Raw genomic sequence first — 72,089 nt, forward strand, 5'->3', positions numbered from 1 at the left:
GCGTATGAAAAGGAAAATATTTTCTACAATAATTCTTTGAAAGTCGCTCGTAAAAGCAAGGCTGTGTGGAAGTAGTGAATGTTCTTTTCGACGGAACTTTCATGGTCAAGGACAGGATGTGCAGCGGCGGAAAAGCTTGGACGGAGGAAGCATTGGTTAACTTTACTTAATGTTGCGAGTCACGGAAGAGCCTGTGACACTCTTACTCTATGAACAATGCCGCTCTTGAAGAAACGTGATTTTTGCTATGCGAAAGGCAAATGACTTTATCGAACGACATCTCTTGTCCAATCATACTTCGTGTTGCTCGAATTTTGTATTCTTTTAGTTAGTTTTAGATAGGAAAAAGGTATAAAAATTGCCCCCTTGCAAAGAGCACTGCTGACTCGTTCCTGTGCTCCAGAGATGCTGACGAACATTCGTTTCACGTAAGATCCATTAAGACTTTCCCTTTTCCCTTTAAGGTTTCCTTTTGTTTAAGTTAGGGAAATAGGGTTTAGGGAAATTTTCCTAAATGTTTGAGTACTTCTCATGCTGATTTTGGTTTGAGCTGACAGTCAAATGTGCCTTTCTAATAAATAATTTTGCTTAATTAAAATGCTAATAAAAGAATGTATGCTTCAAAATGCATTTTGTTCTATAATAAAGTTAATAAAATAGATTTTGAAATGACAAGCTGGTCTTGTTTGTTTCCTTGAGTTACCATTAGTTAATCCATTGCCTATGATATTGACTTAATTAAATGTATAAAAACTGTTTCTGATTAATTAGGTCATACGATTCAGATGGTCAATTCATGTCTCAGTCATTTATGGAAAAAGGGGTTGTACTGCGCACTCAATTTTCTCTAAGTATTCTTAAGTTCAATAGTTTTCTTACAATCTGGTGGATCAAATACATGGAAACAATGATACCGAAGGGCCTCAATGGTAAAATTGACACGATTTGCTTTTTATAGAGCACCTGGAACTCTCCCCAGAACAATACACGAGACGGAAAATTCAATAACTGTCAACACCATAGTCTAACACCTCACTGTTTTCACTACATTTGAAATAACACAAGAATGAACACATAGTTAAACCAACTCAAATTTGTTTAACAGTCTTATGAGTCAGCGAAGAGCAATAAAACAGACGTTATGTTATTTTTCGTCATTTTGTGATCCGAGTTAGTATATTGATAAGCTTTGTCGAGAATAACAATATTGCAACACACAATAGTCATGTATAAGATGAGAGCAAACAGATATATATGTAAATGCATAAGTGTATCAGTGTAAATAGGATGCAGTTTATTTTGTGTAGGATTTACAAACATGTATGTACATTGACTTATTGCTTGTTTTTATTTTATTGTAAGAGGGTTTTATATATATACAGTAGATAAATACAAATGTTAAACTGCATAGATGTCAGGTACACAAGGGTCAATAAGGTAAATGGAATATATGTCTTACTCCGTTGCACAGCAACAAGCATATTGACTAATATGGCCGCCACCCACATACTCTTATGTAGGAGTGCTTATGCTTGCGAACTTAACCTACACGAACTAGCGAGTCAGCCTCAGTGTTTAACTATAAACAAGATTTAAATTCTTGGTACTCATACACCGGTATGGTGGCAATTGGAATAATTATTAGAGAACTGAGCAACACAATAACAATAATTACCCGTATTCTTTCCACGTTGGATTATTTACCCCACTACAATATGGCCGACACACTTTTTCGCGTACATGTTAGTCCTTTGTTGACTACCATGCGTATAAACACACCTGGTAAATCAACTCAAGCTTGACGAGAGTTGGAAATTCGGCGTACACGTTCGGAAGAATCTTTCAGGTAAATCGGCTAACCACGCTGTTAGATAATATATATTTGCACTTAATTCGGGACAAAGGTTTTGATCACCGTGTCCATGTTTAATTACAGGACACGTCGTCTCAGCACTCGAGTAGCAACGCTGTCATTAACGGAGGGTTTGTGAATGTTTTCCAAATAAGCACGGAGGTAAATTTCTCCGATATCTACATTGTCTAGCTCAACCTTTGATTATTTGTCGAATATTTGGCTGACCTTGGCTCATTTATTCAAATACAGGACACCACATTACAATACCCGAAAATTTTTATCTGGGAAGAATAGTGACCAGAACCACAGGTACTTTCTGCATGTGTTTTACGTATTAGACAAACCTAGAGCCATATATTAGACTATACATTACAAAAGTATTTCAATATTGTTTTAGGATCTCTTCTCATGTTCCCGACCTCCGGGCACATCGGTCTTCATTCCATTTAAGGTACGCCCTGACACAAATCGAGCTTGGATCATTGTTGATAGTTAAAGCACAGTAAAGCGAGTTCTCGACAACAACTGTTATTTCCTCTCGTTTTCAGTTTCGTAAAAATCACCATAAAGGGGCTAGCTATTTTCTGGATAGCATTGATAGCACCATTGAGGCACATTGTTGGTAAGCACCAGTCTACAATTATTTACAATTAATTGGCGAGTTTCCATTTAACTAGAGAGCCTACAGAGTGAGCATCTCCACAGGATGTACATCATAAGCAGCACTAAATAAATAGAATCACGTGACAATGAATGTTGGTAAATGTAGTAGTACTATGATTATTCAGCTATTCCTGTTTAATGTCCATAATTATACATCTTAAATTGATCCCTTTGTTTTGCCATGTTTAATGTAATGAAATACATAAAATTATGCTTTATATTTCAGTTCCCCTGAAGAAGAGATCGCATGATCTCGAAATGCATTGGGATTCACAGCAACACCATATTAATTGTATTGTAATTATATGATTTAGTTTATATTGCTAGGAATCTAAATTCTATGTTTCTTGATGTAATAATGAATATTTTTGACCTCACCAAAAACAAGTGAATAAATGAGAAAAATGTTAAATATTGTTGTTGAAAAATGATGTATAGGAATTGTATCCTAAAGGAGTAACATACAAACAGGTACATAAAAAGGAGCTAATCCTATATGTTGATTTAGTTTATATTGCTAGTTTATATTGCTAGGAATCTAAATTCTATGTTTCTTGATGTAAAAATGAATATTTTTGACCTCACCAAAAACAAGTGAATAAATGAGAAAAATGTTAAATATTGTTGTTGAAAAATGATGTATAGGAATTGTATCCTAAAGGAGTAACATACAAACAGGTACATAAAAAGGAGCTAATCCTATATGTTAGCAATTTGCAGTGCAGGCTGGGTGAGTGATAATCTATCACCTATACCTTACATCAGTCATTTATGGGCCTAGTGATAGATTTATGATTTATGGTGAGTAACTTGGTGTAGAGTTGTTCATATGAGACTGAATTGCCTTTGGCCCGCTGGATCACCTGCATCATCATATGATTTTATCAACTTTTAAAATTCAACCCTATTTGATCCATGTGATAGATAATTATGAAAGATTCTTATTGTCCCGTTTTAGATTTGCAATTTTCCACAGACTTGTTAGCTTCCCAACTGTTAATAACTGGACCCATGAATTACCACCTTGTCCTTGTGATAATGTATCATCTCTGAGCATTTTACATGTTGTTCTTTTCTGTAAATTCTACGATTTAATTAGACGTGCTATATTACTGCCTTTACTAAAGGATCTGAGCTACCGACAATGTCGTGTGGCGATGGTTAGCCTATTACAGCTGGATAATCATGTCTGTGTTGCAACAATTACTTTATATTTGAAAAATTTATCACGAAGCAGAAAATGTATTAATTTATAATGCCCTTTAAGATTCATTGACATCATGAATTTTGTAAACTGTTTTTTATCTTGTACCCCATTAAGGATTTAAAATGAATTCAATAGCTCTTTTTTAATCAAATGTTTTTATGTACACTTTTATGATTGCTTTTAACAATCGAAAACAGTTATATTTGATTTGATTTGATTTGATTTAAAGAGATTTAAACCTTTGGGCTTGATTTTTTTTTATACTCTCTCCACCAGGAGCACCCATGCAGGTAAGAGCGATTGGTGGGGAGGGAGTCGACAGACGACGAGGGAAAATTACATTTAAAAAAGAAAAACACTTACCTTGTGCTCACTGCATCGCCAGGCCCACTTACCCAGCGCGCGCCCCAAGGTAAGTGTTTTTCTTTTTTTAAATGACATTTTCCCTTGTTGGGGATGCGGCAAGCACAAGGTGGGTGTTTTTCTTCTTTTTTTAAATGAAATTTTCCCTTGTTGTTGTCTGCCAACCCCCGCTCCACTGCACCCCACCGCTCTTACCTGCATGGGCCTCTCCTGCTCTCCACCTGACCAGCCTTTCTCTCTGTTTCACCTTCCTCTATCCCAACTTCACTCTCTTTTCTCTCCACTTCACCTTGTTGTCCTGCTCACCTCACCCTCTACTTCCTTTGACCTCACTCTCTTCATAACCACCTACTCTCTCTCCACCTTATCCACCTGTTTCCGGTCTGCGGCCTTCTATTTCACTACTCCACCCTCTTATTTTTTTCACCTCAGGCTCAGCCTCCTCTCTTTCTGCCTTATCCTAGTTTCTCTCTCTCCTGACGAAGCCATCTTCTCACTGTGCGTCAGCTTACTTTTGCTTCACTTCACCCCTCTATTCCCACTGCAACCTTTCCTCTTACCTCACTCGTCTCTCCTTTCCTCACCCTTTTCTCTCTTTCCCCCCCCTATTCTCTGTCCCTCCCCCTCCTCTCACCCTTGCCCTCTCGCCCCCTCCACTGTCTTTCTGACTCGCCCTCCTACACACCCTATCACCATCCTCCATTTTACTCACTGTCCTCCCTTTTGCCTTAGCCTTCTCCTAATACCCTTCGTCCCTCTGCTCCAACTTCCCCTCTCTTCGCCTCACCCTTGTCTCTCTTATCGGTTTACGACCCAAGCAGTCATAGCAGTGCTATTGTCAGGGTCACTGAAATTATGCAACATGAAAGGATCAAATTATGCAGCAAGGTTGACTACATTTTTGCTGCATAATGTGAGGTAGTGTTACTTTATTCTTTTGTCATTTTTTACATGTTAACACTGTCTGGAAAAAGGTTTTACCAGTTTAAAACACAAGTACAGCTGTAAGCAGATGAAAGATGACAAGTAAACCTTTGCAAAGGACCTTTGACTGAGCATCAACAAGTATCTGCGTTTTAGTAACCTTTGATCCATTTATGATGGATTTTTGTTAAAATCACCTAATTATGAAGAAGATGATGGATTATGTGGCAAATGTGACTAATCCATATTATGCTTAAAACGCTGTGGCTGCATAATTGCATAATTACAGTGGACCTCACTATTATCCATTTCTGTCTTTTCAATGGACAAAATAAGAGAATTTGTTGGGTGAGAACAAATGCACCGTCATCGGTGGTTGTATGATGGTTACAACACATGCCTGAACAACACATGCCTGTACGACTATCCCCTACAACCCTAAACTACCCCAACCCAGCCCTATAAACTGTCCTTTTTAGGTCTAGCCTGAGCCATCGCATGCGTTGCTCTGCAAAACATTTAGTAAGTGGGTTTTTCAAACGCGCTTTTGCTGGCCTCTAGCTTGCAGATTCGTGCACGTGCACAGCTACCATCTGGCTTTCTGTAATGGGTCATTAAGCCTTCCAGCGCGTGACTCATGCTTCTCCACCCCCTTGCTCCCTGCTCTCACTACCCCTCCCTTCTCCCCCTCCCTCCTCGTCAGCTTCAGGGCAGCACGTGAATCATGCTCCTCCGCCCCCTTGCTGTTTGCTCTCACTACCTCCTCCCTTCTCCTCACCCTTGTCAGCTTCATTTGCCTCTTCTATTGCTGGAACTAATATTTAGGAGGACCAAACCACAAACATTTCGGGACCCTTATAATTTCAATGCTATGTTTCTCTTTTTAATGAGGTACCTCTTAGCGCCGGGACACTCCTTGGAGTAGCCGTGCGCTTTACAAATTCCCCATAACATTAACATTAACATGACATCCTCATCTCCTTATTATACAAGCTTTTGTGCTTCAACAAACATTTCCTTTTTGTTATTATTAAAGAACTAGAGCGTGCACATTTTAAATTGTGAAATCATGTGCTATATCCCCAAATCGAGCCTCGTCCACAAAGAATACAATTTATTTTTAAAAATGAGCTTCCTTTTTTCTACAATTTATTTATTTGTCCCTTACGCTTACATACAGCTCTCACCCAACACATTAAATCAGGCACTCACACTACATACATCTCTCACCCAAAAAAAGAACATGGTACATATTTATGGAATAACACTAAACATCCTGCCATTTCTGATTTGGGAAAAAAATCATTACCAATCAAATTTGGCAATTCCGGCACGCATAAAAAAAAGTAGTTTATATATCAGTATAAAATTGCGTGCAAGGTGGTGCTAATACATAAAAACAAAAAAAATGCCACACACCAAGTACTTACTTCCAAATCACTCTTACTAAACAACAGTAAACATCCTTTGTGAAGCCTTATTGTAAAAATTTAAGTATACAATACACAATGCAAATGTATTTATTTGTCCCTCACAGTTACATACAGCTCTCACACAACACATTAAATCAGGCCCTCACACTACACACATCTGTCTCCAAAAAAACCAACATGAAACATTTTTAGGGAATAACACTAACCATCCTGCGCTTTCTGTTTTGGGAAAAGAATCATTACTAATAGATTTCGTCAATTCTGGCACGCATAAAAAATGTAGCTTGTATATCAGTATAAAATTGCGTGCAAGTTGGCGCTAATACATACAAGCCAAAAATGCCACACACCACAAACTTACTTCCAAATCACTATTACTAAACAACAGTAAACATCCTTTATGAAGCCTTATTGTAGGAACTTAAGTATACACTGCACAACGCTTTAGTAACTTCCAAGAAGTAAACGCAGCATAAACACCCCGAGAGGGAGATTATTTTTAAAACATCTAAAACCTGTACTTGCATACACACATAATTTTACATGGGAAGTACGTTTTTTAAAACAAAAACGTTGTACATTAAATTTAAAACATTAGATTGTAGCTTAAAGCACTTATATTACAATGCTAGTTTTCCTGCACTTATGTTTGCGGATGACACTCTGCTGCTCTCAAAGTCACCCATGGGCATGCACCGTGTGCTAAACGCGTTTTGCCAGTTTTGTAAAAAAAAGAAATCTAGTGGTCAATATCAACAAAACCAAATATATGGTATTTAATGCAAGTTCCACTAACTGCCCCCATCCAATGATGGAGGATAGACCCATGGAAAGGGTCTCTGTCTTCGATTACTTAGGTCTCACGTTAAACAATAAAATGGTGTGGGGCCCGCAGATGGAGAAGGCCAATTTGAGTCTAATGCAGGCTATAGGGGGAATCCTGAAAGTCCAAAAGAATTGTGTTCTTAAAACTATCAGCCCACCCTTGGAAATTTATAAAGTTCAAGCCAGGGTAGCATCCCTCTATGGGGCGGAACTGTGGGGACATACATCTGTTAGCACCCTCACAGAAAATAATTTTATTAGACAAATTTTAACCTTATCAAAAAACACCCCATTAGTACCGCTTAGAATGGACTTTAACATTCTTCCAATCTCTGATGTTATCGCAACACGTCCGCTGCTCTATTGTCGACAGCTGTGGTCCCCTCCTGAGTTAGGCAGCTACAGGGAAGAATTGAGAGCGGTAATGGCAACATTAGGGGCAGGTAGTTTACCCTGGCTAGCTTTTATTAGACACCCTTTCAGTGCAATAGGTATGGAAAACCTCTGGACAAATCAGGAAGGTTCATGTATGGAGATACCAAAAAACCCCTGAAAAATGCACTTAAAGAATTTAAGCTGATGGGAACTTTTAGGTCCGTAAAATTCACAAGTCTTACTTATGGGTTTCTGGATTTCAAGTCCCACTATGAATTTGAACAGGTGATCGATTTTATCCAGCCGACAATAGCCAAAAAGCTTTTCCTACAGTTTAGATACGGCACTCTCCCATTATGTGCAACAACTGGTAAGTGGGTGGGTACTCTAAATAGCCTCTGTCCTCGATGCCTAGTAGAAGAGGAAACAGCAGTCCACGTAATTCTCTTCTGTGTGGCATATAAAAATCCCAGGCAGAAATGGATAATCCAACTTTGCAGGAACATGGGTATCAGGCACTATCCTGATTTTTTCAGGATTCTAAGAACAGATACCAACCCAGTTTATGTGGCCTCTATAGCAAAGTTCCTGCACTCCATGTGGCTAAGTCGTAGGAACTTACTAAAATTGGATTTCCTTCTTTAGCTGTGTTTTCTACCCGCTACTCTGTAACGGATTCAATGATCCTCAGACCCTAGGCGTAGTTGGGTTTAGTACAAGTTTTTCCTAGCATGGGACCGGGAAGTTCTGTGTGATGATTTTAATGTTCGATTTAAATTACGCACATTTTAAGGTGTTTTTTAATACTAATGATTTTCATATAACTTTTTAGAGATTTTTATATAATTATAAAATGTTTGTACCATGCCCGAATCTCCATTGTACGTAACAAATCCTTTTCTTTCGTAAACCCACGAGGGATCTGTACTGTAATTGTTTAAATTAAATGTGCTTTTATGGTTCTAAACAACCGCAATAAAGTTTTTGAACTGAACTGCACAATGCTAAATTAGCAAGTGTTTGCAGGAAACAGACAAGAGGCGTCACTGGGGCACAAGCCAGACAGAGCCATCCTCCTTGATTAATCGCTCAAAATTTACACAAGTTCGCAGGAAAGAGACAAGAGGCGCCACTAGAGCACAAGCCACACAGAGCCATCCTCCTTGATTGATGTTTCCCCTCTGCAGAGATTCCGTTTACGATTAACTCCAAACATTTTTATCCCCCATAAGACTGTTCTTTTTAATGGTTACTATTTTAAACAGTATTGTTTGCGGGTCCACATTTTATCAACAATATGGAGGGCTGATTTCACCTTATTTCCATATTTGTCTATTCAATCATATCTGACGACTGTCACAAAACCATTCCATCGGTGGCTTCTTACAAAATTCCGTTTTAATCAGGTGCATTTTCTGTTGGGTACTTATGACAAGTGGTGTAGACCTCATGAGAATGTACCATGTAAATGTGATGATTTCTCTGACCAGGATTTATTGCATTTTGTGTTTTTTTGCCCCTTTTTTATGACTGTGTCCCGGGGTGGCCGGGATGGGAGGGGTCTCGACCACTGGGCCGGAACTGACTGGAGGTGACGGGGTGAACAGAAACACTGGCGCCTTAAGTAAGGGTTCCAGAGACGGCTTTATTGGGATGTAGGTCTTTTTCATCAAGGGGGGGGCTCTGTCTCTGACGAGGGATGCAGGGTTCAAAGAAAAGATTGCTTTCTCCAGCTTTGTCTTGGTCCGGGCGGTCTGTTTCCAGGAGGGGACGTCTCTCCGCTCCGTGATCCTCTCCGGTACTGAAAAAGAAAGGAAACGCGGGTCACACACAAGAAGTACTCTGGGTATACTCGTCGGGCCGGGAGTGAGGGAAAACCATCCGTGAGAAGTGCTTGATTTAGCTTAAAGGGGCGTGCTAGGAGTGCTCGTGTTTCAGGCAGGGTATCGCGTACAGGGCTGTACACAATTTACACCGGGGGTTGCCTTCTCCGCCCAACCCAACCCACGACCCGGCCCGTACCTCATGAAGCCACGCTCCTCCTGTGGGTGCGTGGATGGGCGAAGCGTCCAACCGTTGGCCTCCTGGCTTGTCGTTCTCGGTCTCTCTGGCCTCGGGATACCGCCTCCCGTCTTCCTCGATGTCCGTCTCCTCCAGGGAATCGCCGTCCGTCCTCCCTCCAGTACTTTCGCCTTTTGATGTCACGACGCTTGTGAGGGGCGGGGTCTCGTTCTCCGGGTCCGCTGTCTTAAAGGAGCCGAACGTGGTATAGTCATCTGGCCATCCAGTCTCTGGGTCCTCGTTCCACGTACAAGGTTGATGCTGTGGGGAAAATGTGCAAGGTGAGAGGGGGGTGGTGGACCACCAGTCCGTGGGGAGAGTCAATTCCTGCCCGCCTGACCCGTCACACTCCTCCCCCCCCTGGCTTCTCCCATTCGGGGAGAGGGAACACACGGGAAAGGAAGTCCGCATTGCCATTGTCCTTCCCTTTTCGGTGGTGTACTGTAAAGGAGTATGGCTGCAATGACAGAAACCACCGCAATACCTGAGGGTTGTGGCTGCTGTTCTGATGTATCCATTTCAGGGGGGCATGGTCGGTATGTAGGATGAATGGTTTACCCTCCAAATAGTACCTCAGTTTCTCTATTGCCCACTTTATAGCCAGGGCCTCTCTCTCAATGGTGGATTATTTATACTCCCGGGGGAACAGCTTCCTGCTTACATACAGCACCGGGTGTTCAACCCCTTCCTTGCTGACTTGGGACAACACTGCGCCTATCCCCTGATTGGAGGCATCGGTGGCTAACAAGAAGGGTTTGGTATGATCGGGAGATACCAGAACGGGGGCAGTAGTCATGGTGGTTTTCAAGGTTTGAAAAGCTCTCAGGGCTTCAGGAGAGGGTTGACTATATTCCCGGGTCTTTGTGTCCTTTCGGAGGAGGTCGGTTAAGGGAGCTGCCACCTCGGCAAAACAGGGAATGAAGCGGCGGTAGTATCCTACCAGCCCGAGGAAGGCCCGTAGGTCTCTTTTGGAGCTGGGAAACGGGACTGATGCTATCGCTCGCACTTTCTCACTTTGGGGAGCGATGGTACCCTCCCCTAGCACGTATCCCAGGTAGTTCACACTCTGGAAAGCGGCTCTTGATTTTTTTGCATTGATATGGAATCCCGCTCTCTGCAGAGCTGTAAGTATGGTTTGCAAATGCAGCAGATGCTCCTCCCACTCCTGGCTATAAATGAAGATGTCGTCTAAGTATGCTGAGCTAAAGGCTGTATAGGGTTGTAAAACCCGGTTCATAAGGCGTTCAAAGGTCGCCGGGGCACCATGTAGGCCAAAAGGAAGAACAGTGAATTCATAGGCTCCTTCGTCCGTCACGAAGGCGGTTTTCTTCCTGTCCTCCTCACGAAGAGGCACCTGCCAACACCCCTTCGTGAGCTCGATGGTCGTGATGTATTTGGCGTCGCCTATTTTCTCGATCAAATCGTCCACCCTAGGGATAGGGTAGGTATCAAAGTGAGACACCGCGTTCAACGCCCGGAAGTCCATACAGAAACGTTTGGACCCATCGGGTTTAGGAATCATCACAATCGGCGATGACCAATGGCTCTGGGAGGGCCGGACGACTCCCAACTTGAGCATGTCGTGGACTTCCTGACGTACGGCCTCTTTCCGAGCTGCTGGTATCCTGTAAGGTCTTTGTTTTACTACTTCTCCCGGAAGAGTTTCGATACGGTGTTCGGCTAGGTTAGTTCTACCGGGTAAGTCGGAAAATACGTTGGCGTAGGGTTTCAGGGCGTCTGCCAACTCGATCTTCTCCTGGGAGGTCAACCCCTGGTTGACCACCAGTTGCTCCAAGGTCGAGGTGTTGGGGTTGCTGGTCTGCCCTACAAAATGTCCCGCTCTGGGTACCGGTCCCAACTATTCCTTCAAGAGGTTGATGTGGTACGTTTGGTATTTAGTGGGTGAGAGGCGTAATCTGTAGGTGGTTCTTCCTATGGCGTCAATAACCCGAAACGGGCCTTGCCACTCATGTTTGTTCTTGTTACTTAGGGAGGGTAACAGCACAAGAGCCCACTTTCCGACGTCAATGGTTCTCATCTTCTTTCCTTTGTCGTACGTCTTTTTGTATCTCTCTTGCTGGTGATCCAGAGTGGAGTAGGCTAGTTCTCGGAGCTTTCCCGGTCTGGTTCTCAGCTGCGTGGTGTATTCCAACATACTTTTCTGTTCTTGGGATTCCTCGTTTTCCCACATTTCTCTTGTGATGTCCAGGAGGGACCGGGGTAGTCTTCCATACAAGAGCTCAAAGGAGGAACATCCTAGGCTGCTTTGTTTCTGTGCCTGTATGACATACAGGGCAATGGGCAGTAGTCGGTCCCAGGTGGGTCCTTCGACCATCAGCATTTTCTTCAGGGTTTGCTTGAGTGTCTGGTTGTACCTCTCAACGAGGCCATCGGTTTGGGGATGGTACACCGATGTCTTCAGATGTTTGATATCCAAAGAGGCACAAACCTCCTTCATCAGTTTCGAAGTAAAAGGGGTCCCCTGATCCATCAGCACTTCTTTGGGGAACCCAACGAGAGAAAACAGTTCCACGAATTTCTCGGCGATGGCTGCGGTTGTGGTGGTTCGCAAAGGAAAAGCTTCTACAAACCGGGTCGCGTAGTCGACAATCACCAGGGCATACAAATGTCCGCGGCCCGACTTTGGCAGTGGCCCAATTATATCCATGCCGACCCGTTCGAACGGGACTCCTATGATGGGCATCCTCTGTAGGGGCGCAGCGGGTGGTCGGTGGGTGTTTCTTCTTTGGCATACTTCACATTTAGCACAGAAGTCCTGTACATCCCTATAGATCCCAGGCCAAAAGAAGTTCCTGAGGATGCTTTCTGTGGTTTTCTCCTTGCCTGCATGGCCGGCCGTTAAATGGGCGTGAGCGAAGAAGAGCACCTGTTCCCGAAAGGACGGGGCACCAACAGTTGTAGATCTCCCTCTGGTCTGGACTGCCGGTATAGTAAGTCGTTCTTGATCAAGAAACGGGGGTAAGACTGGGGGTAGAGTCCATCAGAGTTGTGGGCATTTTCCCAGGAGTGAAACAGGGTCCTATCTTCTCCCTGAGCGAATCGAAAACCCCTGTCTATAACCCAGGCTTCTGGGGATAGGTAAGACGGTAGGGTCTCACTTTTTCCCGATCTGGACAGGGATTCCCTAAAGAGAGAAAGGAATTTGGGGTTGTCTGTCCCTAAGATCATATCCTCGGGTAGGGAATCCACCACCCCCACCCGGACTGTACATGGTTCTCTATCCGGTAGCGTTATGGTGATGGAGGCTACGGGGTAGGGCCTCACATCCCCGTGCACACACCGAATATATACAGGACTCTGGGGATTCATCTGTTCAGTTTTGACAAAAAGCGTCTGGATGACTGACTGCCTGCACCCTGAATCTAATAGGGCCCTTACTCTACTACCATTTATCCACATACTCACATAGAATGTGCTGCCCATTTCCGCTGAGTACATCACTGTTCAAGGAAGGTAGCCGACTTCCATGGGTTCTTCTTGGGTCTTTCTTTTGGGACACATTCTCGCGATGTGGCCCCACTCCCCGCAGACGGCTTTATTGGGATGTAGGTCTTTTTCATCAAGGGGGGTGCTCTGTCTCTGACAAGGGATGCAGGGTTCAAAGAAAAGATTGCTTTCTCCAGCTTTGTCTTGGTCCGGGCGGTCTGTTTCCAGGAGGGGACTTCTCTCTGCTCCGTGATCTTCTCCGGTACCGAAAAAGAAAGGAAACGCGGGTCACACACAAGAAGTACTCTGGGTATACTCGTCAGGTGAGGGAAAACCATCCGTGAGAAGTGCTCGATTTAGCTTAAAGGGGCGTGCTAGGAGTGCTCGTGTTTCAGGCAGGGTATCGCGTACAGGGCTGTACACAATTTACACCGGGGGTTGCCTCCTCCTCCCAACCCAACCCGCGACCCGGCCCCGTACCTCTTGAAGCCACGCTCCTCCGGTGGGTGCGTGGCGGGGCGAAGCGTCCAACAGTTGGCCTCCTGGCTTGTTGTTCTCGGTCTCTCTGGCCTCGGGATACCGCCTTCCGTCTTCCTCGATGTCTGTCTCCTCCAGGGAATCGCCGTCCGTCCTCCCTCCAGTACTTCCGCCTTTTGATGTCACAACGCTTGCGAGGGGCGGGGTCTCGTTCTCCGGGTCCGCTGTCTTAAAGGAGCCGAACGTGGTATAGTCATCCGGCCATCCAGTCTCTGGGTCCTCGTTCCAGGTACAAGGTTGATGCTGTGGGGAAAATGTGCAAGGTGAGAGGGGTGTGGCGGCCCACCAGTCCGTGGGGAGAGTCAATTCCTGTGCTCCTGACCCGTCACAGACTGGCAGGGAAAAATTCATTAAACCAATTCTAAAGAACAAAGGGCTTAAGCAGATTAAACCTGCCTTGCTGCATCTGCAACTTATGGAGACTCCGCTAGTCATTTTCGGGGTAGCCAACTTCTTGACTGCCTCTGTTCGCTCCAGACAGAATAGACTTTGGACGATTTTACATTGTACAGATGTTGAGCAGTGCTAGCTGTCTTAAATGATTAGTGTATTAAAAGAACTGCTGAGATCATTATTTTATGGGATTTTGTAAACCTTGTAAAAATGTTCTCAAATTAGTAATTTGTCCCTACCGACCCCCACTAAATACTGTGTATATAATGAATTTTTACCTTTTTAACTTTTTATTTGTTTTAACTAATTACTCCTCTTGATATTCTAATGTATTTGTATAGCATACTTTTATGATTTTAAATTAATCGAATAAAGTGATTTTGACTCAGACTCTGACTCTCATATTTGTCTTATGTTAGGAATCACAGCCGAATTAACTGTATTTTTGTTTCGTTATTTCGTCACTCTATTTAAACTCCACAGCCTCCACTATTTTATTGTCTCTCTTCTTCCTTCACTCTTCCCTCTCTAATTCTTTCTCTACGTAATTAACTCTTCTCTTTTACTCTTTTTTAGCTTTTTATTCTCTCACACCTTTATCTGATTCGCTTTCAAGCCCCTTCATTCACTCTCTCTCCCCTTCTTTCTTTCTCTGTATCCTGCTCTACCCATTAAAATCTGTACACCCTTTCTCTTTCTCCACCCTCTCTAATTTTTTCTTTATTCTTTCTCGCTCCACCCTTTTTCTTCTGTACACCATTTCTCTCTCTTTCTCTCTTTCCACCCTCTTGTAATTCTTTTACCATCCTCTTTCCATCCACCCTTTAGTTTCTGTACACCCTTTCTCTCTCTTTCTCCACTCTCTCTAATTGTGTCTTTATCATTTCTTGCTCCACACTTTATTCTCTGTACACCCTTTCTCTCTCTTTCTCTCTTTACACTCTTTTAATTCTTTCTCTATTGCTCCGTCCTTTATTCTCAGTACACCATTTCTCTCTCTTTCTCTCTCTCCACCCTCTCTAATTCTTTCTCTCCTCTCTTGCTTCACCCATTATTCGCTGTATACCCGTTCTATCTTTTTCTCTCTCTCCACCCTCTCTAATTCTCTGTCTCTCCTCTGTCGCTCCACCCTTTATTATCTGTACACGCTTTCTCTCTCTTTCTCTTTCTCCACCGTCTTTAATTATTCCTTTATCCTTTTTTGCTCCACACTTTATTCTCTGTACACCCTTTTTCTCTTTACACCTTCTTTTAATTCTTTCTCTATCCACTTTCGCTCAATCCTTTATTCTCTGTACACCCTTTCTCTCTCTTTATCTCTGTCCACCCTCTCTAATTCTTTCTCTCTCCTCTCTCGCTCCACCATTTATTCTCTGTACACATTTTCTCTGTCTGTCTACACCCTCTGTAATTCTTTCTATCCTCTCTTGCTCCCCCCTTTATTCTCTGTACACCCTTTCTCTCTCTTTCTCTGTCCTCCCTCTCTCATTCTTTTTCTCTCCTCTCTTGCTTCACCCTTTATTCGCTGTATACCCTTTCTCTCTCTTTCTCTCTCTCCACCCTCTCTAATTCTCTGTCTCTCCTCTGTCGCTCCAACCTTTATTATCTGTACATCCTTTCTCTCTCTCTCTCTTTCTAATTGGGCATTAAAAGGGATCTTTTTATTCTACCTATTTTTGAAACACAACAAGAAATTGACATTATACATTATACATAGCATATTAATAAAAGTTATTTCCTACTGGTGATAGTATACAAACCACCACAAATATTAATACAAACACTATTGCAAACAATCCTAAACATAACAAACTGTTACCCAAACTATAAATATATCATTATGGGAGATTTTAAAGTTGATTTAAAAACAAAATGCGCAAAAACTACTGAACTTCTAACTTTCATAGAAAAACAATTAGAATGCAAAAACATCATAGACAGTTATACAACAAACTATCAAACTTTATTAGATCACATATACACAAATGAAATATTGCAAAGTTATAGAACATTAGAATGCTATTATAGCGATCATAAAGCTTTATGGGTATCAATTTAAAATGGTAATATTTTTTCTATCATTTCAGATGCTGACTATTCAAGAAATTATTAAGCCAGCAGAAGACAACAAACCGTATCAAAGGCCAATCAGAGTCTACGTTATCAAGTGCTCTGCCAAAACATACTACAAAATGCTAAGCAAGAAAACAAAGTTCTATATCATTTAGCATTAGTAGATGCAACTGGAAACATCAAAGCAGCATGTTATCAAGAAGAATTTTACAATCAAACAAAGGAAAACAATGGACTACTAATTCGCATTTTTTTAATAAAAAACAATACAATCATCCTAATCAAACAAACAAAAATAACAACATTTCCTGCAATGCCAATCTCAGATTTTATGTTGAAAGAAGTAGAGAAAATATTGTTACCACCAGCATCGCTGAAGTAAGTATCAACCTCACTCTAGCTTACTATACCTCTAACTCACTCTTCCTCTACTATTAGCCCCAAAAACATACACAGTAAACATCATCATCATTTATCTCCATCACACTATTTATTCATCAAACAGCCAATAACTCTCTCTATGTATCTCTATTATAGTAACTCTATGCAACTATATCTAAGGCTAGCTTTCTTTCTCTATACCTCTCTCTCTCTCCCTCTATATCTTTACATCCTATCTATCGATAACTTGTAAACGTATCTAGGGCTCTAGTGTAATTTTCCCGATTTATGTCCTCATATAGGTATAACTTATCATATCGTTATATAGGCATAAGAATCATAACCATATTTAGACACAGCCAATGCAGTCCAAATACGGCATGGCTACTTCTGTTTAATTCAGAGACTCTGTCCCTCACCACCCCTTGTTGTAAATATTTTTGTCCACCCTAAGCGTGGAAGGGTATACTCAGATGTGAGTCCCTTGCTCATTGCACCATCAGGATTCAAGCAAGCCGGGCCGAAGAGGCTGAAATGCCAGAAACCGGTCCCCGGTAGCTTGTTTCCTTCCCAGTGTAAGAATTGGCTTTTGTAGTTTGGTTTGCCCTGTTCCCATCATGCACTGGGACAGGAACAGACTAATTTGCATACAGCCAGGTTCTGAAACTGGGATGGTGCAGTGAGCTAAAAAACGGTGTTGGATCTAGCCCTGATCTCTTGACTGGGTGAGAGTATTCTGTTTAATTCAGAGACTCTGTCCCTCACCACCCCTCGTTGTAAATATTTTTGTCCACCCTAAGCGTGGAAGGGTATACTCAGATGTGAGTCCCTTGCTCATTGCACCATCAGGATTCAAGCAAGCCGGGCCGAAGAGGCTGAAATGCCAGAAACCGGTCCCCGGTAGCTTGTTTCCTTCCCAGTGTAAGAATTGGCTTTTGTAGTTTGGTTTGCCCTGTTCCCATCATGCACTGGGACAGGAACAGACTAATTTGCATACAGCCAGGTTCTGAAACTGGGATGGTGCAGTGAGCTAAAAAACGGTGTTGGATCTAGCCCTGATCTCTTGACTGGGTGAGAGTATTCTGTTTAATTCAGAGACTCTGTCCCTCACCACCCCTTGTTGTAAATATTTTTGTCCACCCTAAGCGTGGAAGGGTATACTCAGATGTGAGTCCCTTGCTCATTGCACCATCAGGATTCAAGCAAGCCGGGCCGAAGAGGCTGAAATGCCAGAAACCGGTCCCCGGTAGCTTGTTTCCTTCCCAGTGTAAGAATTGGCTTTTGTAGTTTGGTTTGCCCTGTTCCCATCATGCACTGGGACAGGAACAGACTAATTTGCATACAGCCAGGTTCTGAAACTGGGATGGTGCAGTGAGCTAAAAAACGGTGTTGGATCTAGCCCTGATCTCTTGACTGGGTGAGAGTATTCTGTTTAATTCAGAGACTCTGTCCCTCACCACCCCTTGTTGTAAATATTTTTGTCCACCCTAAGCGTGGAAGGGTATACTCAGATGTGAGTCCCTTGCTCATTGCACCATCAGGATTCAAGCAAGCCGGGCCGAAGAGGCTGAAATGCCAGAAACCGGTCCCCGGTAGCTTGTTTCCTTCCCAGTGTAAGAATTGGCTTTTGTAGTTTGGTTTGCCCTGTTCCCATCATGCACTGGGACAGGAACAGACTAATTTGCATACAGCCAGGTTCTGAAACTGGGATGGTGCAGTGAGCTAAAAAACGGTGTTGGATCTAGCCCTGATCTCTTGACTGGGTGAGAGTATTCTGTTTAATTCAGAGACTCTGTCCCTCACCACCCCTTGTTGTAAATATTTTTGTCCACCCTAAGCGTGGAAGGGTATACTCAGATGTGAGTCCCTTGCTCATTGCACCATCAGGATTCAAGCAAGCCGGGCCGAAGAGGCTGAAATGCCAGAAACCGGTCCCCGGTAGCTTGTTTCCTTCCCAGTGTAAGAATTGGCTTTTGTAGTTTGGTTTGCCCTGTTCCCATCATGCACTGGGACAGGAACAGACTAATTTGCATACAGCCAGGTTCTGAAACTGGGATGGTGCAGTGAGCTAAAAAACGGTGTTGGATCTAGCCCTGATCTCTTGACTGGGTGAGAGTATTCTGTTTAATTCAGAGACTCTGTCCCTCACCACCCCTCGTTGTAAATATTTTTGTCCACCCTAAGCGTGGAAGGGTATACTCAGATGTGAGTCCCTTGCTCATTGCACCATCAGGATTCAAGCAAGCCGGGCCGAAGAGGCTGAAATGCCAGAAACCGGTCCCCGGTAGCTTGTTTCCTTCCCAGTGTAAGAATTGGCTTTTGTAGTTTGGTTTGCCCTGTTCCCATCATGCACTGGGACAGGAACAGACTAATTTGCATACAGCCAGGTTCTGAAACTGGGATGGTGCAGTGAGCTAAAAAACGGTGTTGGATCTAGCCCTGATCTCTTGACTGGGTGAGAGTATTCTGTTTAATTCAGAGACTCTGTCCCTCACCACCCCTTGTTGTAAATATTTTTGTCCACCCTAAGCGTGGAAGGGTATACTCAGATGTGAGTCCCTTGCTCATTGCACCATCAGGATTCAAGCAAGCCGGGCCGAAGAGGCTGAAATGCCAGAAACCGGTCCCCGGTAGCTTGTTTCCTTCCCAGTGTAAGAATTGGCTTTTGTAGTTTGGTTTGCCCTGTTCCCATCATGCACTGGGACAGGAACAGACTAATTTGCATACAGCCAGGTTCTGAAACTGGGATGGTGCAGTGAGCTAAAAAACGGTGTTGGATCTAGCCCTGATCTCTTGACTGGGTGAGAGTATTCTGTTTAATTCAGAGACTCTGTCCCTCACCACCCCTTGTTGTAAATATTTTTGTCCACCCTAAGCGTGGAAGGGTATACTCAGATGTGAGTCCCTTGCTCATTGCACCATCAGGATTCAAGCAAGCCGGGCCGAAGAGGCTGAAATGCCAGAAACCGGTCCCCGGTAGCTTGTTTCCTTCCCAGTGTAAGAATTGGCTTTTGTAGTTTGGTTTGCCCTGTTCCCATCATGCACTGGGACAGGAACAGACTAATTTGCATACAGCCAGGTTCTGAAACTGGGATGGTGCAGTGAGCTAAAAAACGGTGTTGGATCTAGCCCTGATCTCTTGACTGGGTGAGAGTATTCTGTTTAATTCAGAGACTCTGTCCCTCACCACCCCTTGTTGTAAATATTTTTGTCCACCCTAAGCGTGGAAGGGTATACTCAGATGTGAGTCCCTTGCTCATTGCACCATCAGGATTCAAGCAAGCCGGGCCGAAGAGGCTGAAATGCCAGAAACCGGTCCCCGGTAGCTTGTTTCCTTCCCAGTGTAAGAATTGGCTTTTGTAGTTTGGTTTGCCCTGTTCCCATCATGCACTGGGACAGGAACAGACTAATTTGCATACAGCCAGGTTCTGAAACTGGGATGGTGCAGTGAGCTAAAAAACGGTGTTGGATCTAGCCCTGATCTCTTGACTGGGTGAGAGTATTCTGTTTAATTCAGAGACTCTGTCCCTCACCACCCCTTGTTGTAAATATTTTTGTCCACCCTAAGCGTGGAAGGGTATACTCAGATGTGAGTCCCTTGCTCATTGCACCATCAGGATTCAAGCAAGCCGGGCCGAAGAGGCTGAAATGCCAGAAACTGGTCCCCGGTAGCTTGTTTCCTTCCCAGTGTAAGAATTGGCTTTTGTAGTTTGGTTTGCCCTGTTCCCATCATGCACTGGGACAGGAACAGACTAATTTGCATACAGCCAGGTTCTGAAACTGGGATGGTGCAGTGAGCTAAAAAACGGTGTTGGATCTAGCCCTGATCTCTTGACTGGGTGAGAGTATTCTGTTTAATTCAGAGACTCTGTCCCTCACCACCCCTTGTTGTAAATATTTTTATCCACCCTAAGCGTGGAAGGGTATACTCAGATGTGAGTCCCTTGCTCATTGCACCATCAGGATTCAAGCAAGCCGGGCCGAAGAGGCTGAAATGCCAGAAACCGGTCCCCGGTAGCTTGTTTCCTTCCCAGTGTAAGAATTGGCTTTTGTAGTTTGGTTTGCCCTGTTCCCATCATGCACTGGGACAGGAACAGACTAATTTGCATACAGCCAGGTTCTGAAACTGGGATGGTGCAGTGAGCTAAAAAACGGTGTTGGATCTAGCCCTGATCTCTTGACTGGGTGAGAGTATTCTGTTTAATTCAGAGACTCTGTCCCTCACCACCCCTTGTTGTAAATATTTTTGTCCACCCTAAGCGTGGAAGGGTATACTCAGATGTGAGTCCCTTGCTCATTGCACCATCAGGATTCAAGCAAGCCGGGCCGAAGAGGCTGAAATGCCAGAAACCGGTCCCCGGTAGCTTGTTTCCTTCCCAGTGTAAGAATTGGCTTTTGTAGTTTGGTTTGCCCTGTTCCCATCATGCACTGGGACAGGAACAGACTAATTTGCATACAGCCAGGTTCTGAAACTGGGATGGTGCAGTGAGCTAAAAAACGGTGTTGGATCTAGCCCTGATCTCTTGACTGGGTGAGAGTATTCTGTTTAATTCAGAGACTCTGTCCCTCACCACCCCTTGTTGTAAATATTTTTGTCCACCCTAAGCGTGGAAGGGTATACTCAGATGTGAGTCCCTTGCTCATTGCACCATCAGGATTCAAGCAAGCCGGGCCGAAGAGGCTGAAATGCCAGAAACCGGTCCCCGGTAGCTTGTTTCCTTCCCAGTGTAAGAATTGGCTTTTGTAGTTTGGTTTGCCCTGTTCCCATCATGCACTGGGACAGGAACAGACTAATTTGCATACAGCCAGGTTCTGAAACTGGGATGGTGCACTGAGCTAAAAAACGGTGTTGGATCTAGCCCTGATCTCTTGACTGGGTGAGAGTATTCTGTTTAATTCAGAGACTCTGTCCCTCACCACCCCTTGTTGTAAATATTTTTGTCCACCCTAAGCGTGGAAGGGTATACTCAGATGTGAGTCCCTTGCTCATTGCACCATCAGGATTCAAGCAAGCCGGGCCGAAGAGGCTGAAATGCCAGAAACCGGTCCCCGGTAGCTTGTTTCCTTCCCAGTGTAAGAATTGGCTTTTGTAGTTTGGTTTGCCCTGTTCCCATCATGCACTGGGACAGGAACAGACTAATTTGCATACAGCCAGGTTCTGAAACTGGGATGGTGCAGTGAGCTAAAAAACGGTGTTGGATCTAGCCCTGATCTCTTGACTGGGTGAGAGTATTCTGTTTAATTCAGAGACTCTGTCCCTCACCACCCCTTGTTGTAAATACTTCCACTAAGCTCCTAGAGTACAACGAGTTCTTGAAGACAACCAGCCTTCAGCAGTACGGGACTTCCCCCTGCTTCAGTATTGATTTGCCCCAGAACTCCTGGAGCGTGTAAAGAACTTTGAGTTCTTAGTGATGTTATTATGTCCACCCTTACGTCAAACGCGGCACCTTCTAGGTATAAATATGCCCACATCTGCCCTAGCAAACACACGGTGGTTTGGAGCAGATCGACTAACTACTTGCCCGACGCCCTGCTATAGCGAGTGACGAAGGAAGCCGACCCTCCAGCGGATGCACTGAGAGAGACGCTGTCTTTTCTCCTGCCGAGAAATCCAGCTCCAGTGTTTCCCTGCTACCCTTGCAGGTTACTGGGAGATCGAGTCCTGAGAGAGAGATACAAGACATCCTTCATTCTATAACCAAGGTACGGAGCTGATTAGACCCTTTGAGAATTCTTGGATAGAATCTTGGGCAGAAACTATTTAACTCAAGCTACACCTCACTTACTTCTTCCCTTGTACTAGACTTAGGTTAGGTACACCGGGGTAGGCGTATTTTAGATGCACCAGTTGAGTACTTTTAGTCATTATTTATCACTGTATGTATTTTATCTATTTTAAGTATTTTATGGCTTAGAAACCATATCATGCTTTTACATTATTATTTCATTATACTCTTTGTACTGTACGCATTTTACTTCATAGTAAGTATTACGATTGGTGCACAGACAAAATATCGACTCCAAAATATCGACTGGACATAATATCGAGTTTTAAATATAGACTGGACAAAATATCGACTGGACATAATATCGACTACAAAAATATCGTTTTTCAGGTAAGTGAAGTAATATCGACTGTATAAAATATAGATAGCAAAAATATCGAATTTTTAATATTATATAATATTTTATAGTGTATTTTTATGTAATAATATGTGTGAAAAGTGTGTATTAATGTTATAAAATATTTTATTAAATGAATTTTGTTTTTTTAATAATTGCGTAATGTAATTCTGTAGCGGGTTGTGGGTTTATAGGGGAATAGGGTGGGAAGTAATTTAATATTAATTAATTAATTAATATATGTTTGTAAATATTTATAATTAATAATTAATTGATAATTAATTAATAATAATTAGTTAATTAATTAAAATAATTTTGTACATATTTTGTATTAGTAATTAATTGGTAATTAATTATTTGTAATTAGTTAATTACATTAATTAGAGTACATTTTTATATATATAATTTTGTGTTATTGTTAAGTAATTAATTGGGGAAAAATAATATTAATTATTAAAATAATTACAGCTAATGTGCTAATATATTTACTTTATTGTTATTGTTAATTAATAATTATTTGGTAATTAAATAATATTGATACATTTTGGGTAAAGGAGTATTTTTAGGGTTCAGGGTCAGTTTTTAGTTTTTGGGTAAAGGGGCATTTTTAGGGTTCAGGGTCAGTTTTCAGTTTTTGGGTAAAAGGGCATTTTTAGGGTTCAGGGTCAGTTTTTAGTTTTTGGGTAAAGGGGCATTTTTAGGGTTCAGGGTCAGTTTTCAGTTTTTGGGTAAAGGGGCATTTTTAGGGTTCAAGGTCAGTTTTCAGTTTTTGGGTAAAGGGGCATTTTTAGGGTTCAGGGTCAGTTTTCAGTTTTTGGGTAAAGGGGCATTTTTAGGGTTCAGGGTCAGTTTTTAGTTTTTGGGTAAAGGGGTATTTTTAGGGTTCAGGGTCAGGTCAGTTTTCAGTTTTTGGGTAAAGGGGCATTTTTAGGGTTCAGGGTCAGTTTTTAGTTTTTGGGTAAAGGGGTATTTTTAGGGTTCAGGGTCAGTTTTCAGTTTTTGGGTAAAGGGGCATTTTTAGGGTTCAGGGTCAGTTTTTAGTTTTTGGGTAAAGGGGTATTTTTAGGGTACAGGGTCAGTTTTGGGTTTTTGGGTAAAGGGGTATATTTTAGGGTTCAGGGTCAACAAATAAGATTGTAAATTTTTTTTTTTATTATTTTCATTTATTATTTAATTATTATAATTTAATTTAAGTATATTTAAGTATATTTTAGTAATTAAAATTTAATATTAATTTAATTTAACACTGTTTTTAATAAAGTCGATATTTTTTACATCTATATTATTGTTAACGATATTTTGTACTCGATATTTTTGTACTTACCTGTTTGTAGATACAAACTCGATATTTTGACTGTCGATATTTTGTCCACGATATTTTGGCAAGTCGATATTTTGTCCCTCGATATTATTTCAGTGATCCATTACGATTGTAGCAATTAACTTCTCTTGCATGAGAAAGAAGACTGCTCAATAAATAACCTTTTTTTTAAAACGCCCGTCTCTCTATTTCTCTGCCAAAACCCTGGTGAAACGAAGCATGCACGATTGACTGAGTGAAATAGCCATATATTGTTTCCGCGACTCTGAAGATATATTTCTTATTCTTGGGGAACAAAGTTGTCATGTTATATGGTTGTAAGAAACGAATCCCTTCTTGTTTATTCGAGAAAGTTTCTAGTGACCTCTGAGCTAGCTGGCATTTACAATTAAGTCCAACATATTCAATAGAGACCTAGTCGACCTAAGTCCTACGTCTAAACTATCGTTTATGTTATTCCAATGCGCAGAGCCTATTGGGAATATAGGAACTACACTACATGGCGCCCAATGTTCGGTAAGGCGATCATTTAACGCTAGATACTAGAGTAACTCAGTCGTGCTTTTCACACAGACCCCCTTTTCCGTAAAAACTCCAGTAGACGTCTGGAGTGGGTAAAAGGTTAGTATCCGCAGGAACTAAGTAGGACGAGAATCCTATGTATTAGTTTTTGGTTTATTCAACTTTGAAGGATACAGTGTTCCAAAATATTGTGCACCTAATCTTTGTTTCCTTGAAACTTGCTCTGCAAAGTTTCTGTCAGAAAAATTGCGGAGAGGGACGGGGAAAGGGAGAGAGCTAGAATAGCAACTCAACTATTAGCAGAGGACACAGGTCTTCAGCAAAACAAACCGGATGCAGTAATCATCCCGGTAAATGTCAGAAAGAGTGTAACTTACAAACTAATAAAAAATGTAGTATCATCGAGAGGTGGTACAGTCATATTTGTGGTAGAGGCACATGAATATCGGCAGACAGAGGTATTCTATTCATGGATAACTTTTCCAGCAGCAAATTCTGTGACACGCGAGTTCCACTACTTCAAAGCAGAGGAACCTCCAGCGGATATGTTCCTTTTGAGGACGTTGAAATTCCACTAACTTACCAGGAGCATCAGCTCTGGTTTAATGGCGCCTTACAACATCAAAATGACATTCCCAGGCTCGGTCCATTAGGTAGACCAGGAGATACATTGCCGGTATTAGCTGGTTATACACCACATCCTGACATCGAGATCGAGAAAATGTCAGATAGAGAACTGTTAGTTCAGCTGAAACAGTTAATTAAAATACATAGACAATTAATCCAATATGTCATGCGGACTTTAACAGTCCAACCTGCTACAAAAATTCCACAGCAAATCCCTCACCAGGAGAATACAAACAAAATTACACCACAGACTATACAATCAGTCATTGGTAAATTACCCGCAAAACGGGAACAAAGTCCGTTCTGGTTGGCTCAAAAGATTACTCAAATAGAGGCAGTATTCCCTGATAGTATACCTCATGTAAAACACAGAATTCTGACAATCTGTTTACCAATGGGGACCGCACCACATGTGGAAGACTGTGACACTTGGGGAACAGTCTTTGCTTCAATCTACACAAAAACACATGGTGTTCCATCTATGGGAGTTATACCAGACGTACTGAGACAGATTCTAAATGAGTACGGTCCAGAGCCTGCTTTAAATCTAGGTATGAAATTACTGAAAGATTTTAAACAAGTCACGGCTATACTACTAGCCAACATAAAAGGAGAAGCAGCATCAGTGGCGATCCGCCAAAAATTAAAAGAAACAGATATAGCAGAACAACTTTTTGAACTTGCCAGAATAATTGAAAAATCCTATGAAGAATTAGGTAGAGATAGTTTGGGTGGGAAACCACTAAAACCACAACTAACAGAAAATCCTGAAAAAACGTTCATTAAAAATGGTTTAATTACTCCTAAAAAGAAATGGGAAACTATCAGACAGACTCTTCCCAAAGAGAAACAGTTTCAGTCCTGAGGAAGGTCTCCCCAATGGAGAGATAGATCTCCAGAACGGGGGGGTAGGTCTCCATAATGGGAGCCCTCCGAGAAAACATATAACCTCAGAAATAGGGAAAATTTGAAGAAACCCGAAAGATATCAAAATAATGATACACGTCCCTCTCGATCTTTTCAGACTTCCTCACAGAAATCAGAAAGAAGAGGACGGTTAGAACATAAAGAAGAGCGCGTCAAGTCCAAAGACAAGGAACCCGCTCACCAAAGTAAAAACATCTAAATTTTCCAAAACAAAGGTAACAAGCATAAAGATAAAACATGCCGAGGATCCTGAGGACACAACTCAAGAACGGAGAGTTGGCCCAGACAATGCTAGACAGCACAGCAGAAGTGACCATAGCTCGCAAGATCCTGATGAATCTTCTGGAGACAGTGGACACGAATGAATACATTCAGGTGGAAACTGCGGACACCAGAGTTAGTGTACCCCATAAATTATATGAAATACCATTGCGTATAGAAGGGGACATAACTAGGAAAATAAGAACTCTCTTTTGGGAGAAGCTATGTAAAGGCTATGATTATCTTCTTGTAGCTGAGAAAGACTGGCCACCAGAATTTGTTTGGGAGTGCCCACATGGCGAAGAAATGATTATGCCTGCCTTCTCAAATCATATTCCAATTCATAAAAAATACACATATGCGAGAAAATGGGCATTGGCCCAAGCCCCTGCATTATATAAAAATCATGTAGGATGGGATGAGGAATCCCCTGACCATAAAATCCAGTTAAAAAATCAACCTACTTCACAAAGGCAGTATCCTGTTAGGCAAGAAGCTAAAAAACAAGTCAGGGAGATCTTAGATCAACTTGAGTACCAGGGGGTGATTGAAACATGCACCTCACAATTGAACAATCCTTTGTTTCCTATCTCCAAACCAGACAATGTATATCGTCTAGTATTGGACTACAGACACTTAAACTCTTGTTGCAAAACATTTGCAGTACAAAATTCACACAGTGCAGCACTAATGAATAGCATCGTGCGCAAAAAATATAAAACAACATTAGATATTTTAAATGGTTTCTTCTGTCAAAACATTTCACCAGAAAGCAAGTATTTGACCGCTTTCTCAAGTATGGGGGCCCAGAGGCAATTTTGCCGTCTCCCCCAGGGATTCAAGAATAGCCCTGGATTATTTTCAGCAAGAGTAACAGAGTTACTATGAATGTATGATGATGAGGCATTATCTTATGTCGATGACATCTATCTCACAGACGATGATTTGGACAGGCACTTGAAAAGAGTGAACACCATTATACTTGGGTTTGCATCTGAAGGGTACAAATTCAACTTTAAAAAATCACGGATTGCCCACCTCACTGTCCTATTTCTAGGATATGAGTTATCAAGTGAAGGGAAAAGCCTGGCAGCCAATTTCTTAGAAAAATGTGCGCTGCTCCAAGCACCAAAAATGCTGAAAAACTTACAATCAATTCTAGGTTTCCTTAATTTTCGAAGAACTTACGTTCTGAATTACGCAGAGAGGGTTAAACCTCTCTACGAATTAATAAAACTTGATTTCAAACCAACTAATTGGACTCAGACACACACAGAAATTTTACGTTCAATACAAACAGACATGTTAGCTAAAACAAAGCTACAAACACGCGTAAACGTACGCAACCTTGTAATCAGAGTCATCCCAGGAAGATGCTGATTCACGTACCTGACCTATAACGAAGGTGAAACGGTACCAATAGCTTACAAATCACACTAGTACACACAAGCTGAAATAAAATTCACTTTAACTGAGAAAATTCTGACAGCGATTCAAACTGCTATAGCAAAAGAAAGAGCCCTTGCACAGGGAAAACGCATATCGGTCGTAACACCTGTACCTGCCCTAGAGGCAGTAACCAGAGCGAGCATTCCAAATGCAAAAGCTTTACATCCAAGATGGATACAATGGGTTAATTCTCTTGCTGCAACAGACGTTGAATACGTTTTTGACCCTAGCTTGAAAACACAAGAATTTCTCCAATACGAGTACAGATGTCCTCTGCCGACCGAAATTCTGCCTCTTGAGCATTACGGCTGTATAATATATACAGACGGATCAGCACAACACTGGATTGTGGATAAACAAGTATACAATGCTGCATGCGCGATTGTAAAAGGTTGATTGCACAAAAGTAAATTCAGACCTATGGTCACAAAAACTCAATCACTCGGAGACTGTACAGCTCAGCGAGCTGAACTACAGGCTTTCAAGATGGCGCTTGAGAATATCGACCGCGAATTCCCCACAATAATAGTATGCGATTCGTATTACTGTGTCCAGTCTTACAATGAATACTTGCAGAACTGGGTTCAAAACAGTTTCAAAGGTGCGAAAGGTGGCACAATAAAGCATAAAATGCTTTGGGAACAAGCAGTTCTTTTACAGAAAGAACTACAAAAGACTCACATGATCCATACACTGAGTCATCAACGTGATGGCGTTCACGTTGCAGGGAATTAATTGGCTGATGAAGTCGCAAAGGCAGATGTCCACACGGCTTCCGTAGCTGCAATCACTGGTTCAAAAATGAAAATAGACAGCGAAATAATGCAAGTTGTCACTGCTTCAGTAAAAACAGTGGTAAGACACTCCTGAAAGGCTTTCCAGTAAAGTACTCATATAAAACTGATGCAAACAATGTTCCTTTTGCACAAATCCCTGGAGTGGGTGATGGGGCAATCCCAAACATGGAACATAGGTTAGGACTAATCTTAGCAGCGCATGAAGGGCTCGCCTCTGCACACGCAGGTGTTTACGCCACAGTATCTTAATTAAAACAGAAATATTCATGGCCGCGCATGAGGAAACAGACTAGAAACTATGTTCTAGACTGTGAAATATGCCAAAAAAGGAAAGTATCAAGAGTGAAACGTCCTGTGCAGACGCCCCTACTGATCTCAGATAAACCATTAGCGTGTGTTTACCTGGACCACTGTGATCCCTTACAAAGGGACGGTAACTATAAATATATCATGGTCGCAGTGGATTCCTGCACAAGATTCATTTGGATGTGGCCCCAGTGCTCGGCTGACGCCAGAACTGTTATAAAAGATTTGCGAGTCTTCATCGGCACATATGCAATCGGCACGCTACATTCTGACCAGGGTCCTGCGCTTAGCTATCGAGCTTACAAGGAGGCCATGGCCAGCTTGGGCATTGCATTGCGGTACTCTAGTCCCTTCCATCCTGAGGGTAATGCGGTAGTGGAAAGAAAAAAACGTGACATAAAGCAATCTATAACAGCGAGGATATTAGGTTCGGTTGATGGGTGGGTCAAACATCTAATAAATGTCCAACGTAGTCTTAATAATCTGCCAAGAAATTATCTGTGTGGAATCACTCCATGTGAACTTTTGTCAGACTTCTGTGGTGGAACAAAAAACCTTTGATATAAAAGATCGTTTGGCTGTTTTACAGGACTTAAATGAAACAAGAAGAAGTTTGAGTAACACAAAGCTAAAGCCAACGGCCACTGAAGAAAAACCACCTGTCCCAGCAAGACCTGTCTGGATTCCAAAGATTGGGTATCTGGTCAGAGAAAAGATCGTGGGGAAGAAGGAATTTGGGCCTTCTTACAGAAAAGCAGTACCTGTCATAGCAATCAACGGAACAAGATCAGTAGTACTACTGCCCATTGCTGGTAAAAAGGAGAACAGAGTTGTATCAATCGACCTGGTAAAACCACAACCATGTTGCCAATAATAAGTAGTAGGCCCAGTGGACTCCCAAGATGTAGCAGAAGACCAAACCTTGCTACAATTCAAGAGGTTCAAACTGAAAGACTAATCACATTTGATAAACCTGCAGTGAAAAAAAAAAGACGATGCAACAAAGCCATGGAACTTGTGCCACTTTAAACCCAAATAACAGTTCATCAAGAAACACCCGTCTACAATGATGCAGCCTCTGACTATACTGAAATGACAAAGAAAGAAGCAACTACAAAGATTAATAACAATCCTGATGCGATTCCAACAATTGACAGAACTGCCTCTGGCTATTTCATTAATTTTGATGACTTTTCTGAAGATCCAAGTGAACATGGAGAAAAAGCCAGCAAATAAAACGTTCAAAGAAAAAATTACAGAACTCTTTCATCAACTTGGAGAAAAATATCTGATTTCACCATGGATTGAATTGTGGATTGTGTTAGGTGTACTTTCCCTCCTGCTCTGGCTCATTTTGGTTTTGAGCTTGGGAAGAATGATTGATGGAAAATACAGTACAATGGACACAGAAAGTCAGAAAATCAACTTGGTCCTAAAACCTCACAAGTCATCTCATGTTGAAAAAAGAGACCTGTCATCAGTAAACATCACAGCCATTCCTATACCTGGTGGTGTAGCATGGGACGCTACTGATTACGACATCTATGGCCCGGTTGAACTCTTGAAGTATCCACACCGGTTCAAGGTTTCTTTAAGTGACTTTGTCTCACCGAGCACTTTCTCTGATGATTGGGACTTTGAGACTATTAATAATATGATGTCTGATTTAGAAATGTCAGCAAAATTTACAGATCATGATTATTTAGAAGGTTCATCTGATTATGAAGAAAGGTATTGCTTTAATCATTATGGGCACCACTATTTGCATAAATCTGCAAAACTTAGAAATGTTTTTACTTATAATCAATGGGAACATTGTCCAACACCGCCAAAAGGCAGCTCGAAAACATTTTATGAGAAATTTCCATACTGTTGCCAGATCCAGAAACCTTTTATTTCAAAAATGTGAATAAGACAGGAATGAAAAATGTATTGACCAATACAAAACAGATATATTCTGCAAAATGTTATGAACAGTTGTCTACATTTGGTTTTGAATTCTGGAAAGACAACATTGAAGCAAAAACAATCTGGGGTTCAAAAGATCGGCAAGTACAGGGATTAGAATAATTATTCAGAACCTGCATGACCTCAGAACAAATAATGTTCCTGAATGACACCATTCAACAAACAACCTGTCTTGGCCTAGCCAAGATAAAAGATTTAAACAACCCGTCTATACCAAAGCCTATGCCTGATAGAAATAGAACTACAGATGAGGGGTTAGACGTATCCCATATTTTACATCAAAACAGAACCAATCCTGATTGGAAAAAATGGTTGATCTGGCCCACAGACACTAATAACTGTCAAGATAGATTCCTGGACAAAACACAGGGGTTCAAACAGAACAGGCCAGACCCAAGATATTCCCAGAGACAACATCCAGGGATAATAACAACATACAGTGTAGGAAAACTATGCCTCGAATGGCTACAGAAATCCACACTACCGGAAATTAAGCAACACTTAACCTTACTTAAAGAAGGTGCTGACTTGCAGGATTTCTTATTGGGACCTCGCAAACAGCGTAAAAAATGTTTCATATACACCGGTATATATGCTGCTTACAACGAAGCTTGGAAAGTAACACAAATTGAAACTGCTGAAAAAATGCGAGAAATTGATTGTCTTCATTTGGAAAAATCACTGTCTGTAGTGGACAATGGGTTAACGACTCTGTCCTCCAGAATCTTTTCTTTGGACAGCATTGTATCATCTGCTATTGATATAATAGAACAGGATATGGTAATGTTACAACATGGCCAGTCCCAATTACATTCTATTGTACAGTTAGGCTGGACGTTACAAAATCTGCGTTCAGGCTACGTGCCTTGGCGTCTAATTAACACAACGTCATTATTTTCTATCTTTAACCTTAAAGATAGACAAATCTCTTTGGCACAAAAAGGAGCAGACTATACGGTGCTGAGCATTGAAAAACTAGAAAGATTACCATTAACAGTTTCCGAGAAACCTGTCATTGAATGGATAATACATTCTACCATAACAATACCAATAACGACATTCCAGTTTCAATATTGCCTACAGCATATACCAGCGGGCCTGTATGAAAGGTTGGGTAAAGGATACATTAAGTCTACCTGGAATTTACCTTACACACATAGATGTTGGAGTGGGCGTAACAAAGAAGTATTTCTTAGTGGGAAAAATTGTGAAAACTCGCTAAGTGGTACACTTCTGTGTCAAGAAATTAATTTACATTGAGCCTGTGAGGGTTCATCTAATGACCTTTCTTGCCACTTGCACGGCACCCCAGTCACACAAATAGAACCTGTTTTCAGGCAGCTTTCCAACAGCAGCTACGTTATGTTAAGTGACCACAGCTGTTGTGGCATGTTGCCAGGAACCGCCTATCTCGTCAGTGTTACATCCAGGGTCACTTGTTGTATGCAAGTATTGTATCCAAACAGCAAGACAGACAAGGAGGCAACAATTTGGCCTTCATTGAATATCTCTTCTATTCGAATTGATACATTAAGCAGAATGAAAGCCATTCTTTTATAAAAAACTGTGCCTTTGACCTCGTCTAGAGAAACGTATGATCTGCAAGTTGCAAGGACCTCAGCAGAGATACATACATTATTATCAACAAACTGCCCCATATATTTCGTAGAAATGTTAGGTGAAATTTTAAACATGTCAGATACCAGTGGCATCCCACATGTATTTAAGACAATTTTTTCGGGACTGTTAGCACCCTTTGAGGCAGTCCTGAGCATTTTCCCGAATTTCGTGCACTCTGTGTTCGGCGGCCTGCCTCTCATTTTGGGACTCGTAGCAGGAATTCTATTTTTGTTCCTTCTGCTCCGATATGGCAAGTTCAGTCACCAGCGATACCTAGATTACCATGGAACAAACGATCCAGGCAATGCGCTACCGAAATAAGATAACACAGGTCCTCGGCTTGGCTATTCTAAGAGATCTGAATACCACATAGTTTCTATCATTCAGACCAATCTGTCAAGATTGCATCTTGCCTGGTCTACGATGCTGTAATGACCGGATTCTCAGACCAAGAATCACCCACTCACCTAGATACAACCAACCCGGCCAAAACGTAACACCATCCCTTCCTGGACCCTATCTACAATGGTTCCTGAGTACTTACCCGGAAATGGGGCACTCGCAATATACAAGCTTATATCATCAAAAACACTGCTAGATCTAAGGGATTACTAAGAATAGTCACTAATAACTACGGAATTCCATGTCTCATCCGATGATCTTACCTTATAGCCCCGCTACAATCTGGCCCGGACTATTCTACCCTCCTTCTCATAGTGGAGAGCAGCTCACTTCAACATACCAACCACATTGGTGCTCTCATTAACGCCCTATCTTGAGCGATCTCACTACACACCAATCCCAATTGGTGCTCTCATTAACGCCCTATCTTGAGCGATCTCACTGTCCTATTAATACCTTCTTCTCTCTCTCTACTGGGGAAGTTTCTAAATACCTAATATTTACTGGGAGTATCTTCTATCTTATATAAATTGTTATCCCCCATGTGATAGATAGGAGATCCGATCCTCTCACACAAGAACTGCCAAATTGTTACACTTAAGAATTATTCCCTGACATAAAACTCACATCAATCTTCTGCATCAGTTACCTGTAGGAAGGGAATCACCCATCCTTCCATACGCTAGCACCTGGCTGTAAAGAAAGGTTAGCTTTATCATAGAAACAATACTCAAATATATATAACTGGGGTCCCTTTATTACACAATAACAGACAAAGAAAACATTATATTATAAAGTCACAATACTACCTAACAGTCTAAGCACAGCCTGAAAAGTAAAGGAAAGAGTTAGTATATTCATGCACTATAATAGCAGGACAGACTTCACCTTATAATTACGGAGTCCGGTTCTAGCTGTCATCTGGGCCCCTCTCTCGTCTGTGCCTTGGCTCATCTCAGATTCTACTCTGCACCCACGGATACACGTCTGCACCGCTATGCTCCTTCAAAGCACTGGAACCCTTCTCTCGTCTTCTCCTCTGTTCCTCAGCTCTGCACCGATCACTTTGCACTGGCTTACTCTCTCCCACGAACTGTCTTCACCTCCAGACTTAAATCTACTGATATAGTTTCAACCGCTCTGGAAACCATCTGTTCAACTAACTTCTTCACTCTGATTATTCTAACTCCGACGTTTAACTATCTCCAACTGCTCTAACAGACTGACTCACGATGTAACTTCAGTCTCTCCAAAAGATCATCAGCCTTCGATCGTTCCATACTTCAACTGTCGACTGCAACTGCCAACTGTCATCCGCCAAATGCCAACTGTCAACTGCCTTCCTCTCCTCTCTACACCTCGATAATATAAAGAGCTCTTCGTTCATGGAAATTTCCAGACAGTAACCTGCCGCCCACCAGATTCCTGTACTAGGTTCCGGGCCTCCGACGCTCCCACAGTGGCCAGCTGCTGTTTCGTCTAAAACCCGAGCTCTGCTTACATTCCTCCGATAAGGGTCAGCTCTGACCGGTTACTCTCCAGTGAACAACAGCTCATAACTAAAACATCACTCTTGACCTACAAGCGCCTCGAGCAGCCGAGGCAGAAAGGAAAATGGAGTCTCTCTTGTTTGGTCCTTGTAGGCCCGAAAAAGATGAAAGAGACGCATAGCTGTATCAAGATACATAAGCAAGCCCTACCAATAGGTAATATGATGTCAAGAATAAAGGATCTACCCTCTAATATAGGCCTTCAGGCCCGAAAGTGATGAAAGGGCATGTTATTATGCCAAAGTCAGTAGGCTAACCCTAAGAATAGGCCGAAAATAGGGATCTATCCACTATACTAAGATGGTAGTAGACTAAAGTCACCATCACTCAGAAATAGGACAAAATATTCGGTCACAACAGATGCCTGCTCTACGGAGAAGAATGCGTGTTAGACATCTGTCTCTCACTCCCATTAGCAGTACCTATGGATGTCGATTCTTTGCTTGCTTCGGTAACGGCTCATGCAACGTGTTGTCCCCAGCGGCTACCAATTCTGATGATGGCATTCGTTGAGACCTCACCATTATGACTAGGTGGTGGTGAGGTACGAGATGAAAGCGGCACACAGGTACAACTTTCTGTGAACATTGCTGATCCAGATCACGCTGACGGTAATGCATCTCACATATGCACTATTTCTACTTTTTCGGAAATGGCCCAACTTTCACCTACTGTGGTAGACGAATTCTTTGCCAGCCTATCTGAGTTAATGTTTTCTCCTAACAACGAGAATAACTCTTGAGAAACAAGCACACAGCGTTCCCTGAACTTTTATTTCGGCCTTCAGTTTTGATAAACAGAGCTTCTAAATAATTTGGAACTATTTTTTTTTACTACAATGAAATTATTTTTCTCATTACCAAAATATTTACTTTTTTTGGCACAGAGTAATCTGCTTATTGTAGAACTATTCTTAGAGAACAAGATTTCTATTTTTTGAAACCTAGAGACAATATTGAAACTTAGCCTCTAGCACATGTACAGTCTTATATAAATCTGTGATGAAATGGTCTCGACCTTCTCTTCTGTATTAAGAGCCATTTCATACATGTAATTTCGTGAATCATTCAGTCAGCATTTCAAATGTAAAACTATATGCATTATTTGAATGATACCACTGCTTAGAAAACGTACAGTACAATACTCATTACAATACTCATTTTTCGTGTACAAACCATTTCAAATGCATTTTTATGTATTTTTGGGGTGGGATTGTAAACACATGCTTAGAAATGTTATAACTGCTTAGTATTTAGTAAAGATGGACATTCTACGTGGAGTGAATGTTGTAAACGTGTCTAGGGCTCTAGTGTAATTTTCCCGATTCATGTCCTTATATAGGTATAACTTATCATATCCTTATATAGGCATAAGAATCATAACCATATTTAGACACAGCCAATGCAGTCCAAATACGGCATGGCTACTTCCACTAAGCTCCTAGAGTACAACGAGTTCTTGAAGACAACCAGCCTTCAGCAGTACGGGGACTTACCCCTGCTTCAGTATTGATTTGTCCCAGAACTCCTGAAGTGTCTAAAGAACTTTGAGTTCTTAGTGACGTTATTATGTCCACCCTTACGTCAAACTCGGCACCTTCCAGGTATAAATATGCCCACATCTGCCCTAGCAAACACACTGTGATTTGGAGCAGATCGACTAACTATTTGCCCGACGCCCTGCTGTAGCGAGTGCCGAAGGAAGCCGACCCTCCAGCTGACGCACTGAGAGAGACGCTGTCTTTTCTCCTGCAGAGAAATCCAGCTCCAGTGTTTCCCTGCTACCCTTGCGGGTTACTGGGAGATCGAGTCCTGAGAGAGAGATACAAGACCTCCTTCATTCTATAACCAAGGTACGAAGCTGATTAGACCCTTAGAGAATTCTTGGATAGATTCTTGGCAAAAACTATTTAACTCAAGCTACACCTCACTTACTTCTTCCCTTGTACTAGACTTAGGTTAGGTACACCGGGGTAGGCGTATTTTAGATGCACCAGTTGAGTACTTTTAGTCATTATTTATAATTGTATGTATTTTATCTATTTTAAGTATTTTATGGCTTAGAAACCATATCATGCTTTTACAGTATTATTTCATAATACTCTTTTTACTGTACGCATTTTACTTCATAGCAAGTATTACAATTGTAGCAATTAACTTCTCTTGCATGAGAAAGAAGACTGCTCAATAAATAACCTTTTTATTGAAAACGCCCGTCTCTCTATTTCTCTGCCAAAACCCTGGTGAAACGAAGCATGCACGATTGACTAAGTGAAATAGAAATCTATTGTTTCAGCAACTCTGAAGATATATTTCTTATTCTTGGGGAACAAAGTTGTCATGTTATATGGTTGTCAGAAACGAATCCCTTCTTGTTTATTCAAGAAAGTTTCTAGTGACCTCTGAGCTAGCTGGCATTTACAATTAAATCTAACACATTCAATAGAGACCTAGTCGACCTAAGTCCTATGTCTAAACTATTGTTTATGTTATTCCAATGCGCAGAGCCTATTGAGATATAGGAACTACATTACAAACTCAATACACAGACCTCACTCCCATCAGCTTTAAATAACAGAATTACATTTAATACATAACAGTTTGAATAACTAAATCTAAATCCCTCTCTCGCAATTATGAAATCACTCTCTATCACTAAGTGACTCTATCACTAACACAACTTTAATCCACTCTATCTATAATTTTGCATACACACCTCTCTCTACATTGCAATTATAAATCTAACAACAACATCACAAAATATAGCTATACTTCCTTTTTAGTACACCTACAAAAAAACAATGCAATTTATAAATCTGCCTCTGCCTTTACCTCAAACACAATGTCTATAAATTCATTAGTCTATAAAAAACAAGTGGGGTATCACAAACTCTATCACTAAATGTCTATCTCTATCTTAATGTTTAGAACTAAGTCTATAAAATTAACTAACACAAACATAATAAATAACCCTCTCTTTATAAATACTAACTCTAAATCACTCTCTCACCAACAAACTCACTTTCTAACATCAATTAACTCTATCACTAACAATCAACAAATATCTACATCAAACGCCCTCTCATTAAATCACTAACTATCACAAACTACTAAATATCGCTTACATTAAATAACTAAATACCTGTAGCTCTAACTAACTCACTAACGCTCTCACTACCGCTAAAAATAAAAATAAATCAACTTGTTAACTATGTTTTTTTAAATACAGGTAGAAGAAATAAAAACAGTCTTCATCAACGGACAAAAAAACTTGCCTAAAATCTATAACCATAAAAGATGCTACAGATTTTGTAAAGGTGACATTATGGCGAGAAGCAACAGATTTTAACACAAAAATCGGAGAATAAGTGACATTTAACACATGTCACTGTACATGAATTCAATGGACAAAAAATATTAAATATGACAAGGCACAGCCAAATTCAAGTATACAATTTTTACATATAAGAAAGCCTACATATAGTAAGGTTGCACTACCTATCACTATATATCTAACTCTTGATCTTACTAACAAAACCAAACACAAACATACATCGCTAACTAATTAAGCGACTCTCTCTTTATATGAAATACTATAAATGCATATATCACAAAAAACACACTATTTATCACTTTCTAACTCTATCACTAACAAACAATACATAACTAACTCAAACAATCTCATTAATTCACTAAATCACACACGCTGGCCTTCTTCAACTATCTCACAAACAATAATTTAAAAACTATATCACTAGCTGTCTCTATAACTAAAAACATCTCTCAATCACAAGTACTAACTATCACTGTTTATATATCACTACTTTTCTTAAAACAAACTTTGCAAAATGTATATCTTATAAACAGCAAAACGAATATTTTCTTTTACATATATTCACAGGTAACTGAACCACCACTTCAAACAATCGAAATTGAAATATATGGCATTGAAAAGACAGAAGGAGAAATAAGTACTGTTACTACACAAGTACAAAACACAGAAACATTTCAATCAATGGACTTAAGCAATACACTTCTCATAGATTGTTTTATGATGTGGAAGACTTAGAAGATGCTCGTATGCACCATTTGCTACAAACAAAGTAATTTTTTGCAATGGGATAATGATTAAAATATTAAAAGATATTTCACCTGAACAAATGTTTTAAATCACCATGCATAACAATATAATGTAAATACTTTATGGGAATAAATATGTACTTTAAATTGATCAATCTGTGAATTATGTTAATAAAAGGAGAAGTTGTAAAAAAAATAGTTTCTGTTATTTATGTCTAAAATAAATTATGTTTAAATACAGATTTGTTTGCAGAAATATACTTTCGCATAAGTCATACTTAGTATCACTACCTCAGTACCTATCTCATTATCTTGCTCAATGACAACTATACTAATTCTATCTTCGTCTATACACAACAACAAAAAATAACATCTCTATACCTTACTCTCAAATACTACCCAAATACATATCAATAAATAAATCACTCACTCTCAATAACTAACTACACCTCTCTCTCACTAACTCACACACTCACGCTCACTAACAAACTCTCACTAAAAAACTCTCACTTTCAATAACTAACACTATAACTCTCTCTTACTAACTAAATCTCCAGCTCTGTCTCACTAACTCACACACATTGTGTCACTAAATAAATCTCCAACTCTATCTCAATAACTAACTAACCAACTATCCCACACTTACTAAATAACTCACTCTATATCACACACTAACTACATAACTCATCAACTCTCTCTCACTAAATAACTATATCACCCACTATATCTCACTCAATAACTCTCCCACTCGGTCTTGTTCAATAACTCTAACACTCTCTATCAATAACTAAATAACTCACTCTCTCTCACTAACTAAGTAACTAACTATCCCACTCTCTCTCTATCACTAACTAACTCTCCCAAACTCTCTGACTAACTAACTCTACCACTCTCTCTCGATAAGTAAATAACGCACTCACTCTCAATAACAAACTCTCACTAGAATAATCTCTCACTCTCAATAACTAAGAATCAAAAACTCTATCACTAACTAACTCAAAATCTGTCTCTCTAACTAACTCTCCCACTCTATCTCACTAACTAACTATCCTACTTTCTCTAACTAACTAACAGACTCACTCACTCATTCTCAATAACAAACTCACACTCACACAATATCACTAACACACACTCCCAAAAACGATATCACACACTCATACACTCTAGCACTCTCTCTCACTAACTATCCCACTCTCACTCACTCACTCACTCACTCACTCACTCACACTCACTAACTCTCCCACTGTCTCAATCACTAACTCACTCAATCACACTCACTAACACACTATATTTGAAAGACTCTCAGTCAGTCTATATAACTCAATCTCTCAAAACCACTCTTTCTCGCTTACTCTCTCTTACTCACTCTAAATCACTCTCTTACTCACTCACTATCACTAACTCAATCTCACTTAGTAACCCTCACTAACAAACTCACAAGATATAACAAACTCTCAAACTCTCTATCATTCACTTACTCTCTCAATAACTAACTCACTCTCAATATCATACTCTAACTCACTCTCTCTAAATCACTGTCACAATTTTGCTCTCACTTACTCACTCTCAATAACTCAATAGCAATAACTCTGTATCACTAACTCACTCACTAACATACTCTCACTCACAAACTATCAATAACAAACGATCACTATCTAACTCTCAAAATCTCTCACACTAACTTACTCTCCTAATCTCTATCACAAACTAAATCACTCTCACTAACTAACTCACTGTCACTCACTCAATCTCGCAAAATTATTCTCAATAACTCACTATCAATAACTCAATCTCATCAACAAACTGTCACTATAAAAAATCTAATTTACATACTCTCGCTAACAAACACATTATTACTAACTCACTTAGTCACTATCTATCACTAACTAACTAAAACCTCAATTCTCTCTCCAAAAACACCCTGTCTCTCTCACTCAATAACGAACTCACTCTCAAATAAAACAAATAACTCATTCTCAATAACATACTCTCACTAATAAACTCTCTCACACTCTGACTAACTAACTATCACAATCTCCCAATAACTAATTTACAAAAAAAACTCACAATAAGTAACTAACTCACTCTAAAAAAAAATAACCTCAGGGAAGATTATGTTCAGTGTATTTTATTGTGATGAAAATCCAAGAACAGAAGTGAAATATTAACATCTTTTGTGCACAAATTGGTCCATGCGGCTGACCGAAGCATATACGGCTGACAGGGCGGTAGCGCTGGAATCAGCTGTGCACATTTAGGGACATGCGGCAGGTAACTGAAAAGGGATGTGGCTGGCGGGATAGTAACGTCGGAAGCAACAGAGCCAGTGTATATGCTGCTACTATAATAAAGATGATACTAAGGCAGTTGAGGGGAAAGTAAGCCTGTGCCGGCCGCTGGGAGACTAATGAGACAAGCTTTTGGCATTGCTGTGGAGAGAGGGGGAGGAGAAATGCGAGACACGGCCTGGCGGCCGTGAATAGTGTCAAGCAGGGGGCGGGGGAGCGGATCCCTTTGAAGTGAAGCTCTCGGAGGCAGGCGGCTCGGGGAGCAAATGTCGGCGTGCAAAGGGTGTATGATTCCTATTCTGCTATCGCGACTTTTAGCTGGACCGACACAATATAGGGTTCGGTGTCTGAATGAGCTTAAATGTAGAAGAAACTGAGTCTAGGTAAAACTGAGGGACAATTAAATAAGCAGGACAACTGCAGACCTATTCAATAAGAGCAGTAGTATGTCCATCCAGCGTGCCAAGCTTGTTAACAATGTTGGGAACAGAAGGACTTCTACTTAATTGACCCGATGTTCATTTCAGTGTTCTTGGGAGGATGAATATCGGCATTATCCCTGCCGCGATGAAAGCCTTTGCCCATCGGCCTTTCATAGATCTTTCTATTGACCTTTACTGAATTCTTTTCAGACGTGAGTTTTGATGTGCTGTGTGCACGTTTTGCAACGACTTACTCATATGCATAGATCTGTTTCCAATAAATGAATACTGAATAGTGGAGAAAAAGATGCAGGTGGCTAGTAGGAAGGATTTCCGCTGGTGAAAGCCAGAGCTCGGGAAACCAGTCACCTTAATTATTTAAATGTACCAAACTTGAAACGTGTGAACACCGTATCATGAGAGCCACGTTCACTGATTCAGTACTTAATGATGCCAGTATTACCTTAATTTAGTTAGTCCTTGATGCCGGTCCTGCTAAGTCTAATAAAAAGATCTGTGGTTTTTTTTCACCTCCGAGGTCATTAAGAGATTTGAAGTCGGTACAGGGGACCCTTTTAGATTTTAAAAGAATATATTTGACTGTAAGAGGATGTTTGACCTTGAAGAGCAAAAACAAAATGCATAAACAAATTGCAAGCTGAAGGGGCCTAAACTAAATACATTCTTCCTTACTGACTCTACAATTTTGGCTACCCCAGTTCTGGGTATGCAAAACGGAGCAAATGTACACAGAAACACTGCTGAATCGTGAACAACAATCCAAGCCACGAAAGTGAAAGTTATCGGAAAGCAACTTAATGACCTGTGACGGAGGAGCCAGATGGCGACGCGTGCACGCACATATGCACTCAAGCCTCATGCCAGCTAAAGTCTGGTAGGAAGCACTTTTTTTACCTTTTACAAAAAGTCAAGCAAGCTGCTCTAAGCTCGACCTAAAAATGGGCCAAAGGCCGAGATTCCAATGGGTACACGCGTATTGCCCAAAAATCACTGGGGGGAAGATGGGGAATGGCATGGTACCCTGAATGCAGGGTTGTGAGCCGTGTGAAGGGGGTCTGCGGTGAGCACGAGTATCGGAGAAGCGGAAATGGGGCAGGAGATGCTGCGGATAAGGGTGTGCACGAGAGTGAACTGTGCACAAATTGGTCCATGCGGCTGACCGAAGCATATGCGGCTGGCAGGACGGTAGCGCCGGAATCAGCTGTGCACATTTAGGGACATGCGGCGGGTAACTGAAAAGGGATGCGGCTGGCAGGATAGTAACGTCGGAAGCAACAGAGCCCGTGTATATGCTGCTAATATAATAAAGATGATACTAAGGCAGTTAAGGGGAAAGTAAGCCTGTGCCGGCCGCTGGGAGACTAATGAGACAAGCTCGTGGCATTGCTGTGGGGAGGGGGGGAGGAGAAATACGAGACACAGCCTGGTGGCCGTGAAAAGTGGGAAGCAGGGGGCGGGGGAGCGGATCCCTTTGAATTGAAGCTCTCGGAGGCAGGTGGCTCGGGGAGCAAATGTCGGCGTGCAAAGGGTGTATGATTCCCATTCTGCTATTGCGACTTTTAGCTGGACCGGCACACTATAGGGTTCGGTGTCTGAATGAGCTTAAATGTAGAAGAAACTGAAGCTAGGTAAAACTGAGGGACAATTAAATAAGCAGGACAACTGCAGACCTATTCAATAAGAGCAGTAGTATGTCCATCCAGCGTGCCAAGCTTGTTAACAATGTTGGGAACAGAAGGACTTCTACTTAATTGACCCGATGTTCATTTCAGTGTTCTTGGGAGGATGAATATCGGCATTATCCCTGCCGCGATGAAAGCCTTTGCCCATCGGCCTTTCATAGATCTTTCTACTGACCTTTACTGACGTCTTTTCAGACGTGAGTTTTGATGTGCTGTGTGCACGTTTTGCAACGACTTACTCATATGCATAGATCTGTTTCCAATAAATGAATACTGAATAGTGGAGAAAAAGATGCGGGTGGCTAGTAGGAAGGATTTCCGCTGGTAAAAGCCAGAGCTCGGGTAACCAGTCACGTTAATTATTTAAATGTACCAAACTTGAAACGTGTGAACACCGTATCATGAGAGCCACGTTCACTGATTCAGTACTTAATGATGCCAGTATTACCTTAATTTAGTTAGTCCTTGATGCCGGTCCTGCTAAGTCTAATAAAAAGATCTGGGTTTTTTTTCACCTCCGAGGTCATTAAGAGATTTGAAGTCGGTACAGGGGACCCTTTTAGATTTTAAAAGAATATATCTAACTGTAAGAGCATGTTTGACCTTGAAGAGTAAAAACAAAATGCATAAACATATTGCAAGCTAAAGGGGCCTAAACTAAATAAGTCTTCCTTACTGACTCAACAATTTTGGCTACCCAAGTTCTGGGTACGTAAAACGGAACAAATGTACACAGAAACACTGCTGAATCGTGAACAGCAATCCAAGCCATGAAAGTGAAAGTTATCGGAAAGCAACTTAATGACCTGTAAAGGAGGAGCCAGATGGCGACGCATGCACGCACACATGCTCTCAAGCTTCAGGCCAGCTAAAGTCTGGTAGGAAGCACTTATTTTACCCTTTACAAAAAGTCAAGCAAGCTGCTCAAAGCTCGACCTAAAAACGGGCCAAAGGCCGAGATTCCAATGGGTGCACGCGTACTGCCCAAAAAACACTGGGGAAAAGATTGGGAATGTCATGGTAACCTGAATGCAGGGGTGTGATCTGTGTGAAGTGGGTCTGCGGTGAGCACGAGTACCTGAGAAGCAGCAATGGGGCAGGAGATGCTGCGGGTAAGGGTGTGTACGAGAGTGAACTGTGCACAAATTGGTCCATGCGGCTAACTGAAGCATATGCAGCTGGCAGGACGGTAGCACCAGAATCAGCTGTGCACATTTAGGGACATGCGGCGGGTAACTGAAAAGGGATGCGGCTGGCGGGATAGTAACGTCGGAAGCAACAGAGCCTGTTTATATGCTGCTAATATAATAAAGATGATACTAAGGCAGTAGAGGGGAAAGTAAGCCTGTGCCGGCCGCTGGGAGACTAATGAGACAAGCTCTTGGCATTGCTGTGGGGAGGGGGGGAGGAGAAATGCAAGACACTGCCTGGCTGCTGTGAACAGCGGGATAGTAACGTCGGAAGGAACAGAGCCTGTGTATATGCTGCTAATATAATAAAGATGATACTAAGGCAGTAGAGGGGAAAGTAAGCCTGTGGCGGCCGCTGGGAGACTAATACGGGATAGTAACGTCGGAAGCAACAGAGCCCGTGCATATGCTGCTAATATAATACAGATGATACTAAGGCAGTAGAGGGGAAAGTAAGCCTGTGCTGGCCGCTGGGAGACTAATGAGACAAGCTCTTGGAATTGCTGTGGGGAGGGAGGGAGGAGAAATGCGAGACACGGCCTGGCGGACGTGAACAGCGAGATAGTAACGTCGGAAGCAACAGAGCCCGTGTATATGCTGCTAATATAATAAAGATGATACTAAGGCAGTAGAGGGGAAAGTAAGCCTGTGCTGGCCGCTGGGAGACTAATACGGGATAGTAACGTCGGAAGCAACAGAGCCCGTGTATATGCTGCTAATATAATAAAGATGATACTAAGGCAGTAGAGGGGAAAGTAAGCCTGTGCCGGCCGCTGGGAGACTAATGAGTCAAGCTCTTGGCATTGCTGTGGGGAGGGAGGGAGGGAGGAGAAATGCGAGACACGGCCTGGCGGCCGTGAAAAGTGTGAAGCAGGGGGCGGGGAGCGGATCCCTTTGAAGTGAAGCTAAGCTCTCGGAGGCAGGAGGCTCAGGCAAGCGCGTGCACGAGCACATGCACTCGACGAAATCCATGATGGTTTCAGAGCTTAGTTGAGCCTCTATACTCTCGTCCCTATTATCGCTTGCACGATAAATAGGGTGAGACCTAAAAAATTATATATCTCTCAGTAATTCACTATCTCACACTTCCTAAGACGCTCTCACTAACAAACTCTCTCTAACAAACTAACTCTCTCTTAATATCTCACTCTCTATCAGTAACTCTCTCACAATAAATCTCCCTAAATTAATTTTTAACACTTACAAAATATCACTCTATAAGTCGCAATTTCTCAAATATTAACTAACTCTCACTCTCGCACTAACTAACTAACTCTCGCTCTCACTAAAACATTAACTAACTCTCTCACTCTCTCTCTAACTTACTCTCTCTCACTTACTAAATCTCTCACTCACTCTAACTAAATAACTAACCTTCACCGTCCTATTCTTTATGCCCAACCAAAATCAATAAAAAAATTAGCATATCCAATAGGTCTAGCCTTACACACATTAAAACTGTTCAGCCATGCAAAAATTAATATTGTTGCAACAATAATATTATGTTGCATCTAATAAAACCTACAAGATGCCAAAAACAAGACCGATTGGCTATCCATTGGCATTGCCAATAGGTCTCACTTTTGTAACCTTTGAATTATTTAGTTATTCAGCACAATATCCTTGGTGCAACAACATCAACAGTTGCATGGAGAAACACTTATAAGTTCCCAAAAGCGAGACCTATTGGCTATGCCAATGCTTGTTCTGCCTGCCTTGAGCCCTAAAAATTAACCTCACACCCCAAAAACGACCACGACCCCAGCCCCACTGGCTTGAGCCCTACAAAACTGTTCCCTACCTCTGGGAAGTACCCCGACCCAGCCCCCCACCCGCCCTGAGGCCAAAAACTGTCCCCTGCCATGAGCCCTAAAAACTATCCACTACATCTCTAAATTACCTCAATCCTGCTCCCAGCCCTTTAAATTGTCCCTTTTCCCACAGTCCTTAGCCCTAAAACTGTCCCCCCACCTAAAAACTACCGGACCCCTCCTGAGTCCTAAAACCTACCCTCATCCAAAAAACTTCCCCCCTCCAACCCCCAAGAAGCAACTCCAGCCCCACTTATCTCACTGTGTCCTTAGCCCTAAAAACTGCCCCCACCCTAAAAACCACCAACCCCTTCCTTAGTCCTAAAACCTACCCCCACCCCAAAAAACTACCCCTCTATCCCCAAGCCCCAGCCCCACTTACCTCACCATCTCCTCTCCCAATTCCCTATAGTCCTTCCTCTTCCTGTCGTTCCCTTCCTGTGCCTCTGCTCGGCAACTAGACAGCACATTGCCTTAACGACGCATATGCATTGTTAAGGCACATGCGTGGTTAAGGCAATCGTAGTACGGCTTGCGGGGAAACGGCACGCGTGGCTCAGCCCATGTTGTTAAGGCCGTTTCCTATCACTGATTCCCCAAAATGGGGTGTTTGTTCTTTAAGTTCCTTCTACTTATGTTAGCGAGCTCCACTTTCTACGAGCACTTCGGGAAATAGGTAATAGTCACGACTGCTGCAGCAGGTTACCAGTCGTGTAGTGGAATTGTAATTAGTGCTTTTCTTTGCCTAATAGGTACTCACACTGCTCCTGCCCATTCTCTATCTGTGGTATGTTAGTTAAACTTGGCAAGTATTTGCATATAAGGAGAGTCAAACCTTTGCCATTGTCAGTGTTATTTTTGCTTAATATAGTACCGTAAGCAGGGCCACGGGAATTAAGCAGTTCCCCAGCTGCAGGGTATATTCTGCATGATTACGTTTTTGCCACAAGTCACATAATCCATCATTTGCTTAATAATTTTCAAACTTTAGCAATAAAATTGTTCACAGCTCAAACAGATCAAAAGTTCAAAAAGCGCAGTGACACGTGTTGCTGCACAGTGGAAGGTCCTTTACAAAAGTTGACCAATCACCTTTCAGTTGCCTATTGCTGTATTTTGGTGCTAAACTGGTAACCTTTGCCAATACAGTTTTAAATATAAAAATGTAAAAATAATGAAGTAATTCTATCATAAAATGTGCCGCATTGCGCAGCATAATTTACTTTTAATGCCACATAATTTAGTCAATCCTGCATCATAATTTGTTTTTCCCCAGCTGCATAGTTCCAGTTGCCCTTGCCATAAGTAAGGGATAGTGCCACAGCAGACAGAAAAGCAAACATTTCATTATTAATATATACATTCCTATTTGAATGCTCATTTTCTCTTACCTTTCTTGAAATGGTAAATTCCTTCACACTGTTTCTTCCATAAAACTTTTTTTATTTCTTAATTACTGTGTCACAGGAGCTTGTGGTCGTGGCATATGGGGATGCCTCACGTACTCCTTCTATTTACACTTGTGCTGTAATAGTAATCATCACCTCCTGTGACCTAACCCCTGTCTTCAGGCACTTATGGTAGCCCAAAGCATCAGCATTATGCATGATAGCTCCACACTTAGGGCCAGATGTATCAAAGGGTTTTACCCATTCTGTGTCTATGGAAAAATGTGTTGATACATATGGCCCTTAGGCTTTGATAGCAAGCCTGCTACCCTGAGTTATATTGTTTTATTAATTAATGAAAAAACAGAAAATCATTTTCTACTCATGAATGGGCCTTGGGTGGGCCATGGGGCCTTTTTGGGAGGGCATGGCCACGAGGCTTCACCCTCCCAATAGACTTGTTTAACAAGCCGTAGCCCCCCTTTATTTTGGCCAGGGGAAGGCTTTTGGAGCACCACATGCCTGGCAGAGCCTTATGCCCTGCTGTGCAGTAATAAAACATGATGCGCCTTTGTGAAACGCAGTGGTAGGATGAAAATAATAGTGCATCTGTTTGCACACATTCGTGACCTTTGGTCCCACGGCAAGCCCTAACTGACTGAGGAAATATAGATTTTTGGTCAAGTAATGTTCCCTAACGCGTACCCCACCGTCTCCATGTACTAGCTTGAAGTGCATGTAATTTCCCTCCTGTACCAGCTATGAAGACGCAAATACATTTGCGTCCATCTTTAACATGTCCTCTTTCAGATCCGCCATGAACGGATTGAATATTCAGTTTCTAAATATGCTATGCCAACGTCTTTTTGTGGTATACTTTACACGTTTTTCAGCTCTGGCGAAGTAGGCCCTGATTCTGCCATCGAGCCTCTTTTTCCTGCCTTCTGACTCTGAGGGCCTCAGCCCAGGCTGCCTCTGTGCCAGTGACCCCTGCCTTACTCCTCGCGCGGCTCACGGCGCTTAGCCCAGCCTTCTGCCTGCCAAGACTTTCTTCAACCTTCGATTTATCTGCTCCACTCCTCGAAAATACATTCCTGTCTCGTCGTTCAAGTAAACATCCTCCCAGCTGCAGGAGCACTGGGCCCGGCCTTTCTGTCTCCGTGCAAGTAATTCATAGACTCCGTTGCCATGGTAGGCCCATGCCCCAAAAACGACCACGACCCCAGCCCCACTGGCTTGAGCCCTACAAAACTGTTCCCTACCTCTGGGAAGTACCCCGACCCAGCCCCCCACCCGCCCTGAGGCCAAAAACTGTCCCCTGCCATGAGCCCTAAAAACTATCCACTACATCTCTAAATTACCTCAATCCTGCTCCCAGCCCTTTAAATTGTCCCTTTTCCCACAGTCCTTAGCCCTAAAACTGTCCCCCCACCTAAAAACTACCGGACCCCTCCTGAGTCCTAAAACCTACCCTCATCCAAAAAACTTCCCCCCTCCAACCCCCAAGAAGCAACTCCAGCCCCACTTATCTCACTGTGTCCTTAGCCCTAAAAACTGCCCCCACCCTAAAAACCACCAACCCCTTCCTTAGTCCTAAAACCTACCCCCACCCCAAAAAACTACCCCTCTATCCCCAAGCCCCAGCCCCACTTACCTCACCATCTCCTCTCCCAATTCCCTATAGTCCTTCCTCTTCCTGTCGTTCCCTTCCTGTGCCTCTGCTCGGCAACTAGACAGCACATTGCCTTAACGACGCATATGCATTGTTAAGGCACATGCGTGGTTAAGGCAATCGTAGTACGGCTTGCAGGGAAACGGCACGCGTGGGTCAGCCCATGTTGTTAAGGCCGTTTCCTATCACTGATTCCCCAAAATGGGGTGTTTGTTCTTTAAGTTCCTTCTACTTATGTTAGCGAGCTCCACTTTCTACGAGCACTTCGGGAAATAGGTAATAGTCAGGACTGCTGCAGCAGGTTACCAGTCGTGTAGTGGAATTGTAATTAGTGCTTTTCTTTGCCTAATAGGTACTCACACTGCTCCTGCCCATTCTCTATCTGTGGTATGTTAGTTAAACTTGGCAAGTATTTGCATATAAGGAGAGTCAAACCTTTGCCATTGTCAGTGTTATTTTTGCTTAATATAGTACCGTAAGCAGGGCCACGGGAATTAAGCAGTTCCCCAGCTGCAGGGTATATTCTGCATGATTACGTTTTTGCCACAAGTCACATAATCCATCATTTGCTTAATAATTTTCAAACTTTAGCAATAAAATTGTTCACAGCTCAAACAGATCAAAAGTTCAAAAAGCGCAGTGACACGTGTTGCTGCACAGTGGAAGGTCCTTTACAAAAGTTGACCAATCACCTTTCAGTTGCCTATTGCTGTATTTTGGTGCTAAACTGGTAACCTTTGCCAATACAGTTTTAAATATAAAAATGTAAAAATAATGAAGTAATTCTATCATAAAATGTGCCGCATTGCGCAGCATAATTTACTTTTAATGCCACATAATTTAGTCAATCCTGCATCATAATTTGTTTTTCCCCAGCTGCATAGTTCCAGTTGCCCTTGCCATAAGTAAGGGATAGTGCCACAGCAGACAGAAAAGCAAACATTTCATTATTAATATATACATTCAATCAATCAATCAATCAGTGACACTTATAAAGCGCGCTACATACCCGTAGGGTCTCAAGGCGCTGGGGGGGGGGGGTGCCGCTACTGCTCGAACAGCCAGGTCTTCAGCTTCTTCCTGAAGGAGAGGTGGTCTTGGGTCAGGCGCAGGTCGGACGGGAGGGAGTTCCAGGTCTTGGCGGCCAGGTAGGAGAAGGACCTTCCTCCTGTAGTCGCTCTTCGGATGCGGGGGACGGCGGCGAGGGCGTGGTTGGCTGATCGGAGGTGGCGTTGGGGAGCGTAGAAGTTGACTCGGCTGTTGAGGTAGCTCGGGCCTTGGTCGTGTAGGGCTTTGTGTGCGTGGGTGAGGAGGCGGAAGGTGATTCTCTTGTTGACGGGGAGCCAGTGAAGGTCTCTCAGATGTCCGGAGATGTGGCTGGATCGTGGGATGTCGAGGATGAGTCTGGCTGAGGCGTTTTGGATCCGCTGGAGTCTCTTCTGGAGCTTGACGGTGGTCCCGGCGTAGATGGCGTTGCCGTAGTCCAGTCGGCTGGTGACGAGGGCCTGGGTGACGGTCTTCCTGGTCTCTGTGGGGATCCACCAGAAGATCTTCCGTAGCATGCGTAGAATGTTGAAGCACGCCGAGGAGACGCTGTTGACTTGCCTGGTCATGGAGAGGGCGGAATGCTCATTTTCTCTTACCTTTCTTGAAATGGCAAATTCCTTCACACTGTTTCTTCCATAAAACTTTTTTTATTTCTTAATTACTGTGTCACAGGAGCTTGTGGTCGTGGCATATGGGGATGCCTCACGTACTCCTTCTATTTACACTTGTGCTGTAATAGTAATCATCACCTCCTGTGACCTAACCCCTGTCTTCAGGCACTTATGGTAGCCCAAAGCATCAGCATTATGCATGATAGCTCCACACTTAGGGCCAGATGTATCAAAGGGTTTTACCCATTCTGTGTCTATGGAAAAATGTGTTGATACATATGGCCCTTAGGCTTTGATAGCAAGCCTGCTACCCTGAGTTATATTGTTTTATTAATTAATGAAAAAACAGAAAATCATTTTCTACTCATGAATGGGCCTTGGGTGGGCCATGGGGCCTTTTTGGGAGGGCATGGCCACGAGGCTTCACCCTCCCAATAGACTTGTTTAACAAGCCGTAGCCCCCCTTTATTTTGGCCAGGGGAAGGCTTTTGGAGCACCACATGCCTGGCAGAGCCTTATGCCCTGCTGTGCAGTAATAAAACATGATGCGCCTTTGTGAAACGCAGTGGTAGGATGAAAATAATAGTGCATCTGTTTGCACACATTCGTGACCTTTGGTCCCACGGCAAGCCCTAACTAACCCCAGATGATACATATGGATTACCTCATGACAGGTCATGCCCTGCCATCTCTTTTGGCAAACCATACATGGACTTCAATTCACCAAAGGCAGGGGGTAGTGCCGTAGTGGAAGTGATATTGTAAACTTTTTTTTACATGCGCAATTTTGGGTGACAAATTATTTGTGCAAATTAGTGATTTTAATGATTTATATGGTCGTAACTGCTAAACTAATTATATTACACTTAAAACTACTTAAATATTTTAAATTAGAAGTCTAATTCTTAATGTAGTATAGTTATGCCACATATTCGGGCAAGACACCTTTTATTATAAATGCTGCCTTTCCTGGTGGTCTGTTCAGCTTGTTCCTGCTTATTTCCCCCTCCCATTTAGTGATCCGCTGCAAGACTTCTCTCCTTACAGTTTAGGTGGAGTTCAGAGTCCTATGAAATAAAAGGATGAATGTATTAGAAAGCATGCATTGTGAATGAAACCTTCAACCGTGTACCTGATTTATCATTCTGAAGGATTTCCACTGGAAGTTCCAAGGCAGGCGAACAGAACAACATAATTCTTTGAGCTAATGTTTGAGAAATGTTTCATATTATTGGTTTGCTGCTAGAATATCGATGCTAAAAACATTGATGTAAAAATATTTTTAAAATATATAGAGCGCAAAAATATTGACTCCCTATATTTAAACAGGTAAGTTAAAAAATATTGAATCAAAAATATTGATTTAAAAATATAAATAAAATAATATATATTAAATATTATCTTTAACACAATATATATAATTTAATATACAGTTAAACTCAATATAAAAAAGAAACTTAACTTAAAAAAATATAAACACAAAAACATAATTTAAACATATGCATATATTTACTTTAAAATAATTTATTAACTATTATCTTTATATCATTTTTAAACTTTTTGTCAGGACTAGGGTGGCTTGCGGTCTAGGGCCCGCCCCACTCAGCAACCGTCTTTACCTGCCTTCATGTCAATTTGCTTTATGTGGTAAAGTGGATAGAACAACTTTGGTGGGACGTTGGTGGCTGAAATGTACAAAGAGACAAAAGCACTGAAACAAACCTTTGTCCTCTGCCACTTTTTGATGATATCAGTAACCAGTATGTCATGTAGTGAAATTCACTTTGAAAAAACGACAATTCTGTACTTTCCGCCGCATGCGTGAGAAATAGCATCTCCTTCGAATGCGTGAGATATGGCTTGGGCGTTGTCACGTCAATATGCGCGACCGCGCCCAGCTTTCTGTGCTCACTATTCAGCGTCTTTTGCAGAGGAAGGGAGCAGTTCTTGGAGCTCCGATTTCTTTGACTCAGCAGTTTCCTGTAGTAGCGGTGAAGCAGTGGTGAGTTTTCCTTCTTGGAGCAGGAGCATTTACATGTGCAAGCAGAGGAGCAGGTTCGTGAGAACAACGACGCTGCAGATACTTTAGAGTTTCCTGCTGGGCACATTTTGAGAGACATCGAATCCTGTTAGCCTCAATTAGTAGAGTAGGTCGTACTCTACAGGTAGGAGTACATTTAAGTATAATATTTGGCAATTAACAACTACATTATATTACACTAAATGCATAGCTTTTCGCCTTGAATGCTAATTAGCATAATACTTGAGAGACTTTTGAAATTCATGTTTAATTGTGAAAGTCTTTATTTGCTCATAAAGAATCATGAAAATGCATGCCCTCAGGTTTATTACGACATGTATATACAGCTATTAAGATTGTAACTAAAGAAAGTTAATATTCTATAACTTTCAACAGAATTTCAGTCGTTTAGAAGTTTAATAAGCTATTAAAGCTGGAGTTAAGTATTGAACAGTTTCAGTATATGCTTTTATATATGTTTTTTGAGAAAAAATAATTATTCTATTGGAATTCAAGTAGAATCTTTATCTCAATATTTGATTGACAAACAAAGTCCAGTTTGTTTAGAATTGTAACTAAAACTTTGGTTATAACAGTTTTGGAAAAGTAAAGCTATAGTATTTTGGCAAATAACTTTTCCTTTTCAGATCTCCTTCACAGCAGTTCCCTTCCTAATTCCCTTTTCCCTCGCTTAATCATTCCAATATTCTGTGTATATAATACTATCAGAATTGGAGGTATTGAGAGGTGGGCCCTTATAACATCACGTCAGACCCTGAGGAAGCCTTCGCCTGACAGAATAGTGAGCCCACAAATGTATTTTCCTCCCGGTCTGATTGTGGTGTCATAATGGCCACCATAGATGACTTAATGAAAGTTATAGTTCAAATGCAGGCTGATTTAACTGAAACCAGAAACGCTACAGCACATCTCTCTGATAAAGTATATCAAATACAACGTTTGAATACGCTGCTTCCACAAGAAGCACAGAACACAAACGCAAAGCTGTCAACTTACATTGCTGTTACCATCCCTCCACAAATCCCTTTGGCTCCTCCTGAACGTTTTTCTGGAGACCCTTCCAAAGTACACATTTTTCTGACTCAAATTGAGTTGCATTTCACCTGTCGTCCAGCAGCTTTTCCTGATCCTCAGTCTAGGATAGCTTTTTAAATTTCTTATCTGTCTGGAGATGCCGCTAATTGGGCGGTTCAGTTGGATCGACAGGATAGCACCTTACTGTATAATTGGCGACGTTTCGTTGAAGAATTTGAATTTATTTTCGATAGGTGTACAGTAACTTTATCTGCAGGCCGAGAATTGTTGCAATTACGACAAGGAAATAGAGACCTCATTACATATTTGTCACATTTTAATAGGCTAATCGCTGAGACTTCTTGGCCCGAAGAGAAGAGAGCGGCTCTCTTCTACTAGGGATTAAAAGACGATTTAAAAGATGTTCCTGCACAAATCGACCCACAACCAACTGCTTGTTCAGAGTTAATTAATCTAACTCTACGTTTAGATCATAGGCTATCAGAAAGAAAACCGGACAAGAAAAAATGTGAGAAATCTAGTTGGAAATTTGATAGTAGATCCAGGACTCAAGTTAACAATTCTGAAACAACATCAGAACCAATGGAAATTGGAACCCTTAAACAACCATTGTCAAAAGAAGAAAAAGATAACAGAAGAAAAAACGGACAATGTCTTTATTGTGGACGGAAAGGACATTTCGTAAAAGACTGTTTGTTGAAACCATAGGGAAAATCTTTGAGTGCCAATAAAACTGCAGAAGTAACAAAAACAGATCAAACGTTGGAAAACTAATATGCCCAAGATGTTTAGAGGAGGATCTCTTGAGAACTATCGCTTTCCCTTCAATAATCTCTTGTGTGTCTAATTATAAAGCTCATTTTCGATTGACAGTACAAATACAGTTGACTAACGAAGTACGTCAAATGGAAGTTTTAATTGATTCAGGTGCCACAGGAAACTTTGTAGATTTAGAAACAGCGCAATGATATGTATAACCTGTGAAAAGAAAGAAATACCAGAAATAGTGCAAACTGTAGATGGAAAAGTATTATCTGGGGGTCCTGTTACCATGCAAACTTCTAAAATACATATGCTTTGTATAGATTCAAAAGAACAACAACACGAGGAAGAAGTTCAGTTTGATGTAATTCAAGCCCCGCAGTATGGCTTTATTTTAGGAATACCTTGGCTTTGCTTACATAATCCTTTGATAGATTGGCAAAAAAGGGAACTTGTTTTTCTTTCTCAATATTGTCGTTCTACATGTTTGAAGATAACAAAACCAACAGTGGGACAAATAGCGACAGCGGAAAAAAAAGAAACTGTACTTCCAGCATCTTACGAATTATACAAGGAAGCCTTCAGTGAAGTAAAGGCAGCTGTTCTCCCTCCACATCAGAATTATGACTGTCAAATTGATCTTGTACCTGGTTCGTGTGTACCAAATTGTAGAATTTATGCCTTATCCGAAAATGAAAATCAACATCTGAGACAGTATCTTGATCAGTATTTAGAGAATGGTTTTATTTGCCCTTCCAAGACGCCAGCCGCCTCTCCTTTGTTCTTCATTCCGAAGGCAAATGGTGAATTAAGAACGTGCATTGATTATAGGGCATTGAATAAAATCAAGATCAAAAATAAATATCCACTTCCATTAATCCCTGTCCTTTTAGATCAAGTTAAAGCAGCTAAACTAGATCTTTGTGGTGGGTATCATTTGGTACGCATCCGACATGGCGACGAATTGAAAACGGCGTTTAAAACTAGATATGGATTATTCGAATATCTAGTGATGCTCTTTGGGCTCTGTAACGCTCCAGCAGCGTTTCAATTCTTTTTAAACGACGTTTTGAGAGAGTATTTAGACATTTTTGTTATTGTCTATATAGACGATATTTTGATTTATTCTGATTCCATAGCAAATCATGAAGGTCGTGTCAAGCAAGAGTTAAGTACACTGCAAAAACATAATTTATACTGCAAACTATCTAAATGTGACTTTCATGTTTTTGAAGTCGAATTTTTGGGAGTTCTACTCACACCTACTGGCATGAAAATGACTGTCAGAAAAATTCAAGCTGTAGCAGAATGGCCGATTCCAAATTAAGTCCGAGATGTGCAATGTTTTTTAGGTTTCGCGAATTTCTATCGTCGGTTCATAGATCATTTCTCAGCAGTGGTAGCACCCATCACTCGACTATTAAGGAAAAAGGTGAAATTTGAAAGGACTTCAGAAGCTAATGATGCATTCCAGAATTTGAAGAAGGCTATCACAGCAGCTCCAATTTTGATGCATCCTGATGTTAACGAACCTTTCATAATAGAAGCAGATGCATCTGATGTAGCCATTGCTGCTATCCTATCCCAAAGAAAACAAAACACAGGTCAAATGCATCCAGTTGCGTACATGTCTCGAAAGTTAAATTCAGCTGAACAGAACTATATTATAGCTGAAAAGGAATTGCTTGCTATACATGATGCTTTCATGGAATGGCGGCATTATCTTTTGGGAGCAAGATTTATTGTGACTGTATAAACAGATCATAGGAATTTACAGTTTATGAGTTCAGCCAGAATGTTAACTCTGCATCAATTAGAATGGATGATGTTTTTTGCGGAATGTGATTTTATTGTAACTTACCGTCCAGGACAAGATAACAAAAAAGCTGACGCACTTTCCAGAAAGGACTCCTCATTACACAGATTTAAAGGAACTCCACAAGCTATAATTGATCCGGACAAAGTGATTTGTATTTTAACTGCAGATCAATTTTTGGATGATATTCATGAAAAATGTCCTCCATCTTTGTGGACACAATGGCTGAACAAAGATGCTAGTCAATCTATCAAGGAAGATATACCATTCCATGGAAAACAAGTTTATCTTCCCACCAAGAGATTTCAAAAGACTGTGTTCAGTTGGTTACATAATCCCCCTATGGCTGGACACCCAGGACCTAAAAAGACAGTAGAAAAAGTACAAAAACTATTTTGGTGGCCAACCCTAAAACAAGATGTTTTCAAAATGGCTCGAGATTGTGAAACCTGTGCACGGTTCAAAACTGATCATAGCAAACCAATAGGATTATTACAAGTTCTACCTACACCAACTAAACCATGGGATTATATTTCCTTAGATTTTATTACAAATCTGCCACAAGTAAATCAACATTCAGTCATTTTAGTCGTCATAGACAGCCTAACGAAATACGCTCATTTCATTGCATGTAAACGGTTACCAAGTGCAGGACAATTAGCACAAACATTTTTGCAAAACATTGTGCGATTACATGGATTGCCATCAGTAATTCTATCGGATCGAGGGTCTCAATTTTCGTCTAAGTTTTGGCAATAATGGTGTCACAGTTTGCAAATGTCATCAAACATGTCAACTAGCTATCATCCACAAACGGATGGCCAAACAGAACGTTTGAACCAGACACTAAAACAATATTTGAGATGTTACGTTTCTGACACCAAAAGGTCTTGGTTAGATTTACTATGAATGGCAGAAATAGCCTATAACACGTCACCTCATTCATCTACGGGATCCACTCCTTTTGAAGCACTATATGGATACATACCCAACACCATTCCTTTGACTTTGGCTAAAATTATGAGTAATACACCAACTGTACAAGACACTGTTCGTTTCATGCAAAATGTTCATCAACAGATTCACAAACGACTATTGCAGAGTAAAGAAAAATACAAGGAGCAGTATGATAAGCACAATCGATCAGATCCTATATATGCTCCTGGAGATAAAGTTTGGCTATCTACATGGAATTTGATTTTTAGACACAAAAACTTGTTTCATTCCAAGTTTATAGGTCCATAGTCAGTTATTCGTCAGATTAATCCAGTAACATTCAAATTACTTCTACCTAAGACTTTGCAAATTCATCCTGTGTTTCATACTTCTCTCTTAAAACCAGCTAGGCAAAATACATCACGAAACCAGCACCTATCCTGGTTCATGGCAACTGGGAATATGAAGTACAGGACATATTGGATTCTAAGCGTAGAGATACAAAGTTGTGGTATCTTGTTTGCTGGAAAGGATATGGGCCTGAAAACAACTTTTGGGAAACAGCTGTAAATGTACATGCCTCTCACTTGTTGCCACGCTTCCACCTCATACATCCTTTTAAGACGGGCCCTAGACCGCTCCAGGGAGGGGGAAGTACTGTCAGGACTAGGGTGGCTTGCGGTCTAGGGCCCGCCCCACTCAGCAACCGTCTTTACCTGCCTTCATGTCAAGTTGCTTTATGTGGTAGAGTGAATAGAACAACTTTGGTGGAACGTTGGTGGCTGAAATGTACAAAGAGACAAAATCACTGAAACAAACCTTTGTCCTCTGCCACTTTTTGATGATATCAGTAACCAGTATGTCAGGTAGTGAAATTCACTTTGAAAAAACGACAATTCTGTACTTTCCGCCGCATGCGTGAGATATAGCATCTCCTCCGAATGCGTGAGATATGGCTTGGGCGTTGTCACGTCAATATGCGCGACCGCGAGCAGCTTTCTGTGCTCACTATTCAGCGTCTGTTGCAGAGGAAGGAAGCAGTTCTTGGAGCTCCGATTTCTTTGACTCAGCAGTTTCCTGTAGTAGCGGTGTAGCGGTAAAGCGGTGGTGAGTTTTCCTTCTTGGAGCAGGAGCAGTTACATGTGCAAGCAGAGGAGCAGCTTCGTGAGAACAACGACGCTGCAGATACTTTAGAGTTTCCTGCTGGGCACATTTTGAGAGACATCGAATCCTGTTAGCCTCAATTAGTAGAGTAGGTCGTACTCTACAGGTAGGAATACATTTTAGTATAATATTTGGCAATTAACAACTACATTATATTACACTCAATGCATAGCTTTTCGCCTTGAATGCTAATTAGCATAATACTCGAAAGACTTTTGAAATTCATGTTTAATTGTGAACGTCTTTATTTGCTCATAAAGAATCATGAAAATGCATGCCCTCAGGTTGATTACAACATGTATATACAGCTATTAAGATTGTGACTGAAGAAAGTTAATATTCTATAACTCTCAACAGAATTTCAGTCATTTAGAAGTTTAATAAGCTGTTAAAGCTGGAGTTAAGTATTGAACAGTTTCAATATATGCTTTTATATATGTTTTTTGAGAAAAAATAATGATTCTATTGGAATTCAAGTAGAATCTTTATCTCAATATTTGAAACACAAACAAAGTCCAGTTTGTTTAGAATTGTAACTAAAACTTTGGTTATACCAATTTTGGAAAAGTAAAGCTATAGTATTTTGGCAAGTAACTTTTCCTTTTCAGATCTCCTTCACAGCAGTTCTCTTCCTAATTCCCTTTTCCCCTCGCTTAATCACTCCAATATTCTGTGTATATAATACTATCAGAATTGGAGGTATTGAGAGGTGGGCCCTTATAACATCACGTCAGACCCTGAGGAAGGCTTTGCCTGACAGAATAGTGAGCCCACAAATGTATTTTCCTCCCGGTCTGATTGTGGTATCATAATGGCCACCATAGATGACTTAATGAAAGTTATAGTTCAAATGCAGGCTGATTTAACTGAAACCAGAAACTCTACAGCACATCTCTCTGATAAAGTAGATCGAATACAACGTTTGAATACGCTGCTTCCACGAGAAGCACAGAACACAAACGCAAAGCCGTCAACTTACATTGCTGTTACCATCCCTCCACAAATCCCTTTGGCTCCTCCTGAACGTTTTTCTGGAGACCCTTCCAAAGTACAAATTTTTCTGACTCAAATTGAGTTGCATTTCACCTGTCATCCAGCAGCTTTTCCTGATCCTCAGTCGAGGATAGCTTTTTTAATTTCTTATCTGTCTGGAGATGCCGCTAATTGGGCGGTTCCGTTGGTTCGACAGGATAGCACCTTACTGTATAATTGGCGACGTTTCGTTGAAGAATTTGAATTTATTTTCGATAGGTGTACAGTAACTTTATCTGCAGACCGAGAATTGTTGCAATTACGACAAGGAAATAGAGACCTCATCTCATATTTGTCACATTTTAATAGGCTAATCGCTGAGACTTCTTGGCCCGAAGAGAAGAGAGCGGCTCTCTTCTACCAGGGATTAAAAGACGATTTAAAAGATGTTCCTGCACAAATCGGCCCACAACCAACTGCTTGTTCAGAGTTAATTAATCTAACTCTACGTTTAGATCATAGGCTATCAGAAAGAAAACCGGACAGGAAAAAATGTTAGAAATCTAGTTGGAAATTTGATAGTAGATTCAGGACTCAAGTTAACAATTCTGAAACAACATCAGAACCAATGGAAATTGGAACCCTTAAACAACCATTGTCAAAAGAAGAAAAAGATAACAGAAGAAAAAACGGACAATGTCTTTATTGTGGACGGAAAGGACATTTCGTAAAAGACTGTTTGTTGAAACCATAGGGAAAATCTTTGAGTGCCAATAAAACTGCAGTAGTAACAAAAACAGATCAAACGTTGGAAAACTAATATGCCCAAGATGTTTAGAGGAGGATCTCTTGAGAACTATCGCTTTCCCTTCAATAATCTCTTGTGTGTCTAATCATAAAGCTCATTTTCGATTGACAGTACAAATACAGTTGACTAACGAAGTACGTCAAATGGAAGTTTTAATTGATTCAGGTGCCACAGGAAACTTTGTAGATTTAGAAACAGCGCAATGATATGTATAACCTGTGAAAAGAAAGAAATACCAGAAATAGTGCAAACTGTAGATGGAAAAGTATTATCTGGAGGTCCTGTTACCATGCAAACTTCTAAAATACATATGCTTTGTATAGATTCAAAAGAACAACAACACGAGGATGAGGTTCAGTTTGATGTAATTCAAGCCCCGCAGTATGGCTTTATTTTAGGAATACCTTGACTTTGCTTACATAATCCTTTGATAGATTGGCAAAAAAGGGAACTTGTTTTTCTTTCTCAATATTGTCGTTCTACATGTTTGAAGATAATAAAACCAACAGTGGGACAAATAGCGACAGCGGAAGAAAAAGAAACTGTACTTCCAGCATCTTACGAATTATACAAGGAAGCCTTCAGTGAAGTAAAGGCAGCTGTTCTCACTCCACATCAGAATTATGACTGTCAAATTGATCTTGTACCTGGTTCGTGTGTACCAAATTGTAGAATTTATGCCTTATCAGAAAATGAAAATCAACATCTGAGACAGTATCTTGATCAGTATTTAGAGAATGGTTTTATTTGCCCTTCCAAAACGCCAGCCGCCTCTCCTTTGTTCTTCATTCCGAAGGCAAATGGTGAATTAAGAACGTGCATTGATTATAGGGCATTGAATAAAATCAAGATCAAAAATAAATATCCACTTCCATTAATCCCTGTCCTTTTAGATCAAGTTAAAGCAGCTAAACTAGATCTTCGTGGTGCGTATCATTTGGTACGCATCCGACATGGCGACGAATTGAAAACGGCGTTTAAAACTAGATATGGATTATTCGAATATCTAGTGATGCCCTTTGGGCTTTGTAACGCTCCAGCAGCGTTTCAATTCTTTTTAAACTACGTTTTGAGAGAGTATTTAGACATTTTTGTTATCGTCAATATAGACGATATTTTGATTTATTCTGATTCCATAGCAAATCATGAAGGTCGTGTCAAGCAAGAGTTAAGTACACTGCAAAAACATAATTTATACTGCAAACTATCTAAATGTGACTTTCATGTTTTTGAAGTCGAATTTTTGGGAGTTCTACTCACACCTACTGGCATGAAAATGACTGTCAGAAAAATTCAAGCTGTAGCAAAATGGCCGATTCCAAATTAAGTCCGAGATGTGCAAAGTTTTTTAGGTTTCGTGAATTTCTATCGTCGGTTCATAGATCATTTCTCAGCAGTGGTAGCACCCATCACTCGACTATTAAGGAAAAAGGTGAAATTTGAAAGGACTTCAGAAGCTAATGATGCATTCCAGAATTTGAAGAAGGCTATCACAGCAGCTCCAATTTTGATGCATCCTGATGTTAACGAACCTTTCATAATAGAAGCAGATGCATCTGATGTAGCCATTGCTGCTATCCTATCCCAAAGAAAACAAAACACAGGTCAAATGCATCCAGTTGCGTACATGTCTCGAAAGTTAAATTCAGCTGAACAGAACTATATTATAGCTGAAAAGGAATTGCTTGCTATACATGATGCTTTCATGGAATGGCGGCATTATCTTTTGGGAGCAAGATTTATTGTGACTGTATAAACAGATCATAGGAATTTACAGTTTATGAGTTCAGCCAGAATGTTAACTCTGCATCAATTAGAATGGATGATGTTTTTTGCGGAATATGATTTTATTGTAACTTACCGTCCGAGACAAGATAACAAAAAAGCTGACGCACTTTCCAGAAAGGACTCCTCATTACACAGATTTAAAGGAACTCCACAAGCTATAATTGATCCGGACAAAGTGATTTGTATTTTAACTGCAGATCAATTTTTGGATGATATTCATGAAAAATGTCCTCCATCTTTGTGGACACAATGGCTGAACAAAGATGCTAGTCAATCTATCAAGGAAGATATACCATTCCATGGAAAACAAGTTTATCTTCCCACCAAGAGATTTCAAAAGACTGTGTTCAGTTGGTTACATACTCCCCCTATGGCTGGACACCCAGGACCTAAAAAGACAGTAGAAAAGGTACAACAACTATTTTGGTGGCCAACCCTAAAACAAGATGTTTTCAAAATGGCTTGAGATTGTGAAACCTGTGCACGGTTCAAAACTGATCATAGCAAACCAATAGGATTATTACAAGTTCTACCTACACCAACTAAACCATGGGATTATATTTCCTTAGATTTTATTACAAATCTGCCACAAGTAAATCAACATTCAGTCATTTTAGTCGTCATAGACAGCCTAACGAAATACATTGTGCGATTACATGGATTGCCATCAGTAATTCTATCAGGTCGAGGATCTCAATTTTCGTCTAAGTTTTGGCAACAATGGTGTCACAGTTTGCAAATGTCATCAAACATGTCAACTAGCTATCATCCACAAACGGATGGCCAAACAGAACGTTTGAACCAGACACTAAAACAATATTTGAGATGTTACGTTTCTGACACCAAAAGGTCTTGGTTAGATTTACTATGGATGGCAGAAATAGCCTATAACACGTCACCTCATTCATCTACGGGATCCACTCCTTTTGAAGCACTATATGGATACATACCCAACACAATTCCTTTGACTTTGCCTAAAATTATGAGTAATACACCCGCTGTACAAGACACTGTTCGTTTCATGCAAAATGTTCATCAACAGATTCACAAACGACTATTGCAGAGTAAAGAAAAATACAAGGAGCAGTATGAGAAGCACCATCGATCAGATCCTATATATGCTCCTGGAGATAAAGTTTGGCTATCTACATGGAATTTGATTTTTAGACACAAAAACTTGTTTCATTCCAAGTTTATAGGTCCATAGTCAGTTATTCGTCAGATTAATCCAGTAACATTCAAATTACTTCTACCTAAGACTTTGCGAATTCATCCTGTGTTTCATACTTCTCTCTTAAAACCAGCTAGGCAAAATACATCACGAAACCAGCACCTATCCTGGTTCATGGCAACTGGGAATATGAAGTACAGGACATATTGGATTGTAAGCGTAGAGGTACAAAGTTGTGGTATCTAGTTTCCTGGAAAGGATATGGGCCTGAAAACGACTCTTGGGAAACAGCTGTAAATGTACATGCCTCTCACTTGTTGCCACGCTTCCACCTCCTACATCCTTTTAAGCCGGGCCCTAGACCGCTCCAGGGAGGGGAAAGTACTGTCAGGACTAGGGTGGCTTGCGGTCTAGGGCCCGCCCCACTCAGCAACCGTCTTTACCTGCCTTCATGTCAAGTTGCTTTATGTGGTAAAGTGCATAGAACAACTTTGGTGGGACGTTGGGGGCTGAAATGTACAAAGAGACAAAATCACTGAAACAAACCTTTGTCCTCTGCCACTTTTTGATGATATCAGTAACCAGTATGTCATGTAGTGAAATTCACTTTGAAAAAACGACAATTCTGTACTTTCCGCCCCATGCGTGAGATATAGCATCTCCTCCGAATGCGTGAGATATGGCTTGGGTGTTGTCACGTCAATATGCGCGACCGCGAGCAGCTTTCTGTGCTCACTATTCAGCGTCTTTTGCAGAGGAAGGAAGCAGTTCTTGGAGCTACGATTTCTTTGACTCAGCAGTTTCCTGTAGTAGCGGTAAAGCGGTGGTGAGTTTTCCTTCTTGGAGCAGGAGCAGTTACATGTGGAAGCAGAGGAGCAGCTTCGTGAGAACAACGACGCTGCAGATACTTTAGAGTTTCCTGCTGGGCACATTTTGAGAGACATCGAATCCTGTTAGCCTCAATTAGTAGAGTAGGTCGTACTCTACAGGTAGGAATACATTTTAGTATAATATTCGGCAATTAACAACTACATTATATTACACTCAATGCATAGCTTTTCGCCTTGAATGCTAATTAGCATAATACTCAAGAGACTTTTGAAATTCATGTTTAATTGTGAAAGTCTTTATTTGCTCATAAAGAATCATGAAAATGCATGCCCTCAGGTTGATTACAACATGTATATACAGCTATTAAGATTGTGACTAAAGAAAGTTAATATTCTATAACCCTCAACAGAATTTCAGTCATTTAGAAGTTTAATAAGCTGTTAAAGCTGGAGTTAAGTATTGAACAGTTTCAATATATGCTTTTATATATGTTTTTTGAGAAAAAATAATGATTCTATTGGAATTCAAGTAGAATCTTTATCTCAATATTTGAAACACAAACAAAGTCCAGTTTGTTTAGAATTGTAACTAAAACTTTGGTTATACCAATTTTGGAAAAGTAAAGCTATAGTATTTTTGCAAGTAACTTTTCCTTTTCAGATCTCCTTCCCAGCAGTTCCCTTCCTAATTCCCTTTTCCCCTCGCTTGATCACTCCAATATTCTGTGTATATAATACTATCAGAATTGGAGGTATTGAGAGGTGGGCCCTTATAACATCACGTCAGACCCCGAGGAAGACTTCGCCTGACATTTTAAATCATATAAAAATAAAATATATACATATATCAATAAGTTAAATTAAAAACATTTATATTTAATTAAAACATTAAACTATTAAAACAAAATTAAAATGTACAGTTCGAAATACAACAGTAAGGAAAATGTTGGATAGCGAAGTAATCACATTTACTATTCGGATAGCGGAGGACTAAACATTTCTATTCCCACTCCAGTGAGTGTAAAAGGAGCGAAAATGTTGGATAATGGAAGAATTACATTTACTATTCCAACTCCAGTGAGTGCAACAGTAGGGAAAATGTTGGATAACGGAGGGGTCAAAATTACTGTTCCCACAACACCAAGTGCAACAGTAGGGAAAGTGTTGGATAGCCGAGGGGCAAAAATTACTATTCCCACTCCAGTGAGTGTAAAATTATGGTATATTTTGGATAGCGAAAGAATGAAATTTACAATTCCAACTTCAGTGAGTGCAACAGTAGGGAAAATGTTGGATAGCGGGGGGTCAAAATTACTGTTCCCACGCTAGTGAATGCAACAGTAGGGAAAGTGTTGGATAGCCGAGGGGCAAAAATTACTATTCCCACTTCAAAGAGTGCAAATGTTGGGAAAGTTTTGGATAGCGGAGGGGTAAACACCAATAACAATCTATTTGAGCCAAACCAAGCTGGGTTCCGTGCAAATCACAGCACGGAACTCGTTATGCTGTCTATTCTGGATGATTTGAGGAACAGGGCAGATAAGAAAACTCCAAGTGCCCTGGTGCTGTTAGACCTCTCTGCGGCATTTGATACGGTCTGTCATAAACAACTATTGTCGCGGATGATGGATTTCGGCATCGTGGGTACAGCACACGCCTGGCTCTCCTCCTTTCTTGAAGGGAGGTCTCAGAGAGTACAGCTTGGTGACCTTCTTTCCACCACTACACCGATCACCTGCGGAGTGCCACAAGGGTCTGCCTTGTCGCTCCTATTTTTTAACATCTATTTACAACCCCTGATCAGATTGCTCTACCAGATGGACTGCCATGTATATAACTATGCGGATGACACCCAAATAGTGATCCAGCTTCACCAGGGTCCGGGTGGTCTTGTAAGACTACAGAACATCTTGAAGTACACAGACAACTGGATGTCCAGAAATTCATTAAAAATCAATCCGGATAAGACCGAGGTACTGCCAATCACCATCGCAGGGAACCCATGGATTGAGGATTTCTGGCCAAGAGAATTAGGGCCACCTCCGGAACCAGCTGCTGTGGTCAAGAGTTTAGGCATCCAGGTGGACAGCAGGCTATCTATGCAAAAGCAAGTGAGGACGGTGATAGGGACCTGCACTGGCCTCCTTCGACAACTTAGGAAAGTTGCACCTTTGTTGTCCTTTTCCACCATGAGGCGGGCAGTCTCTGCCACGATCTTGGCTAGGCTAGATTATGGCAATTCGCTATATATAGGACTGCCACAGAAACTCTTGTATAAGCTGCAGGTTGTCATGAACGACGCTGCTAGGCTTATTTTTAAAAAACCAAGGAATACCCATGCATCTCCCCTTAAGCAAGAACTGCACTGGCTGCCGGTTAAGCAGAGGGTGATGTTCAAAGGACTGTGTATTGTTCACAAAGTCCTGTACGGTAAGGCTCCAATGTACTTAAAATCTCGGCTTGTTCCCTACAGCCCAGCACGGACACTTCGATCCGCTGACGCCTCTCTACTTATTCAACCACGTTGTAGATTGGCCACAGTAGGTGGACGTGCCTTTTCATTTTTGCTTCCAACAGCCTGGAATAAGCTGCCAATTGAACTACGGAAGGAGACTAATTTGTTGGCCTTCCGAAAGAAACTAAAAACAGTGCTTTTCCAGCAAGCATGGGGTGTTCTGTAACTTTTTATTAACAGTTGTCCTTCACAGTACCTGATGTTTGGACCCTGACCCTGATAAAGCGCTTAGAGACCCCTGGGTTATAACGCGCTATATAAGTCGAATAAATGAATAAATAAAATAAATAAACATTACTATTTCCACTCCAGTGAGTGCAACAGTAGGGAAAGTGCAGGGGAGGATTAATTTAGTAAAAATGTCAATCCTGCCTAAGCTCACATTTCTTTTCAATACCATCCCGCTGTTTTTTTACAAACATCAGATAGAAAAATGTCAACAAGAGGTAAATTCCTTTATCTGGAAGTACAGAGCTACCAGGTTGGCATGGAAGAAGCTTAGGCGGAAGAGGGACAAGGGAGGATTGGCGCTGCCCGACTTGCAATATTATGCCTGGGCATTTCAGCTCTCACATTCAAGAATGCTGTTGAAAATGCCCACTAGTACAGGGGAGGAGAGATGTTTCGGGCTATGTTAAGGGGGGAAGGGTTACCGAAGGAAGGTTTTATGTTTAAGTTCGGAGATCAAATTTTTTTTTTAAAAGTTAAACTGAAAGTTCTCCACTCGATGGACCATAATAAAAAATAAAGTGGGGCTCAACTACTTCTCAAATTTAGCGCCACTGTGGGACTCCCCAGGTACACCCATATGCTTCCAGGATAGTTTGATTAAACCAGCGAGAGATTCTGGGATCATAGCGTGGGGAGAGCTGTTGAATGATGGTTATTTTCTCTCCTGGGAAGATCTATGTGAGAGAGTAGGGACAGGCCTCTCCAGATTTATCCAGATGAAAAGCTGGGTTGAAGCTCAGGCTAGTCATAATACATCATTTGGCAAGGTTAGTAAACTGGAAGAACAGCTAGTGGCGAGACCAGTGGGTAAAAGGGAGGTCTCAGTGTGGTATTGGGCAATTGAGGAGGAAGTGGTAGCGTTTTTAAACTTGCAGATGAGCTATGGAGAGAGCAGATGGATACAGAGTGTGATCTCGTATGGCTGGACTCATTTAAAACCCTTCAAAGAATAGTTAAACCTGCTTAGTTGAAGCGGAATCACTTGTTTACGGTACATAGAGCGTATTTTTCCCCTCTTAAGTTATCAAAATTTTTGAAAGGGAAAGTATGCAACAAATGTGGGATGCCTGAAGCATCAGACGTTCATATGTTTAAGGATTGTCCTTCCATCAAGCCCTTTTGGAAAAATGTGAAGAACACTATTGAGTCCATCCTGAAAGTATCATTAGATATTAATCTGCACCTAATTATCTTCGGCCTCAATGATAACATCACTGGACCTGCTAGATCTTTACTATTCTATGCAATCCTAATGGCTAGGAGACAAATCTGCAAGTATTGGGTGGATCCAGTTGCACCAACCGACTCAGAATGGCTGACCTCACATACTGGCAGATGCATCAAAGTAATGTTTTGCGAGTCCTTAATAGCGAATTTTAAGGAATCGCTATTAAAGACTCGCAAAACGGGATGCATGTAGGAATCGCAATGTTATTAGCGATTCCTTAAGATTCCTTATTAGCGATTCGGTAAAGCTAATCGCTAATAAGGAATGGCTTCCTAAAGGCCCATAGGAATGAATGGGAAAGCCATTCCTTATTAGCGATTAGCTATTACCGAATCGCTAATGTTCCGCTATTTCAAGGGTGCCAGGGTGTCCAAAGGATACCCTGTTGCACCCCTGAAATGGACCTGTGCACAAATGTTACACACACACATGCCCCAAGGGCATGTGTGCGCGCAACATGTAACTTTGAAAAATGCACAAAAGTGCATTTTTCAAAGTTTTAGCAAATTACCACGAAGTTCAACTTCATGGTAATTTGCTCCCCCTATTAGCGAAATCGCTATTTTTTTGGGTTTCATGCATTGCATTTAAGGAATCTCATTTTGGGATTCCTTAAATGCAAGAGCAATTTAAGGAATCTATTTAGAGATTCCTTAAATTGCGATTTCTGCATTTGAGATGATGCATCCCAAATGCAAAAATACCGGGAGCAAACGGGCAGATTCTGAGAATCTGCCCGTTTGCTGCCGGTATTTTCTTTGATGCATCTGCCTGTATATGAAGTATCCAAGATGGATATGGCTAGATCCTGTAGTAAGAAATAAATCGCGTTTTGGGACTTACTGATTAAGTGGAGATAAAGAGCCCAGAGTTTTTTTTTTTTTCCTGGTCATATGATTATGCCTCTTCTATGTTACTCCTTGGGCTATTGTATCCTCCCAGGCCATCGATATGGTCCATAAGGTCTGTAAAGAAAAACCTAACCTCACCCCTTGACATTCTTCCTGCCTACTAAAAGTACCCTTGCTTGAGTCAACATAAAAATGCCAAAGACTCCTGAGCTCAATCAGTAAGGCTACGAATGGCGGTTGTTTTTCTCTCAAGAGGGTTAAAGGCGAATGAGGACAGAAAAAAAAACAGTAGGGAAAGAGCAGGGGGTAAAAATTACCATTCCCACTCCAATGAGTGCAACAGTAGGGAAAGTGCTGGTTAGCGGAGAGGGACTATTATTATTCCCACTCCAATGAGTGCAACAGTAGGGAAAGTGCTGGATAGCGCAGGGGTAAGAATTACTATTCCTACTCCAATGAGTGCAACAGTAGGGAAAATGCTGGATAGCGGAGGGTTAAAAATTACGATTCCCAACCCAGTGAGTGCAACAGAAGGGAAAGTGTTGGAATTACTTCCCACCCTATTCCCCTATAAACCCACAGCGCGTAAGGAACTTAAAATTCTGATAAAAAAATAATAACTACTAACATTTTAACACATAATAAAAATACAAAAATGTTTATACAAAAAAACAACCATCACACCGTAAAATATATACTAAAATACATAACATTAAAAAAAATCATTATTTTTAACAACTATATTTTTGCAAACGATATTAAACACTTCGATATTTTTTAAATCGATATTACTTATCTAAAATCGATATTCTTGACCATGAGAATTTGTCTGTGAATATTCCTGACCCACGATATTTGTGCGATATTTTTTACTCGATATTTTGTCTCTGCACCATATTATTTTGCACATATCTAGAGTGTAGGTACAGAGGAAGCTAGCATGAGATTTCACTTACCTTAAGAAATGAGTTAGGTTTAAGATGATTTAATTAATGTGAGAAGCATGATCATATCATACTGAATTCACAGTTTTTGCTAATTGTTCTGCATAGATTGTGTATAAAACCCTCATCTTTTAGGGGTCCAGTGATTTTTTCATTTCCCTCTCAAGACTTATTATGAGTTTGCCACTTAGATTCTGGATAGATTCAATTGCTTAACTAAGGATTTTATTATGACTTTGTGATTCAGTACAGGAGCCTTCATGGCAATCAATGCAATATTTTCTGTGTTGTTTATTACTGATTCTGTATTAAATCTTTTGAACTTAAATTTGATCTAGAACTCAGTTCTCGAATAGTCTTAATTCTATTTTGAATTTACTCTGCTAAACATTGGGATTTTAGAGAGGGTAGTATTTTGACGCTAAAACAATAAGAGAATGTAGAGCTCAACTGTGCAAGATACACTTTAGGATGCTCAAGATATTGGGGTTCAAAAGATTATTAGGGCTCGGCTCCCACAATATCACCCCATTTGACTCAAATGACAACACATCAAGTGATGTCATGTGACCTTTGACTCGCTGTCACCCTTTCTTCAGCTCTTTTCATTTTTTATCTCTCACTTGCCTTTCTCACATGTTGCTGTCTCTTTCTCATGCCTCCTGTCTCCTCGTCTAGCCCAACTATCTTTCTCACCCATCTCCTTTTATCTGAATGTGTCTTCCTCTCTATCAGGAGTGCAGTGTACATAAAGGGTTTAAAAGGACTTCTATTTCTATTTATTTCAGCACTGAAATGGATTTATTCATTTCTTGCACGCCGAGGCTTCCAAGTAAGGCAAGGTGACCAGTACTCTGAGCGCATCTCTTTGGATCAAGGGGTGCCGCAGGGCTCATCCCTGAGCCCAACCCTTTTTAATCTTTATGTTGCCCCGATCGCTACCTTAGTAGAGAGTTACGGCCTTCGAATGGTGTCATATGCCGACGACATGTTTAAAAAGTAAAGGAGGACCCCGCACAGACTAATAGGGGACTGGGGGGATAGTGAATCTTAAAAATGAGAGACAAGGGTGTCCCCACGTGAAGACAGTCTAGGACTGTGTTACACACCTAGTGCTTAAGCTCTAGGGTGAATGATCCATTATAAGGGGAACAAATTTTTAAAGCATGCCAATGATATGGCGGGAAAGGTAAAGTTACAGAGATTTGTACTTGGTCCCTGTCCGTGTATGTTCAGAATAATATCTACTATTCTATTTTCTTAAACCCGTGAAGGTGCCAGAAGATTATAGCCTCACTGTATCGTCAATTCATACACACACATTGAAACAACAGTTTTTTAGTGATACCCACAATGAATCGTAGAGGAGAAGAATATACAATATCAATATTCTTAAAAAAAGGAAAATTTACCACACCACCAGTTACTCTGTTACACATTTATTATACATACAAATTTTAAAATTTCATCATTAAAACATAAACAGTTAATTTAAGGTACAATGTTAATACATTTGCATAAAAGACATTTTTTTTAAAAAACAAAGAATCTCAGGTCGACGCGGCGTTTCGGTTTCTTGTATTTCTACCTTCTTCAGGACAGATTCTTAAAATAGGTGGAGTGAGATCCCCACCAAATAGTGCTTTCTGCTCAGGACCTTGTTGCCATCTGGTTTTTGACTTATATTCAATTTCTGTTTGGTGTGTTACCTCTTATAATCACACTTTGTGCGCTTGGTCTTGGACTACCAGGAGGAGCCACCGTGTTATTCGTTATGGGTTTCTTCAATGGCCCATTAACAATTATTGCTTGGTTCAGTTCTTTGGGTTGGATTCTGAATTCCAGGTCCCTCGTTGTGGATATCAGGGTTTATGCTTCTAATTTGCAAACGGCCTCCCTGCTCCTGGATCCTGGTAGCCTTTCACAGCGTCTCTTCACCGGTCTGAATACGATCCGCAGTTGGTCATCTCCCTGTCACGTGCGCCCGGCCCCTCGGCGGACATCTTCAGAGCGTGCATGCAAGACCTAGCGGCCTGGATGTCCGCCAACTGCCTCAAGCTCAACGGAGGAAAGACCGAGTTGCTGGTGGTGGGGGGAGACCGATCGGCGTGGACGTCGGCGTGGTGGCCGCCGTGTTTAGGTCCAGCACCCACCCCTTGCCAGAAAGCAAAGAACTTGGGTATCTGGTTTGACTCTGACCTTACCTTTGGCCCCCAGATCAATCAGGTGGTTGGATCATGCTTCGGGACCCTCAAAAGTCTCAGGAAGGTATTAAAATTCTTACCTATCAGAGCCCGCCAAACCCTGGTACATGCACTAGTCACGTCAAAGATGGATTACGGCAATCTTCTCTACTTAGGAACTCTGGAGAAG

Source organism: Lissotriton vulgaris, chromosome 5, assembly GCF_964263255.1.
Source record: "Lissotriton vulgaris chromosome 5, aLisVul1.2, whole genome shotgun sequence".
Classification (NCBI taxonomy): Eukaryota; Metazoa; Chordata; class Amphibia; order Caudata; family Salamandridae; genus Lissotriton; species Lissotriton vulgaris.